General features: G+C 38.4%; 1 protein-coding gene across 1 annotated transcript; it reads left to right on the top strand.

The window, feature by feature from the left end:
- Positions 1–29,593: 29,593 nt before the first annotated feature.
- On the top strand, positions 29,594–69,654 carry LOC150085420 (uncharacterized). The gene is made up of 3 exons (XM_090373222.1): positions 29,594–29,780; positions 68,755–68,936; positions 69,285–69,654. Exons 1-2 carry the CDS (start codon positions 29,664–29,666, stop codon positions 68,926–68,928), a joined length of 291 nt encoding a protein of 96 aa, XP_090229348.1. The 5' UTR covers positions 29,594–29,663; the 3' UTR covers positions 68,929–68,936; positions 69,285–69,654.
- Positions 69,655–72,089: the final 2,435 nt, after the last annotated feature.

The following is a 72,089-nucleotide window of genomic DNA, read 5'->3' as shown; positions in this document are numbered from 1 at the left end:
GGCACGTACACACTGGAAGTCCGCCACAGCTTTCAATCCCGCACTACGACATAATACAAACATTGGGGTCGTCCGTGAATGTCACATTCTCAAAGGGAGAACGCTAAGCAGCTATTTAAAGATAGACACAAATCCAAACCATTGCTTGGTCATCACCATTGCTCGGATATATCGCTGTGCGATTGAAAAGCGTACTTAAATTTTATTTATTATTGCCAATTTTAATATTAACTATTCAGCTATTATTAAGTATATATAAATTATTTTTAAAACTATTCAATTTTTATATGTTCTTACGGCTATGTCCCTATCCCTTCCAGAATGTTTTCAATTTTTCTTTTTCTCCTTTTGAAGTGGTGTGTTTTCAGAAATTCCAACTTTTCATCCCGAAATTCTCATCGAACACGGGCAATTAACATACATAATAACTAAGGGAATGTTTGGAAATATAAGTAAAAAATAATAAAATAAATAATACTAATAAACAGTCTCACGTTGGAACACCAATAAACAGTCACACGATTCTAAATTCAATGAATTTAGAATTTAGGATATTTCAACTTTTATTAGCATTATCAACTTATGGTATTAGGTTAATTTCGATCTTTTACTCTGATTTATCTTTCGAAAGCAATCTAAATCGACAATTAACAACACTAGAGGATTATCTTACGAATTTTAATTTACATAAATCCCATTAAGTCTGCCCACTTCCAATTATTTTTAACAGAAAAATCCCTTTAGTTTTATCTCTTCCACCGATAATACCATTGAGGGTACTGCGGCGAAGACGCTAATAAGCTGTAATATCCAAACAGCGAACAGAATAACAAAGCTAATTCCATTATACCTTTAACGAGACATTAATATTCAACATTCTTAGTGAAAGTAAAATTCACTTCAAGAAATATACTTAAGAGCGGATACCTAAAATCTCCAGAGTATTTTGGATTATCTAAAAAAAAAACAAAAACCCTCAAAATTATAACGCCTAATTCAGAGGATCACATACAGATTAATAATTGATTGGGTCGGTGGAATGTATTCCAAAAAGGTTCTAAGTGAGTCGAGGGTTCCAAGTGAACACGTCATTGCTGGAGAAGGCAAGTCAGGTATGTATATAAGGCTGCTAGATCTAATCTGAGGCATCAGTTCCACTTTATCCACCATGGTGTTAACGTTTGTGGGATATACTGTTTTTGTGAGCTTTGCAGTGTTTTGAAAATTTGGTTATGCTCTCTGAATGACCTAAAAAATCGGTCTATCTTCAATCGCCATGAAGATCATCAAGGACAATAAAGGAGGTTCTAAACTTTGTGTAGAAGGCTACTTTTACACAAAGAAGAGCTCGAACAGTACACGAATACGTTGGGAATGCGCTCAGAGGAATGCACTTAGTTGCAATGGTTGTGCTCGCACAGATTTGGTGGTGAAGCAACTACTTTCTGTTTAAGCAGCCGAAGTAAAGAACACCATAAAGACAGCTGCTTTGACCAACAGAGTCAGATCTCTACATATTGTTACAGATGCCATATGTCAACAACCACTTGAAGTCCGTTGTGCCATTGGTCGACTTGACTCTGAAAAGTAATAACGTTCGACGTCTACAGAAAGGAGCATTGCCAAAGGACCAACCTCCCTACGAGAATTGGAGCATATCAGTGGTGAATGGAAAAGTACAGGGCCTCCAGAATACAAGAATTTCCGTATTTATGACAATGAATGAGTCGACAAAGACAATTATAGTGTTTGCAACCAACCAGACACTTGAACATTTAGCCCACAGTACCACAAGGGGGGGGGGCTTAGAGGAGAACAGGCATTCTGTATGTTATCAGACACTCAGTCTAAAACTGATAGATCCAATATCTTTCTATTTCAGAAGATTTAGGAGAAGTCTGGTTGGCCTGCCTCCCTAAAATCCACTCATGCACACCTTCTCGATGGTAAGCCCTGTTATGTCACTTAGGTGGCAACGAACGTATAGAGTGGTTCTCTTCAAGACGCCTGGTCAGCGTGAAGAGGAAAAGACCAAACCCTCCAGCACATGACAGCACGACGAAACAAATGTCCCTCAGTCCCCAGCAGCTTTCACTCTCCCTCTTACGGCAGCGAGAGGATTAGAGTGGAAGCAGAGGGTGCTAAGAATCTCTGGGTACAACCAGGTTGCCATGCACGGAAACTGAACTTGGCCTGTTATAACGTAAGAACACACTCATCGGTAAAGACAGGATATTAGAGCTGGAAAAGGAATTAGAAAATGTGAATTGGAATATCATCGGTTTGGCTGAAACCAGAAGAAGAAATGAATCACTTATAAGTTTATCAAGTGAAAATCTGCTGTACACCAATGGAAACAGTGAAAGGAGTGAAGGTGGAGTTGGGTTTCTGGTCCATAAAGATTTTAAAAACAACATTTTGGAATTCAAAAGTACATCACCAAGGGTGTCAAGACTAATACTCAAGATTTCTAAGAGGTTCAAGCTAAAGATTATAATGATTTATGCACCAACATCGAGCCATGATGATGAAGAGGTTGAAGAAATGTACACCGGAATTGAGAGTCTTCTAGATGAACAGGAAACTCATTACACCATCATAATGGGGGACTTCAATGCTAAGGTTGGAAAGAGACAAAACAGCGCAGAACGGGTAACTATAGGAAATTTTGGAATTGGTGAAAGAAATGAAAGAGGTGAAAGACTTGTGGAATTTGCAGAATCTCAAGGACTGTCAGTAATGAACACTTTTTTTCAAGAAAAGGGTGAACAGAAAGTGGACATGGAAGAGTCCAAATGGATTAACAACTAATGAAATCGACTTCATCCTCACTAACAGAAGATATATTGTGAATGATGTTACCGTCCTGAACAAGGTAAATGTTGGAAGTGATCACAGAATGGTAAGATGTACACTTGATATAGATGTAGGAAAGGAAAGGGAAAAAACTGACTCAAGTAAATAATACAAAGGTCTTTGAGATAACAGAAGAGGAGAAAAAGCAGAATGTACTGGAACTTAAGAACAAGTTTGAGCTTCTGCAGATTGTTCAGGACCAAGATATCAAGGAGGAATATTACAACTTTCTGAAAGTGATAAAGCCCAAGAAACCTATAGGGAAAAAGAAATCCAAGGAAGGAAAAATTAGTCAAGAAACACTTGTCATGATGAACCGAAGACGACAAAGGAAGAGCAAGAAAAACACTGACAGGGAGAAAATTGAGTATACTGAGTTATGCAAAGCCATTAGAAAGAGACTCAGAGAGGACATAAGAAGATTTAACACAAGAAAAGTAGAACAAGCATTAAGGGAAAACAAAGGATTTAAATCAGCAGCCATGAGCAGTAATACAGAAAGACAAATGATACTGAAACTGAAGAAGAGCGATGGTGTACTTATAAACAGCAGAGAAGGCATAATTGAAATAGCAGAAGACTATTATAAAGAGTTATACAAGGAGCGAGGGAATGATGCCAGCAGTGGGGAAGACGGATCGCAAATTAGTAACTACACATAATGACAATCCTGATATCCTTCCTGAGGAGGTAGAACATGCATTGAAGAAAATGAACAATCAGAAAGCTCCGGGGGAAAGATGAAGTTACTGTAGAGTTGTTAAAATTGGGAGGAAGAGACATAACACAAAAACTGGCAAGGCTCTTCACAAAATACATTCGAAAAAGTGTGGCACCTAAGGAATGGAATAATGCAATCAAGTTTAGGACGGAATGCTGCATACAGGAGTGATGATCGATTGAAACATTTTTATGGAATGTTGGATGAGCTGGATTTTCTGCCTAAAGACGAAGTGGCCATTGGGATGGATTATCTGATGGAGAAAAAAGCTGATGTACGTAGAATGATGTAAGACCTAATGGACTAATGGGTTATGTATTCAGAACTTGTCGTCGCATCCAGCCATCAGCTCTTCCTGAAGGAATACTTCCTCCAGGACGCATGAGAATGATTCTTCCCCTGTTTCCACCACAGTTATGGAATATCCATCAGGCAAACATTGATGAGGAGGATCGCACTAACAACCTATACGAGAGTTGGAATCTTGCTTTCCATGGGCCTGTGGGGAATGACCACCCGACCATCTGGAAAGCCTTTGAAAGTATTAGAAAGGATCAGGCTCTTGTATCAACAGCCCTGATCAAGGAGCCTCGTGGTGAGCCTCCAAGAAAACCAGTCAAATGCCACAAAGGAGTATCAACAGCGTTTAAGAACCTAGGTCTGGACTATGTGAAAGGGAGGAAGACCTTGGAGGAAATTCTGAATGCCATAGATAGTTAATTATTATGAAACTTATTAATTAACCTTAATGAGCGCAAAATGAACCTTACGCTTAATGAGATTTTCAATATTGTGCTTTATTTGTTTGATTTTTCATAGATACGATGTGATACTCCTTTTACTAACATATAGATTAGTGCAAACATAATTTTAACATAGCCATCTACCAAAGTAGTTAAATTAATCAATTAAATTAGCATCATTTTGGTTATATCTCATGTTGTGAATGCCTTCACAACGAGTTGCCATGGTATTGTACTACCTCGAATAAATAACACTTCACCACCACCCAGACGGCACCGTTTCAAAGCTTGTTGGCTTCTCTTCAGTGGGTGGGCAGGTACCCCAACCCGGTTAGGAAGTATAACTTCACAATATGAGAGATGCCTAATGGTGTGCAGTGATATAGACTATAAAATATTTAAGGGAAAAGGCCTCATGCTACGAGGTAGGTGAAGTGTTACTTATTCGAGGTAGTACCATACCATGGCAACTCGTTGTGAAGGCATTCACAATATGAGATACTGTATATTGTTGTTATTTGGTTTTTTTTAGGAGCATTAGCAACTAAGGCCATATTGCTCCGGGATATGCGGTGGTCATTCCCTGACCTTTCCGCATCCTCGTATTTGGTGGTGACGGGCTCGAACCCCGGTCTAATCAAGAAGCGTGTGCTACGCACTGTTGCTGCTGCTCCTTCCCACCTGGCTACGGAGGCGCCTGATACTGTATAACCAAAACGATGCCAATTTAATTAATTAATTTAACTACTTTGGTAGATGGCTACGTTAAAATGATGCGTTTGCACTAACCTATATGTTAGTCATTCTACTTCGTAGCATGAGGCCTTTGCCCTTAAATATTTTATAGTCTAGATGCTCCTTTTATTAAATTGATAAATAAATTGAGGGGTTTTGTCCTACATCCGTGGAATGTACCTCAAAAGCTACTCAGTCAACGATTCTAAGTGAACACGCCCGAAAGCTGGAATCCAAGATGCATTCCAAAACTTTCAACCTCATTGATAGAAACAATAAACCCCTTCCTAAATATAAAACAGTTCGAAATTTAAACACCTTTTCTCCCGGGTTTTCTTCAGGAAGCAGAAAATCAACCAGAGAACATATTCAGTTTAAAGACATGTTATTTACAGCGCAATATGGCCCCTATTTCTATGAGCCTAAAACCCTTCAACAATCTTCTCCATGGTCTGCAAAACTTTTCTAATCTTTCCCACAGCTACTCAAAAAGCTCGCCATTATAGATTTCACAAAAAAAAATCGCCTCCCAGGTAAAATATTGGTTATAAAATTTCTCTTTGGCATCCCTCCAAAAAGTACTTCTCTATCAAGAGCAACTTGCTTAAATTTCTAATCCAAGTGCTCTCCTAATCCCCCAATAATAAATCCATTAATATTGGGGGATTATGGGAATTATTGCCCAGAATGACCTTTTTCAAAAGTATAATTGCATTCATAATAAGAATTTTAAGGGTGGTTATGAAGGTCTTTCCCACTTTTAACTATCATTGATTTTTTAAGTTTACAGTCAACGTAGTGTGAAGGACAAACGAAGGTTTAAAATTAAAGTATTTAGATACATGGGGTACTGCGTTCAGTTTTTGCCAGAGGGCAAAATTAATATTAATTTTGTTATTAGAGCTAAATATTAGAGCATAAATATTAGAGCATAATATTAGAGCTAAATGGGTGCCAAATAATTTCTTAGATGCTTTTATTTTTAAACTTTTTTCTAGAAATTTTTTTGAAGAGATTCTCTATTAAAATCGATTAGTCCTAAAGGTTGTAACCTTGAAATAAAGGGAAAGGTGATAACACACATATATAAAAATTTTAGCTCTAATATTATATAAAAAAACTGTTAACTAAAATGTATAATTAAGATTTGAAAAAATTCTAAAGTGTCTTGAAAATATTCAACATTAAGTCAATAATAATGATAAACCTTTAAATTGCTCACATATTAAGCAAGGAATTAAATTTCTTTTAGAATCTAAAGCTTCGCACAAAATTCTGTGTATTTTTTGCCTGTATTTAATCCGCAAAGAGCTTAAAATTCTTCAGGTTGGTCCTCACCCCAAGATTCCACAGCTGCTTCATAATCTTTAAAATGAGTTCTAAGAGATATGGCACTTGAGGTTTCTGAACAAATAATAGTCATTTGGGGCCATCAAGGCTGTATGGAGAGTGATTTAATGGTTCAAATTCACATTCATGAATTTTATCCTGTGCAATCTGGTCTTCTTCGTGGAAAGATGCTTTTTCATGGGAAAGCCGACGACTCAAATTTCCTTGTCTTTTTTCCAAATTGCAACTTTTCAGTTTGACATGATATTCCCCTGTTATGGTAGCCTTAAATGCGAGGTAATCAATTAATAAAACTCCATTTGTGTCCCAGAAAATCGAGGCCAACACTTTTCCAACTGATGATTGGTTTCGAAACTTTTTCGTGGTTGGAGATCACTTGTGCTTCCACTGCGTGCTTTTTAATTTGGATCCAGAATCATAAAATGTAGCCAATTTTCTCACCAGTTACCAACCGGGATAAAAATCTATCTATAATAGGAAGAATTAATTGTAAATTATCTTTTGACGCCTCCACCCACTAATGTTTGTCCTTAATGGAAAGGTTTCTGCGAACCCATCTGCGCAAACTTTGAGCATTCTTTCTTAAATGCTCATGTATTTTTGTTGAAATGCTTTCATGGGATACTTCAAGTACTTTTTAAAGTTCAGACATTTTAATTGTTCCGTTTTATAAATTTTTTCCTTCAACGATGGCAATCGTTCCCGAATTGATCATTAAACGGCCAACCATCTCCATCTGGATTGGACTATCCATTGGACCTTTTCGGTTGTAATAGTAATAGTATTCGCCATATAGTGCAAGAAAGGCAGAGGCTTTTGCTGCACTGTCAAAAAAAAAAAAAAAAACAAGTAGATAAGAAAACAAATTATGTTTTTCCCTCCTCTCACAGGTGAGAAGTGTCCAGTTCATCTTTGAATTTGCCCAGACGGTCAGACTCAACTACATGCGAGGGTAACTTGTTCCATCAACGACCCGCTAGCTAAAAGAAAACTTCCTACAATCTAATCTAAACCTCAGCCCAGGTCATTTCAATTTATGACCCCTATTCTGGACTTGTATAGAACAGTGAGAATTCCACCTTCATTCATTTTACTAATCCCTTTCAGAGCCTTATAAACCTCAATCAGATAACTTCTGAGGTTCTTGGTTGCCAAGCTCTGTAGCCCACATAATTGAAGTCTTTCCTCATACTGTTATCCTTCTGCCAATCTCACCATTTGAGTTGCCCGTCTTTGGACCCTTTCAAGAAGCTTAATGTCTTTTGTTCACAAGAGGGTCTCCCTACTTGAACACGGTATTCCTAACGTGGTCTTACAATTGCCTTTACAGTGGAATTATGACCTCCTTATCTCTACAGGACTGCGTTCAATAAATCCTCGAAAGGACACGATGGACTTTCCTAATAGACTGCCTGTTTACACTGTTCAGAAAATATCTGCTCGTATTGTAACTCCCAGATCTCTTTCCTCCTTCACTGTTTTTAATTCAACCTCAGCAAGTGTATAATTTATTTTGGGGTTGCTATTCTTCAGGTGTAAGACCTTGCATTTAGCAGCATTAAAACATAGCTGCCACTTCTCTGACCATCGTTGAAGTCTGTTCAAGTCATCCTGAGGGAACGCTGCTTGGCACTGATCATTAATGACTCTGTCAATCTTTAAATCATTTGCAAATTTTGATATCTCGCCTTCTATCCCTTCGTCGATGTCATTTATGAAAACGAGAAACAAGTTTCTATTGGAATGAGCAGCAGCCTGGAAAACAAGATGCAGAATATTTTAGAGACTGCTGGGAGTCATTGCGGTACAAGTAAACACATGGGTTGTGTTAGGGTAGCTAAGAATAGGAACAGGTGCATGTATACTTGCATGTACACCAATGCTAGGAGTTTCGTAAATAAATTTGATGAATTTGAAGTATTGTTCAAAACATCAAAGGCAGATATTGTTGGGATATCAGAGACGTGGTGTCACACAGATATAAGGAATGCAGAACTGGAATTTGGGGAGTACAATGTGTACAGGAAAGATAGACAGGATAGGAAGGGAGGAGGGGTTATGCTATTAGTTAAGAAACACATAAAAACCAAGGATGTGAAGCCAGTCGACATCGCTGGACAGTGCAGTGTTGAGTCAGTTTGGTGTGACATAAGCATTGGGAGATCAAAATTGAGAGTAGGAGTGTACTATAGGCCTAATGACTCTGATGAGTATAATAAGAAACTGTACAGGGAAATACAGTGGGCCAGTAAATCAGAGAGTCTTATAATGGGGGATTTTAATTTCCCAGATATTGACTGGAATTTGGGAGTTGGTCACTCACACACTAGAAAGGCTTTTGGGGATTTATTGGATGATTGTTTTCTACATCAGCATGTTCGGGAGGCAACTAGAGGGAGTAATACTCTTGATCTGATTATCAGTAGTGATTCTTCATGCATTAAGAATCTGTAGATAAAGGAACCACTAAGTGGCAGTGATCACATTGTGCTGAAGTGGGATTTACTCAAAGGGGTATCTACCATCAAGGGTAAAGGGAAGGGTTTTTGCTTTCGTAAAGGCGACTACGATGGTCTGCGACAGTATTTAAATTCTATACAGTGGAACCAACTGATGATGTTACCAACAGCAAATTCAAAATGGGAAGCATTCAAAGAACTTATCTTGGAAGCTACTAAGCTTTACATACCAACTAAGAAATATTGTTCAAGGTTTCGGCCTAAGTGGATGTCAGATGAACTAATGAGACATATGGCAGAGAAGAAAAATGCATGGGATACATACAAATTAACACATGACACAGAAGCCTATGATAGATACAAGTTGATCTGTAACCAAGTTACAAAGGAGGTTAGGCAGGCGAAGGCAGATTATCAGAAATCTTTGGCAAAGCATGCAAAGAAAAACAGCAAAGAGTTCTTTACTTATGTAAACTCTAGAAGGAAGGGAATGAATCACATTGGTCTACTTGATATCGATGGGTCAACTGTTGATGATCCTGCTCAGGTAGCTAACAAATTAAATGAATATTTTGCATCGACATTCACACATGAGGAGTTATTCAGCGAGGGGAATACCAGAGGTGAAGTAAACTCTGACAGTAAGCTAGAGTATCTTGTAATAACTGAGAGTGAAGTGGAGCAGAAATTGTTGAAGATAAACAGAAGGCACCTGGGGTGGATGGGATCTATCCAGTTATATTAAAGGAGGAGGCAATGGAAGTGAGCAAACCCTTAGCCATAATTATGAAAGCTTCCTTGGACTCAGGGGAGGTACCCATAGACTGGAGATGTGCAAATGTAACCTCAATTCACAAAGGAGGATCAAAGGCTGACACAAGTAATTATAGACCTGTTAGTTTAACTTCTGTTCCAGGAAGATTAATGGAGGCACTGGTTAAAGAAGCACTACAGGATCATCTAGACAAGACTTCAGTTATAGCTCGGACACAGCATGGTTTTGTTAAGGGAAAGTCTTGCCTGACCAATTTGATTGGATACTATGATGCAGTCACAAAAGAACTGGATGCAGGGAATAACTTTGATATTATATACTTGGATCTTAGAAAGGGTTTTGATACTGTTGCACATGGAAGACTGCTGCACAAATTGGAGCAGTGTGGCATTGGAGGCAAATTGCTGCTGTGGATAAAGGGATGGTTGAGGGGGAGAAGACAGAGAGTGGTAATCAATGGACACTGCTCATCCTGGACTAATGTTATTAGTGGAGTCTCTCAGGGTTCAGTGTTGGGTCCATTATTGTTTTCTGTATTTATAAATAATATTGATGATGTATATCAAGCCTAATGTCCAAGTTTGCAGACGATAAACGGTTGGCAGGGTTGTTAAGGACACTACTGATGCTATGCTGCTGCAACAGGATCTGGAAAGGTTGAGCAGATGGGCTGAGAGGTGGCAAATGAAGTTTAACATTGACAAATGTAAATACTACATATGGGAAACAGCAACCCCGGAGCAACGTATCAACTCTGTGGTATTACACTGACAGTGGTAGAGAATGAAAAGGACCTGGGGGTAATTGTGCAGGCAGATATGAAGTTCTCTGAGCAGTGCAGACGGGCTGCAAGAGTAGCTCATGGTGTCTTATCAATGATATACAGGAAATTTTCTAGCAGGGATAAGGAGGTGATTATTCCCTTGTATAAGGCAATGGTCAGGCCACACCTTGAGTACTGAATACAGGTCTGGAGGCCTCATTTCAAGAAGGATGTAGAGCTGCTGGAACGAGTACAGAGAAGGGCAACAAAATTAGTGAATGGAACAAAGGGGTGCTCTAACGAAGAAAGGCTTAAGTTTTGCAGATTACAGTGTGTGGACACTAGGCACCGGAGAGGTGATCTGATAGAGGTGTACAAAGCCTTGAATGGTTTGAGCATGCTCAATGCTGATGGGATTCTTCCTCTTGCTCAGAATAATCACTTGAGATGGCATAAATTGAAATTGAGGAAAGATATAGGATAGATGTGCGGAAATGTGCCTTTAGCCAGCGAGTGGTTGGTTGGTGGAACAGACTTCCATCCCTTGTCGTGGAGGTTGATAGCCTTAATAAGTTTAAGGCTCAGCTGGACAGGTATTTCGAACGAAAAGAGCGGTGAAGTGGAAGTTTTTTTTTTTTTTTTGGCTGATTCTGCATAAGCTTGCTTTCTTGCATCATATGCCTCTACTAATGCTAAGTGGTCCAAAAACCGAAACCCTGAGGGATCTCACTCCTGACGTTACACCAATCTGACAAATCCATTAATCACAGCCCTCTACCTTCTGCTCTGCATCCACCCAGCAATCCATCTTAGAATGTTATCAGTAACCCAACCTGTTCAAGCTTATACAGTAACCTCTCATGAGGCACGGCGTCAAATGCTTTGCTAAAATCCGAATAAACTGTATCGAAATTGTTCCCTAAATCCAGCTCATGATTAACTGTGCCAAAATAGCCTACTAAGTTAGTTAAACATGATTAACCCTTAACAAAGCCACGTTGTGTTCTTCAGAATGTCATATCTATCTACTGCCTCTGAGATATTTCCTGTTACTGAAATCAGACTAACCGGGCTGTAGTTACCAACTTCATTCCTAGAACCGCGTTTATATATTAAAGAAACATCGGCACTTCTCCAATCCAAAGGAATCTACCCTGAGTCCAAAGATGTCCTCATAATTAACCTCAATGGTTCAATACACTTCCTTGCGCTCTCCCTCAACGCTACAGGGTATATGGGGTATATGCCAACAACTCCGGGTGCCTTACTTGCGTTTATACTCAAAAGTTTTTCTAATAAACAATCATCTGTAATTGCGACATCACTAATTTCGTATGGCTCAACCTCACTCGCTCAGCATTTTTTCAGCTTGAAGGGTCTTTCGTGAGTAAAGACCGATGCAAAGTATATTCAATTCATCCGCAACATCAGCTGAATTGTCTAAGACTTCCCCACACCCGGTGCAGAAGGATCCAGTCTGATTCGCTTTTTTCTTTCTTGTATTCACATACATAAAAATTCCTTGTTCTCATTCTTTGCTCTCTTAGCCAATGCTTTCTCATACGCAGCCTTGTCCTCCCTGACCTTATTTGTGATGTTATTACAGATCAACTTGTACCTGCAGTAGGCTTCAGTACTTTTCATCGCTCTGTAACTGTTCCACGCTATCTTTTGCTGTTCGTTTTGACTGGCCAGCTCCGCAGTTATCCATTTCGGCATCCTCCTCCTGCATTCTTAATGGTATTTATGCGTTTTTGGCTTCTGTGATGTTTTATTTAAAAGTATTCCATAATTCAAATGTATTCGCCATTCCTCAGCAATCCGCCCAGTTCACAAATTCCACATAAGGTAGAGGTAGGGAAATTCCCAAAAAAAATGTAAAACGGCCAACATCAAACTTATCAGCAAGAGTCCGACTAAGAAATCAAAGTTCCCGAAATCCTACAGGTCTATCGCACTTCTTTTAGTAGTTAGCAAATTGTTTGAAAAACTACTGCACAAAGGAATCCTCCAACACTACAAAGCAGCTGGCCTCCTAGCTGGGAATCAGTTTGGATTTAAACCGGGATCCTCCACAACAGAAGCCCTCAGAAACCTACTTAACAAAGTCAAAGAATGTGACAACAAGTATTTACTCGTAATATTGATTGACTTTGCCGGGGCGTTCGACTCACCCTGGTGGCTGAGCGTTCTGGGCAGACTCATGGAAGCTAAAGTACTCATCAACCTCTGTAAAGTCATAGAAAGCTATCTCTCACAAAGAAAAATTGAGATAAACGCTCCATACAAAAAGATCACAAGAACAGTACACAGAGGATGTCCACAGGGGTCTGTATTGGGTCCACTCCTCTGGAACTTGGTATCTGATGAGTTCTTGAGAATGGACCTAGGAGCGGTTGGAGTGCAGGCCTTCGCAGATAACCTGATTTTGACAGTGCAAGCAAACTCCAGAGCCCAGTTGGAAATCCTAGCTAATCAGGCCCTGCAGATACTCGAACAGTGGGCCAAGAAGAATTTCTTAACAATGTCACCGACAAAGACATCGTCGGCGCTGCTTAAAGGAACCCTGCAACTGAGACGACCATCCCAGATTAAGATTGATGGGACAACTATCAAGTTTGCTAGTCAACTAAAACACCTGGGTGTGATACTAGACAATAACTTATCCTTCCAACCACATCTCAAATTCCTAAGATAAAAGATCAGAAACTACTCTGCCATGGTAGCTAGGGTCACAAGGCGCGACTGGGGTCTCAAAAAGCATACCCTAGCCTTATACTACAAGACAAACTTCCTTCCAATAATTATACACACTTCAGCAATCTGGTACGACAAAACTGCCTTGGTCGTAAATAAGAGAACCCTGGATGCAATTCAACGCTCCGTCCTGCTCACTACCACCCGCGCCTGCAGAACGGTGAGTAACCCAGCGCTCCAGGTGATAGCAGCGGTACTTCCACTTGATCTTGAAATCGCAAGAACAGAACTCCTCTACTACTTATCTAAAGGAATAACCACCACTTTCCTGGAATTTACAATACACCAAACAAACAACCACAAGGCAGAAAAGATCCGGCTTCAGTCTCACCTGCTGCAGGTGTGGCAGGACAGATGGGCAGAAACAACCAAAGGAGCCATCACCCACAAGTTCTTGCCGCAACTTGAAAAAAATTATCCAAAATCGTCTACTTGGTTCTTTCCGGGGTTAGAAACTCAACATACTTGCTAACTGGACACGGCCCCGTCAACGCAGAGTTAATGGACTCCGCCCTTGTAGAAGACCCATGCTGTACATGTGGAGAGATCGAAACCTGGGAACACCTCATCTACGACTGTCCGCAATACGAGGATCTCAGGTGCATCCTAATCACGAATATAAGGTACCTCCCCAAAGGGCAAGAGTTTCACCTACTGGATTCAGAAGAGGAATACAGAGCCCTGACCAACTTCGCTCAAGAACTCTACTCAAGAAGGAGAACGCTAAATGCAATACACCAGGAGTGAAAGACGACCAGCCAGATAACAAATCAAAACATCCTTTCGGACACACCCCTGAATGATAATTATGCGGAAGATACTAGTCTTGCCTAGGAACAGTGACGATGCACTTCCTACAGTGATACGAACCAACACTGGAATCAAGAAACACTACCTATGCACCAAGAAACCTAAGTGAGACCTAAGTGAAACTGACAAATCTACTAACCGAAGATGGGGAACCAAAGACAAAGACATTCAACCTGGACGGGACACTGTTCCACGAGCCATTCTACTACCGGACATGATCTTATATGACTACACTACTACTGCTGTAGCCTCACTGCCATTTAGCCAAATGGCGATCTGTACCAGCTCCCTTGCCTGGTACCTTTTTTCCTCTCCCTGGCAGGAGGAGGAGGAGGAGGGGACAGTCTACCTGCCTCCTCCCTCCCCTGCCACCCTATATACTTCGCCTGGTGAGGCATGGGCATGCCTTACTGATCACCTGGGGCTGCCTTCCCTATCGACCACATACTTCTGTCTTTTCCCCCAGTCTGCAGTCTCTCTCCCCTACTCTGACTAATACGCCAGCGTAAACCCTACACAACTAATCAAAATTAACGATTTCTAAATTGAAACCTGAACCACATTAACCTCTCTTGGCTTTTTATAAACTTAAGTGTGCCCCGTTTTTTTTTTGTCCTAGCTACCAAAATCTCAGGAAATTAGGTGGCAGGACCTTCCAGAGTATATATAAGCTACTGGGTTCCTGGTCTGTCTCCACAGGGCATAAGTGGGGCAACGTTCGGCCTCAACTGTGGTCCAGCGACTAAACGACCAGAAGAACAATGGTACACGACACTAAACGATCCAAGACCCACACATTTTTAAATCTCTGGCATTTACAGCGTACTGTAACACACTATAACGTAAACTACGCGGAGATGGGGGGAACCCCTGGTACCGCTTGACCCTAAACACTTACGCCTTAAAATGTCAAAGTTCCCTCTTTTGATGTGAAAACCAGTGCCTTTGCCTTTAACTACTGCAATATCTCTTCCAGCTGATGATTGCATGATCAATTCCTGACAATGGTTCCTGTACTTTAAGCCCTGCGATGTCTAGTTTATTTAAAAAGGTTTTTCCTCATCGTGAGTTTCCTTCCCACTTATTCCAATGAACTGGACCATCCTCATCTGACTCCCGTCCTCTTGAAGTTTGCGGCCCATCTTGCAATAGTAGCACAATGGGTGATGAGCCCACAACTACTCCAAACATTCTTTTATGGATCTTTCATGGATTTCTTTAGCATTCCTGCCCTCTTTGGTCAAAAATTTGATCATTGATCGATGCTCAGTTTTCTGGATATTCCTTCTCCTTCCACCTACCAACATAAAAAATTAAATTTCAAAAACTGCAAAAGATACTGACTATTTTGTGTGACATCAATTTTGATAAGGATCAGAGGGATCCACTTTGGAAAGTTTGGAACTTGTAAAGGATTAAAAACCGAAGAAAGCTATTACAGATATATAACAATAGCAGGTGTTGATGATAAGGAACGTGTGTTACTTAACTTTTGAATCTCTGTATACTTACCACACAGGTGCGTTTTTAATAAACTACCCACTTACTAATGGCCGTTAAAATGTGATTATTCTATTATTGATCATGTTTTAATATTTTTTTTAAATTGAAGCTAATTTGCCTTCAGTCTTCTTATTATTGGATCAGTCAATATGATCTGCCCACTTCGAGCTGACGTCTGAAAAAGTGAACCACCTAATCACATTGTTCTAATCTCCTGTCTGTAATCCTAGTTGATGGCTGTGTAATTTTACTTCATTTACACCTCCACAAGCACCTCTCGATATGGTTCATCCAATTGCTGAACACACTGTTTTGATGCGATTGATAGACATCTTTTAATCCCTTTTGTACTCGCGTGGTCTCGATGTTGCGCTACTAAATATTTCTCTCGCGAAAACTGCCCCTGGCTATTCACTTTCTTCTAATCGCGCCATCGGCATAAATACTTACATAATTAGATTGCGCCGTGCGTGTAAGGAAGCGGAATGTCTTAGCCAATATCATACAATCACCTTTAAAGAAACCCAGCTGGAGGGTGTGCCACAAAGAGTTAACTACGAGTGCCCCATTTTCTTTTATTAGAGCATGCTTTCCGGCTATGGAACTGATGGACGTGTCAAGATAACAAGATCTCCAAAAAGGTGTAGACAAATATTTGCGTTGTAACGGAATAATTTCACGCGCCTATAAATAGGCTTCAATGATTTTTAGCTTAGTAATGCAACTGGAATTAATAAAACAATCTCATTAATACTATCACTTAATCTATTATGTTTGAAGTGCGAAAATAAATGGATAAAGTTTGAAAAACTAGCCAAAATCTGGAGTTAAAACTTCATTGGGTCTTCTGTAAGTTCTTCAAGAGATCATTAATCATTTTACTTTATCTTCTTCTTATACACCTCTAAGACATTTGGGGCATTGTCTCCATTATGCAACGTATGCATATTTCGATGTAAGTGCTCTTTCTTCTGAGCTTTATGGACCAGTGGAATCTTTTTGGACCATTAAAACCGTATTTATGATAAATGGCATTTATCATAAATATTATAGCCATATTGGGCATAATATAGTATACAAAAATATGTTAAATTAAATAAAAAAATTGAAGTTTTAAAAAATCTAAAAGATATTCTTATAGAACTATTTTGGAGTGGATAATAATAATAATCCTTTAAATTATTTACATGTTAAGCAACATAATTTTTTAAAAAAATTATAATGAAAATTATACAGCCAAGAAACATTCGAAGTAAAACTTTATTTGAAGTTCTAAGATGGTATTCGCGAGTAGCACAGTTGGTACGGTTACCATTGTCTTCACACTGGGTGGGAAAAGCTTGAGTTGGAGATCAGCAGATGACAGGAGGTAAATATTTTAAAATAACACATACTTTTGAACGTGTGTGTGTAGTGTTTTTTTAAATAAAAAACTGAGTTGAATTAATTAATTTGTAATATTTACTGTTTTTTATATCACTCCAAAGTACCATAATTTAACCCATTTATTGAATATGCCATATTTGAAGTTTTCGCGAATCTTTGTAGAAGATTCACCTTTGATCTTTGTAGAAGTAACTCCACTTTGTTTATGATACTGAGCAAGAATAGCATAAAGAACTTCATTATTCTCGCTAGTCTTATATCCGGTGCCATTTGTTCCTTCAGTTATTCATTTTCACCCCCACCTTTGATCCACCAGCATTTTTTCCTTCTGATTTTAATCTCAGAATGTATGTTCCCGCCTACTGTGAATACCAATTTTTAATCCAACATATAGCTTGTAAGATGCTCTTTTAAAACAAATAAATGAAAAGAATATTTAGGGCAAAGTTCAATCTAATCCAATATTCAACTGTAGGCCGTGTTCAATCCAATATTCAACTGTAGGCCGGGTGGTTATTTTAGATTTGTAAAAGTCTTAACTACCGAGACATTCAATAAATGAATTTTTCCAGATGAATCCACTGTCTGAAGCTACATCTAGGGAAATAACCTCCAAAGAATGAATGTTCTAACTTGCACAAAGACTGGGAACTCCTCTTATTGTTCTGTTTACTCAAAATTCTCCTGAACAGGAGAAATTTATTACAAAAAACTGCAAGAAATTACAAGACAGACGCGAATTATGTAAACCCCTGGTGGGCTCTTTCAAACTGCAAGGAAGATTAATTTCCGTTTGTGACCAGTAGATATTACACCTCCGTTGGTTGCAGGTGTCTGATGTTTCCCTTCTTTTGTTATAATGAATTTGCAGTGGGATGTCATCCCCGTGGATAAATATAACTAGGGCAAAGTTCAAACGCTTCACTCATCTTTTGTCTTCGATAAGAGAGATAATTATAGCAATCGTTAGTCTGGTGAAAGAAAGTGAGGGAGCTTATTATGTTCCTCTTTAGAAAAGCAGTTTCCAGTATCAAAATCGCCTTGATGTAAGACCCTGTTGCTATTTAAAGAAAGATAAGGGCAAAGATTATTAATGTTAAAGGCCTTCGGTTAATAAATTTTTCCTTCAAAAATACTACATCATTCTTTGATTAAAAAAAAAGGTCTATATTGTATAAAAATACAATAAAATCTGCGTAATATGAAAATGGAATATATCTGCTATTTGATCACGTGATTCTTTGTATTTTCCAAACGAATTTTGTCCACTTAAAAAGAGAAATTGCAATTATGCTATTATAATTAATTTAAAAAAAAATAAATGGATAATTAAATATAAATTTTTTATTTGAATTATTTTTGGCAAATAATTATTTTATTGATTAATAAACAGAAATTTATTTATATGTCATTTTCTTTTTTAATAATGTGAAATATAGTTGAAATGAAGTCATTTGAATCTGTGATACCCATCCGTGTAAGGTGATAGGCATGTTTTGGAGAAATGGAATTACTCATCTTTGGTGGGCTTTTTTCGAGAATGGAGTTTCGATGTTGAAGTGAAAATTTCTGCGCAAGTCATGTGTAAGATTTTGAAGTCAATCACAGATATCCCACGCTAAGCTTGTTGTCAGTTGAGTTATTGTTTGACTGGCAACATTTTCTCCAGAGCATAAATTTTCTTTTCGATTATTTTACCTACTTACACTTTTTGACCGATGACAAGGAGCAGTCGTCCTGAAAGATACAGTTACTTGGCAGGTTGAATTGGTCTCTAATGGTTTGCAGAAATTTGTCTTCCAGTATAGCCAGGTATCCATTGGCATTACTGAACCTTTTATAAACTGCAGGGATACGAAATGCACCCCCATACCATTTGGATGATAGGAAATTTCACTGTAGACCCCATACAGTCTGTATGGTATTCTTCACCACGTCTACGGCGAATCGTTTGTCTCCCATCAGAGCCATGCAGGTTGAATTTCTTCTCATCCAAGAAAATAACTGGCTTCCACTGCTCGGGGATCCATTTGACATGATCCTTACACCAAATTAATCGGACCTTTTTCATTTATTGTGTGCAGAGGAGATTCTTCTTAGGACGACGGACTGCAAGTCCATTTTTGAAGAGGCGTCTTCTGACTGTTACTGCACTTGCTACCACTCCTGTATGTTCTTCCCATTCTCTTTTAAGCTCAGAAGAAGAAGCTTTATGGTTTTTAAGGCATAAGCGCTTCAAAACGCGGTCCTGTTTTGACATAGAAACTCGTTTGAGTCCGGTTCCTTTCAGCAGAACTAGTATTCTTGAGTTTGGAGAGAAATCTACTTACTGTCCGCTGATTACAAGACACTCTAAAAGCAATATGACGGGAAGAACATCCTTCTTCACGTAAAGCAACAATAGCACTCTTTCTTCGTTGCGTCAACTGCACATAACTTGCCATCCTGACACAAGCAAGGAATGACTGCAACCCTTGCAGAGCATGCTTATATAGCTGAAAGTAACAGCTGATGCAATATTACATCATCACCTATGCGTGTCAATCTTATCTGATGTAATCTGTAAGAAATATTGCCATATACTTACGTTATTCGAAGACAATTACAATTTTAAGGGGTGATGCACTTTCTTTGAACACCGGTGTATATACAGGGTGTCCAAAAAAATGCATACACACTTTATCAGCCCATTATTAAGTAACCTTTTTTCTTTTTCAGTTAAAAGTTGGTGGTAATAATGGAGAAGACCGGACTTACATTTGAACAGCGGAAATTTGTGATGAAGTGGTATTGGAAGTCGGAAAATATCAACGAAGTCAAGAGACAGTTTAGGAGTGAATACCACACTGAACCACCAACGCGTCTCACAATTTCACGTACTCGTGATAAGTTTGAAGCGGATGGCACCGTGCACAGGCAACGATCAGGAAGACCTCGTACATCCACGAGCCCCGCGAGATCACAAGAAGTGCTGGAACTTTTCCGACAAACACCAAGGAAATCTGTCTGACAAACTGTTCGTGAAACGGCAATCCTCAAATTCAGTGTGCATAACATTTTAAAGCGTGCAAAATGGAAAAGGTACATTCCAAGATACCCTGAACGAAGATGATCCTGATCTCAGGGTTGAATTTTCCGAGTGAGTTTGAAGAAAATCTGCAGAGGACGCTCTTGTTTGTCAATAAGATCGTTTGGAGCGATGAGGCAACATTTGAACATTTGAACTATAAATAAAAAATAGATAATCCCTCACTACTTATGGTGAACTTATGCTAACAGACGTAAAATTCTATTTTAGCTTACACTGATGGTAATTTGATATGTAAATGACTTCTTTGCAGAAATATTTAGCGACAGTCCTCACTAAATACCTTCAATTATTTTGGTTTCCTGATGGATGTAGTTCCTTCACGTTTTGACGTCAATCTTTTCGATTATTTAAATATCTTGGGAACTCTATTGAAGTAATTACATCGAGACAGGCTCGTGTTTGGCGAATGGTTCTGAAACCAGGCCTTTGGCTGAATACCTCAGTGATGCTGAACTTCATCTACCGGATGGGTTCAACCGTTTTGTGTTATAAATGTAGCGCAGTTTTGAAATTAATGATTAATTGAAGCAAATGCACTCAGAGAAGACAGCGATTTCTATATAAATTAAATGGACAGATAAATTATATCGTATCTGGCTTACCAGCGACCTCTGGTGTACGCTGACTGATGATTAATAGTATTCGATTTAGTTTTCTCTGAGTGTAGGCTATAATTCTCAATACTGGTGTTTCACAATGCTCTACAAGCCATTTGATTACGATATGAACATCCAGAGGGAATTGGAAAGACAACCACTGTTCTTGATTAACCACATCCTTCTGCTTATGCAGATGGCAAGAGGAGTTAGTACCCTTTTGGGGATCAATCAATAAAATGTATTCCTTTAAATATTAACTCCGATTATCAATTTGAAACTATACATATAAAAAAATCTATAGCTAGAAAAGCTAAATTAATGCAGGACTAATGCGGTATTTGTATTTATTTTTTAATTTTCTTTTATATTCCTTTTTCTAGTGTACTCATTCTTTGAATCCGTGAAGGAAAAGAAAAGTCCCACTTAACTTTAACGCTCTTTAGTCCCATAGCTCTTTCTACAATTGTTTCAGAAAGCTTTCTAAACACAGTGAGCTACAGATGTTACTCTGAAAGTTAGGAGAAAATGCTTTTGATAATTTTGTTTTCTTTTATCGGAGCAAGGATTCACGGGAAAAAAATGGCTTCCAAAAGAAGCTATCCTATTTGGAATATCCTGTTCCAAAGCTATGCAAACAGCAGAACAAATTTAAAAAAAAATCAAGATTTTCAGTTCTCAATTTTACGAAAAATTAGTAGTCCTTATGAAAACAAGAACCTCTTAATCTAATAATTATAACAGTTATACTATGACTTTAATGCACTCAATAAGTAGAAAATTAAAACTAAATTAAAAAAGAAAAAAATATTAAAATACTAGAATTTATAATTTGACTTGGTCTGTGTAGCAGAACTATACAGTTTAGAAATTACATTTGTATTTTATGAAATATATTTTATAGAGCTATGAAATTACAAAGTACGTTTAATAAATCTTTTAACTTTCATTGTTCTTTTATTAGAAAATCTTAAATAATTTCATAAATAAAAGAAAAAAGCACCATTTACTGCTTCCATTAAAATAAAATATTTTTTATTAATAAGATCTTAAAAAGGTATCTAAAAGTTTTAAAAATACAAGTTAAAAAGCTTACAGTTTTATTTATGGATATTTTTGTTCTGTTTCTTGCTTTATGTAATCTCGTTATTATATATTTTTATAATATAAAGATTATATTATATATATTACTTAATATCATACATTATATACGTTACATAATATAATATATAGTTATATACCTTACATAATTTTAATACCTTTATTTCATTGACCATTACGACTAAAATATGTCAGCAAGTTTATGTAGTAGATTTTATGAAAATTTTTATAAATTATTTTATAAAATAAAATTATAGTTTTACTTCTGGATTTTTAAGGAATATTTCAATTTTTTTTTATTATTAACGTTAAATTTTTTAATACTCCTTTTCTGTTTTTCAAAACAATTTCCTTTGACTTAAGTCTGCAAAAATACTTTTAAGGGTATACCTTAAACTTTTAAGGGTGTACCTATATTGGATAAATTTCAACTTAAAGGTTTATAATCACCCTAATTACGCTCGCTGTTTATATAGGGTTCTTGTGTCTAGCAATACCGTGTATGTATTTAACTGTAACTGTCAGTTTTTATTATCAGTTTTATAGATGGGAAAAATATACCTCAATGTGTATTGTCAACATGTCTCTAGAGCGAGAACTTAAGTGTTTTGAGCGATGAAATATAAACTGTCTTCTCCTGTTGTTTGCCTCACGAGATTGCTCTTTGTTCATCACTCAGTCAGCAGGCAGCAGTTGGTTAATTAGTGAAAGTGTTGAAGTGAGGCAAACTACGCGAAATTTCATCTCGAAGGCGACTAATACATTGTGCTCAAATGGTAAACCAGATATAATTAAAAGGTTGCTTCCTTGTTCCCTCGCAACTGTGCACACGCGATTTCCTGCACTCGCTAAGACAATCAGAAGATCGAAATGCGCATCAAGATACCTGTTGCCGGTTTTCCATTAAGATTTGTGGAGAAGCTTCCATGCGATTGCGCATTTTGGTTTTTGTAGGAAGTACTTAGAGCAAAATTAACAGTCGTTCATCAAGTGAATGTGTCGCTAGGTGTCTCTGACAGTTTCAATAAAGAGAAACTCGCTTGTAAATAAGGGATGACCAAAATAAAATTCCCTTATAGGGGTGAAAATGTTCATAAATGCCGTCCTAACTAGGGAATTTGCACTATAAGATAAAATACCGGGCTCGCAGTGATCTCAACACTATTTCGGTTGGCCCTGGACGGATAGAGAACGTGTAGTAAATTAGAAAGGAGGTTCTAATTGTCCCAAGTTACAGGGAAAAGACTTTTGTTAATTAATTAATTAACTAAAGGCTTTTACGCTGGTAATTCCTTATCCTGTACAAAAAACAAGTGTTCCCGGTCTAGTAGAAACATCCTCTGGTGAATTTAGACGATGTACGAGTAGTGTTTGAAAATTTCATTACGTTACATCACTGCTTGCCAGCGAGTTAATTATATGAAATCTGAAATCTTAATTATCATCGATTCTATCTCGTGTCAAAGTAATTAAGCAATAAATAATGGAATGCACAATAGTCACACCCACGTGATTACACAGTGGTTTTCGAAAATGTATGCTTTCAATACGAAGGGGTTGTAATTGTTAAGATGATTATCCTGCAGATAATCATCAGAAAAATCACATTATGAGCCTGTGCGGATGATTGACTTTAATAGTAATTATTAAAAAATTAATTAACGATTATTAAAATTTTCTTAATACTTTAAATTTGAAAATTTATCGAAATCTCAGTTAGTATTCATATTAATGAATAAATTGACCAATGAATAGGAAGCTCATTTATGAACTAAAGTATTAATAAACTCTTTAAAACCCGACATCTTTGGGGATTGAGAGTTGTTGGATTTTAAAAGTTTCCGGTTTTAAAAGGGGTGGATACTTTGGAGAAGCATAGTTCAATAAATATTAAGCAACTGAACTTATTTACATCGGTCAACGTTTATATTTATTAAAAGATGATACTAGTAGTTAAAATGTAAGAGTTCAGTTTTCCATGATGACCAATGACAAAAGCATCAAATTAAGAACACAGTTATCGCGCCAGTAAAGGAAAATCGCAGTAAACACCGTCACATCAAGTGTTGTTAGAATATCAGTGGGTGTGCTTCAGATAAAAATATACTTTCAAAATGGAGGATAAGCGAGTAATTAACTATTCTTCTTGAGTAAAAATAACGCGGCAAGTCTTTATCAGATTACATGACGTTTTGCTTTTAATGATGTACTGTGGAAAAATTCAATCAATTTATCGCACGTTATAACAAAGGTCGCTAAGTTGTTTTTGTAGCCATTATAACCATCACAGAAGGAGAAAAACAAACGAGAGCTCAACCTTCTCTTCCATAACGTTAGTACGAAGTGGCAAGCCAAGTGACATTGAGTCGCTTATTGTTTTTCCCTACTTTATTTAGCATCTGTGAGCCGTATCACTGGTTATTAATAGAGATAAAAAAATCTTGGTTGCCTGAAATTAAATATATCGTTTGTATGCGTCAGTAACTCACTGCTTATGAAAGAGAGATTGCTCATTATTTTAATGAAGCATGGATTGTTCCAGCTGTTCGAACACAGGCATTTTCAATCTCTCTCTCTTTGCTCTCGGCTGTCTTAAAGTGACGTCAAAGTCACCGGCTAACGCAAGCGCTGTATGACCAGTCACACAGTTGTAATTTGCAAGAGCAAAATACGCCAAGTTACAGTGGTTACTGAATACAGATGTCCTCAGAAATTATAAGAACTCTTCAGGACTACCTTGTCTATCTACAGCCAGCAGGATTTAAATTGTGCAATGGTTTTAATTCTCATAACAGAACAAACTTGCTTTTGCAACGAATGCCCTACTTTCAAACGGATAATCTTGCCAAAGGTTTAATCGAATATTTGTCAAAGATGAGACGTTATGACGGTCTGTTTCAGGGCTAACAGTCCCTTATCAGGTAGCATGTGGTCTCTAGAAGTAACACTCGGATAAAACAGATAGCTTTAGCTATATTATAAAGTTGAAACAATCCGAATTCGTACCCGCATGATAGCTCACAATGAACTGCCTAATATCTGATGAGGGACCAATTGCTCTTGAAACTGCTGTCATAGCAGTCTCATCTCTTAAAGTAATGGTCAATTTATCTTTGTCGAGGCCTTCTGTATGAAAGTAGTGCAATACCAGGACAACTGCAAAGAAAAACAGCAAAGACTTCTTTACATGTGTAAACTCTAGAAGGAATGTGACGAATCAGATTGGTCCACTTTGACTGGTCCAATGGTTTGACTGCTGATGTATTGTTCCGATTGCTGACAAACTGAGTGAGTATTTTGCATCTGCATTTACACATCAGGAATTCTTTAGAGAAGGGGATGCCAGAAGTATATCATCCTCTAACAGGGAGTAAAATGATTTTGTGATAACTGAGAGAAAAGTAGAAGAGAAATTGTTGAAGTTAAACATAAGAAAGGAATACCTGGGGTGGATGGGATCTATCCAGTTATATTAAAGGAGGTGGGAAGTAAGCGAACCCCTAGCCATAATTATGAAAGCATACTTGGAATAAGCGGAGATCCCCATGGACTGAAGATGTGCAAATATGACCCGAAGTCACAAAGGGGATTCAAAGTGTGACGCAAATAATTACAGACCTGTTAGTTTAACTTCTGTTCCGGGTAAAATAATGGAGTCACTGGTTAAAGATGCATTGCAGGATCATCTACACAAGACTGCAGCAATAATTCAGACACAGCATGGGTTTGTTAAGGGGAAGTCTTGTCTGACAAATTTGATTGGATTCTACAATGTAGTCACAAAGGAACTGGATTCAAAAAATAATTTTGATATCATATATTTGGATCTTAGAAAGGCTTTTGATACTATTGCACATGGAAGATTACTGTACAAATTGGAGTAGTATGGCATAAAGGGCAAGTTGCTACAATGGATAAAAGGAGTAGAGTGGGAGAAGACAAAGAATGGTAAACAATGGACATTACTCTTAATGTACTAATGTTATTTGTGGAATCCCCCAGGATTTGGTGTTGGGTCCATTTTTGTTTTCTATTTTTATCAATAATATTGATGAAGAAATATTAAGCTTATTGTTCAATTTTGCATATGATGCAAAGGTTGGCAGGGTGGTTAATGACACTACGCTACTGCAACAGGATTTAGAGAAATTGAGCATATGGGCTGAGAGGTCCCAACTGAAGTAGTCCCAATTGGGACCTGAAGAGGTCCCAATTGAGAAATGTAAAGTACTGCATGTGTGGTACCAACTATGTGGTACTATACTCAGGGTAATGGAGAGTGAAAAAGACCGAGGGGTAATTGTGCAGCCAGATGAGTTTTATGAGTAGTGCAAACAGGCTGCAAGAGTAGCTCATGGGGTCTTTTCAATGATATATAGCAATTTTGCTAGCAGGGATAAGGAAGTGATTATCCCTTTGTAGGAGGCAATGGTCAGGCAACATTACGAGTACTCAGTACAGGTCTGAAGGCCTTGTTTTAGGAAGGATGTGGAGCTTCTGGAAAGAGTACAGAGAAGGACAACGAGATTGGTGAGCGGAACAAAGGGGTGCTCTTACCACGAAAGGCTTCAGTACAGCAGTTGCAGCGTCTGGAGACTGGACTCCTGCGAGGTGATCTGATTGAGGTGTTTAAGGCTTTGGATGGATTGAACAAGCTCAATGCTGATGGGATTCTTCCTCTTGCTCAGGTTATACACAGATGTGCGCGTAGAAATTTAAATTGAGGAAGGACTTTTGTAAATTAGATGTGCGAAAACTTGCCTTTAGCTAACGGGTGGTTGATTGGAACAAACTTCCTTCTGTTGTTTGTGGAAGTTGATAGTTTATATAAATTTAAGGAAGAACTAAACAAAGTATTGGAGAGAAGGAATTGATGAAATGGGAGGTATCGTATTTTTTTCTTTTGATTTCTGATTATATATACGCTTGCTTTCTTGCATCATTTGCTACTGCTAACTGATTGCAAAGGAAAGTTTATTCTGTTGTGACAATGAAGTTCAAATCCTGATAGCCGCGAAAACAGATTAAATGAGATTTGTAGATCTGTACACGTACTTGGCATGACACTTTGTTACAGACTAACAGCCAAGTCATAATACAATCTACTAAATTAACTTACTTAAATGTTAATTGTGGAAAAGAACCATTTTTCAAAGGGAAAGTATATTTAAATAAATCTCCAACTAAACAAATTTTATTATCATCACTATCACTGACTGTAAACTATCAACAGTCATGATTTATTATTATTAAGGTGTTGTGGTTAAATAAATGCAGAATAGAACTTTGCGTTCTTTCTAAATCATATGAACACCGATTTTTTCCAGATTTACATTTGACACCAGATTATCCGGACTGTTTTTGATATGGTTTATGCGCTTTCTTCAATATTAACTTAAAATAACCTATTTCTGTATATCATAATAACTTACCTTAACATTTTAATAATTACACATGCTTATATATTTATTTCAATATTTAACAGAAATTATAGAATTAATATGAAATAGTTTGGCTATATTGATAATACTTTCGCCTATGTTTTATATTTTGCTTTATGCATCTTGTTATTTATTTTGGCATTTATTAAATTTCGTGCAGTGTTATTTATTAAGCTGCCAAATGTTCATATAATTTAAAATGAATTATTCATAGTTTTTATAGAAACTTACACTGATCATGATGAGCAAAGTGCATTGTGTGAAAAATATCTGGATTCGAATTCCGTCTTCATTTTAACTGGCCTTTTCACGCCATGACCAAGTTAGCCGAGTGAGGTTTGACCTTTTTGCTGGATGAAAAACCATAGTTTTTGGGTTTTTCCTTCGTAGACCAACCAACCCACAAATCGTAGAATAAACATAATTACAGACACAATTCAATACTTCTATTTACTGTTGGCATACATGTAGTTCTTATGGCATTGCTGAAGTCTCTCTCTCTCTTGAGTCCACCAACAAGCACCTGGTATTTAGTCTGCTTAAAAAAAACATACTTTACAGCCTCGTTATAAAGTTTTCGTACACTTTTTTGTTTGAATGAACATGTAAAAAGTTTGAATGTACATGTAATAGAAACAATCTACAAACGAAAAAGTTCTAGCTCTCCAAAATGCCACATCTGTTGGGCTGTTGAATATCGTGACGATATTCAAGAATTGGAGAATGATTTCTTCGGCATCTTTGGGTCCTCTGATATTAGAACAATAGGGTTTGGCATCTCTAGATCATCAGAACAAACTTTCAACAGCACAACACTTCTAAAGACAAGTATAATTATAGTTTTCAGACCATTAGGAAGACTTCACCCTCCTTTTGTTGCCCACCAACTTCTGAGATCTGAAGATAATCAAAGGGTTGTCATGTAATCTTGGATGATCATATTTTAGCCTCTCGAGTACTTTCTCAAACACCAGAAGATTCACTTGTAAAAGAATTTGCTTTTTGGCTGGGATTGGTGTCTCTTCAATGCTATCAAACATCTTGAAGTTTTCCCTTTCTGTGAGTCAAAATATGGCCGTTGACTTTGCCACTAATCTTGGAAATTTTCTTAGATTATTAATTTTAACTGCCAGTCGGAATCTAATATCACGTTGTACTTCTCACCCTTCAACATCTGAGCATTTAAATCACGTGAACGCAATCATGCGCATGACTTTGATCGTCGAATATTCAGTTCAACTGATACACATTTCAACGATTTCTCTGGGCTTGGTTGGAATGTTTAATCCAAGACTGCTACACTCTCTTAGCTGATTTGACGTGTCCAAGTAATGGTGTCTTTCCAATCAATTAACCGTCGCCCTGTTATATAACAACAGGTCTCACTAACCGAGACCAACTGCTAATCACTAATAGCTATCTTAACAACAGACTTGGGGAGGATTTGAAAATCTAACAAGCTCGATCCAGCCCCTGTCGAATAATAGAATAATCGTTTAACCGCACAGATATTGCTCATATCGTTATCGTGTCTGTGTTCAAGGGATGAAAACCCTGGAACAGCTGAAGGAGGAAAACTACTCCCTGCTACGGAGGACATCCAGCCCATGGCAGTGCACTCCTCTTTCAAGGTTTAACGTAATTTAAAACCTTCGTTGACTAACTGACCCGGTTTATTTTTCTCTTCATGAATTCAATGCAATAGACAATTCTGGAGGTCACGCTGCTTATAAGAGATTAAAATCTTAATAGAAAATAAAATACGTATTAAAATTGAAACGGACTTAAGTCTCGTTATTTATATACAACAAGGTTAACAAATCTTTTAAAGAAACTTTTATTCCTAAGTTATAAAATACCAAGAAAACCCAACACCTTCCAGGAAAAAAAAAAGGAGAACCAAATATGAAAAATAACATCCATAAATGTACATCAAAACTCCTCCTTCTCCAGACAAACACACTCGTCTGATGACTTCGGTATCATCCAATCTTTCTTAAGCGTATCGAAAATCCCAGAAAGGCCATTCGAGATGTTTCTAAAACTCACTAGAAAATCTGATGTGTCTGTTTTCAGTACTTTGACAACATTACGCGCACTTTATGTGTCCAAGGACGACAACAAAGTCCTGCAATTCATTAATTATCACCTATTCGGAAGCGCCTGTCAGCGGAAGTAGCAAGCTCTGGTTGCACGTGCACAAGAAAGTAAGCCCCCGCATGTCGTCATTTACTACTGGCGCCTCACGTAGGAAGCAGCGTATATAAAATGTAGCAAAATCCACAAACTCCACTGTGTGTGCGTGTGTGTGTATGTTCAGGTGCATTTGATCGAACCGTCTGCTGTTTTGTCGTGTGACTCTCGATTATTCTTCTCAAGGGCCGCTGGAAAAAAAAAGCCAAGAAAAAAAAAAAAACAGAAAAACAAGAGGGGATTTTTCGGGCGCGCGCACCCGAACACGCTGCACTCATCACCTGTTGATTGGACGCACCTGATCCACTGACGCGTCTAGGCGCCAACGCTGGCGTTAAGTGGCAAACCGAAAGAATTTGCATCATCTCTCAGAGGTTGTCAGCATGGCATGCACTTTGGTGTGGTCACGGCATGTGGTGGTCGCGCTCTTTGTTCTATCCTCCGCTCTGCTCTCCGGATGTGTTACGGACGACGGAGAAAGCGAAAAACAATTTCCAAAGGTAAGAAAAGCTTTTGATTTATCCTTTTATTTTTTGAATTTTTTTTTTCTCGATCGAACTGAAGTGGAAAAAAAACCAGAAGTTTTATCAATGAAAAGGTCTTAATTTTTTTTTAAGCACCCGTGGCTGGTCATTTAAATGTTCACCGAACTTTGAGTAGCTTTAATTATCCAAGTTCATTAGTTTACATCAGTTGTCATGGTTACGGAGACTGGATGTGTGTGTGTGCTGGAGCGCGATGATCTACAAACTTCGTATATTTGAAGCTTTAAAGTCGTTTAAGTAAGCAGAATTAACCCCGAATAATAGAGAAAGAATTTAGCTAGGAGTATTAAAAATAACCATCCTTTTCTCCTTTTCTTAGAGATCGGAAAATAAGATCCAGACTGTCTTAATTACCACGTCGAGGATAACTGCTTTAAAATTTGAACATTACATTTATTGGAGTTGGAAAATGTGTTTATTGTTGGTAATTGCACTCAGCAGCGATTTTAACTGTTAATGCCCTTTCTGGTAATTAAATATTAAATACACTAATTAAATATTATTGCTTATCTTCTGCGGTTTTCTTGTTCCAGTTGATGATGCTCGATTTGGCAGTGCTGTTCTCTTTCATAAATGACATATTTGCATTAACGGACTCTCAAATTGAATCGTAAAGACACAGAGAGAACATAAAATGGACATTAAACATTGCAAATGTTGCAAACCACAGCATCTTTGGGGATTTCTGTAAATGTAAACAGCCTAGGTCAATTCCTTTAAGTGGAAGATGTCCCGGATATTTTTTAAAACTATTTTCTATACGAGGAGCTGTATACTTTAATAATAAACTGATGTTTATCCCCTTTAAACAGCGCTATTGACACAATATTAACTTCTCTTCACTTTCAGAAGCTCGTCTATAACCATCCAGATGTTCGAGAATTATAATTAATACCAACAGTTTGGTAACTGAGGTGTTCTACTTGCTGGAGCAAACCCAGGATGTGATTAGTCGTATAGATGATGGGGTTCGATGTCACTTGGTTCGCATTTTCTCACTCTAAGACCTCCGCTACGCAACAGAATTGGCATGTTAGTGACAGTTGATTATAGAGCTGTTTCTCCACTGATATTGGAGCAGTTTCCCATTCGCTGTTTAGTGGAATTCGAGGCTTAACGTGCGAATTATGAAATGATCTGAACACGCGATGCATTCATAACGGTGTATTTTAATCGTATTCATAATTGTGAAATTTAGTTAACTATTTTAATTATATAATATGACTAAATTCGATTAACTAAATTCCATCTACAATCCAAAATGGGCTATATCTTTGTAATTTTCATAAAAATCCCGGGATTTAAATTCAAACTTTTCTTATATGGTTGAATTAATTGTCATCTGGAGACCATTGAAGAGCTTAGAGTATTTTTGGACGCATGGGAAGGAGAAATTGTAAAGATGAAGAGCTTGAAAGATGTTGAGAAGTTTAGAAACTTGAAATTCAAAAGAGCATTCATTTGACCATCGAAAAGTTTGACTCAGCAACAGTTTAAACGCTCAGAATATTAAAAGATGATGCAAGAATTATACGTTTAGAATATTTGTGTGCTGGTGTTGTGTTGCAACCGCTGAAAAGCTTAAAAAGTATTAAAATACGTGAAGCAGAACAGTTTTGGAACACAATTGATATTTTGAATACATTCGTAAAGGTAAAACACATTCACGCAAAAGAGGAATATTTTGGAGGATGCCAATTATAAGTTCTAATTATTATTACTTCATCTTGGTGTGTTACTTCATAACGATTTGGATAAACAGCTCATTATCTTGAAGAGGATTTTTTTGCAGAAAAAACTATAGAAAGACCAGGAAGGGAGGATTGTTGACGCAAATACCACGCAAGTTTTATTTAAGAAAAGATCACGGTTTAGTTCGTTTCTTTAACGTTCTTTTTTGTGATGGCGAGAGGAAGGATTGCAATTGGATTACGTAAGACTCGCTTTCGTTATTAATGGTTGTTTGCACGGCGAGTCGAAGGAAGCAAGAGAAGTTTTGTACAGTAACTGAGGAAGTTCGTACCTGGAATTCGATGTAAAGAAATAAAACTGTCTGGTGAATTTTTTTGTTCAGTTAGCAACATTCTACGTGTTTCTTAAGCAGAGTATAACATCGAGAAACTTGGCAGCTGCTTAGTCGCTATGTATTGTGTATCTTTTGAGAAATATTCTAAATATTTCTACGAGGAAATATTCTTTCTTTATTTTAAATATATTAAAGAAAAACTGGGCAACTGCGTAGATTTTGCAAAGCAGTAGTAATGAATGGAATATGGTTTCAATTTCTGGTTAATATAAAAGGATATTAGAACGAGTGTTTCAATTTATTTTTAAATCTAAATTGTTTTGTTGTTGTTTGCAGTCAAAAGGATATTGAAGTGGGAATACACGTAGGGACCTTGCCTAGGAAAATTCAATTGATATTCGGGCATTTGTTTTATTTCGAAATTGAGAGGGTGGGGTGGGAAGGAGTAAATTTAAGAATTTGTAGGAACAGTTAACTTGGTAATTAGGAACTTTTATTTTGTTTTTTTTTTCTTTCCTTTGCGATTTTTATGTCAATTTTTGGTGGTTTGACTGAATAGTCTTGTGTGCTATATTTGGCGCAAGTGTCATAGGTTCCTAACCTTTTGATTAGATGAATAGATTAAGAAACAATAAATAAAGAGCTTACTCCTTTTCCAGAAATATAATGAACATTAAATAACAATTTTTAATACAACTGCAATGCGAAAGTGGTTAAACTTCAGAAGGAGACTCTTACCATGGATCTTTGCAACAGCAAATGATGACCAGATCTAGCTCCACCTACTTCGCACTCATTGGACGATCTATTCTTTCCCTTAATTTTGTTTCCCGATTTTAAACCAGCAGCAAAAGGTGAAACTCGGTTCCCAGTAGACGGTTCAGGGGTTCCCCCCCTTGCCATTGGTTTTAAATCCGGAAACAAAATTACGCGAAGGAATAGATCTTCCAATCACCGCAAAGCAGTAGGAAGAGCTAAGCTTATCCACTGCTCAGTGTTGCAAAGATCCATGGGTAAGAGTCTCTTACCCATGGTAAGAGACTCTTACCCATGGATCTTACCCATGGTAAGAGACTCTTACCATGGGAGCAGTCAAATTTTGAATGCTCCAGTGAAGTAGCAATTTAAGAAAAAAAGTCCATTGCTTTTCTAGTAATTGTTTAATATTTTTAATAAAGAAGTTCAGTAAGATTTCAGTTAATTTTAAAAATTAAAGCAAATGATTATTTTGTTAATTTTACTATTTATGAAATGCAAATTTATTGCAACACCACTTTATTATTACTGAAATGATGAAATTAAAATGATTTTAATGCAATCTTAATAAATACTTTAATTGGGTAGTTATATCGCAATATATTAGGTGTATTTGCAATATTATCATTCGTTCTTTCAAATTATTTTTCCCTGTAGTTTATGATTTCGGCATCTAAAGTTTATAAACATAAAAGCAAGAAGCTTGTACGTGTAATAAGAAGTATTTGTCTTACTTTTTTATAGCGAGAGTTTTGCGATAAAGATATTTTTACACATCACTTGTATATATGTATGGATAACACACCAACTAGCATCTTTGCATAACTGCCATATGAAATAGATTTTAGGACAACATATCTTTCTCAAACTACCCATCACAAATCCGATATTTATCTTTTATTGGGGGAACCCTGCTCGTTCTTGTACGAAATGTCTCTTTTGCAAGCATTCCAGAAGAAAATTTTCCTATTTTGATATCGATAGAGAAGTGGACCATTTCGTTCCATCCAATACTCAACTTGATGGAGATTTTGGCCAAATAATACGTAAAATGTACACGTATTTTTACGTATCCAATTTTAACTGGTTTTTAATGCGAATATCGACCATTACAAGTTTTGCAATCTTTTAAAAGTTCCTTTTATGTCTCTCCTACACACGTGTAACTGTATTCAGTTGCTAAGCAGACTTGAAAGGTGAACGAATTAAGTCGATTAAATTCTTGGGGCGACGACCTCTGGGTGGGATAGAACTCGATGAAATTCCTTCCACGATTACTTCATTTTCCCCGTTCAGCCTTTCTCTTTAGACTTTGCACAGATCAACTGGTTTCCGTCAACAGGTCTTTTATTAAGATGAAATTCTTGTTAAGCGCTCTAGGAATTCTGGCGTTCGCTCTTTAACGTCATTGTGTTCTCAGTAATAAATTGTTTCTTGTAAGGGACGAAATTCATTTAGCGTTTATCGTGCTCTGCGGGCTTCCATTTAGCGAAGCAGTCAATGTTTTATCAAGAGTGTGAAGTGCTGCGTGCATACCCACGATGGGAAATCATTTGATCAAATGGCAACATTTGGCTCATAATGAAATTTACCGCTTCTCTCATTCCTTTTCTTGGCTCTTGCTTGTCTTTCTCTTTCGTTTCTCTTTTGTTTCCCTCTCCGCTGCCTTTTTTTTAGAGCTGGGCAGCATTGTCAACTGTGCGCGGTTATATCGGTTGCAGGAAAAACTTACAAAGAAGTAAATTCCACTTTAGTTGGATGGTTTCGTTGATCGTAGTATAAAAGCCCTCCACTACAAGTTTTTCTAGGAATGTCTGAAGTTTTACCCGCAATATAAGAACCAACCACACAATTTATATAAAGCTGAATATTCCTTAAAAAAGGACACTTTAACCATAGTGTGCAACTTCAAATCTGGTGAAGTATCTGTTATTGATGGTATAAGAATTCATAAGAAAGGTGTCTTCTTAATTTACAATTTTTTTAAGTGTATTTCTCTCTCTCTGAAAAGGGGAGTTTAATTTCTGAATAAACCCCTTGCTCTTTCTATTAATATTTTATATTTTGGATATGGCTTCCACTTACTTTTCTCAAGAAATTCGCCGATTCTAACCCTCTGAGTTGTTTTACCATCCTATTTTATGTGTTTACTGACAGACATCGAAGCAGATAGAGAGAACTCTTGAAAGCCTTGCTTATTTATCTTTGCTAGTCCATTTAGTTAGTTACCTTTCCATTGATGTAGTAGCTGTATGCTTCTTGCAATATTTATCGGACATTAGAACAAACTTTCTTTTAGTAATAATACCTAAACTGTACAGAAACGTTTATATCTTTGACTCTTTCACCTTACAAAGAAACGTCTTATAAAAATATGTTTTAGAATACGATTTTTGATGGCACTTAGAGAAGTAATTCGCATTACAATTATTTTCATCAAGAAACGATTCTGAATTGATCTATAATCTCAGGGAAACAAATGCAAGATGAGTTTATGCCATTGGTTATCTTGCAGATAAATTAAACTACAATCAATCGATTGACGCTCATTCTTTGAAAGAAAATACACAGAAATAAATATGGGTCAGGGACTGCAACAGTTCTTTATTTTAACTCCAGAAATAACTGTCTGCTCATGTTGACCGATGTTCCTGTTGTCATGGTAACTCTTCCAAGTGGGATGCTTGTTAAGTAATAAAGAGGTGATCCCCCCTCTCATTTTTTTTTTCACATTTCCAAGCTTCGCGTGTGGAGGAGTGAAAGCTATCAGAGAATATTAAATTTAGATTATTTTCCTAATGGATAATTATGTTCATAAAAAGAACTACATCAAGATGATGATTATCGCACATTACTGCTTGTTTATGGTTTCATTTTCCAAGGATTGATTGTTGTTGTAGGCATTAATAAGCGATATTTAACGGCCTGTGAGTATCATATTAAAAGGCTTACAGATCAGATCAGTTATAACCTTTAATAATGCTCATTTCGGAACATTTCTGAAATTAATATGCTTTTGACGACTTTGTTTTGAAATAGGGAGAAATAAATGGGCGACATTCTCCAGAATCGAGGAAGTCACCAACTTATTATTCTGTAACCATAGAAATATTTTAGGCTGTCCATATTGCGAAACATATAGTCATTTACACGTGATAGAAAATAGAAAGGGTAATAATTATATTTAACATGGATTCGGAATATTCATTCTCGAATAACCTAGTAAATTATTAGAGAAGATTGGGACATTATAGTAAAAAACAGAAGACATATCGTTGTTGCTTCATATAAGACCACCCTAAAAAACATTATCGAATCAGTATATTACAAGAAAAATATTAACCTCTTAAACTACATAAAATCCAGATAAAACAGTATGAGGTGAGTGCTGAAAATTAAGCTAAGCTATACATGCGATCTAGTTTTAATACACCATTAAAACTCTGCATAAATCACCTTTATGAGAACAATGAAAATAATTTTTTTTTTAATCACACGTTCGAGTCCCTTAACTTCGAGTCAATAAAAACACGATAGAAGATGGAGAGAGTTGGTGTCCATCAATAATGCTGCTCAGTGCAGGAGTTTTATAACCTAATTGGAAAGAGTTATTTCTGCAGATTGATAATCTCATGGCTTTATTATGGAGAAATTCTCAAGTGGAGGGGTTAAAAAAGTTCTGGAGCCTCATCATGCATGTACAACGTTTGGCGGAGTGTTTCCAGTGGAACTTCTTCCAGAAATGCAGGTAATCCTCTTACAAATATCTGTAGTGTACTATCCACGAGGTCTCTCAGCACACACAAACCAGCGGAAGATGCAATTGATCCCAGAGGGGTTCTCTGTATGATTAAGGTCAGTACTCTGGACTGGCCAGTAGTCCAACTTTTCGACGCTCATGTCCTTAGACCAGTCCGTCACAATGCCAGCAGCATTGTGACGGACTGGATAGAAGGTGGAATTCATGGTTTTGTACCAAACAACTAATGGTCTCACTCAAAAACATCAAAAACAGCCCCAGCCTACCAAACATCATTGTGAGGATACATACAGTCCATAGGTAACTTTCTCCAGGCATTCGCCCCACCCAGGCACGACTGTCAGACTAGTAGACCATGCAAACTCCAAAACATAACTTTTCATTGGTCTCTGGTCCAGCAATAGCAGGTCTTACACCAAGCTATATGACTTCTAGCATTAGTCGGTGTAATTGGCTAGTGGACGGCTGCACGACCATGAAAATACATATCATGCAATGTCCTGCGCATTGCTCTGGTGCTGACATGCTTCCCCATCGTCTCACTGTGGGCCTGTGTGTAATGCGACAATGTGGAACCACGTTCTGAACGGATAATTCTTTGCAGGACTCTCCTGTCACGTTCGTTTAGTAACGCTTTCAGTACCAGTCCGCTACCATATGAAGATTCTATCACCAATCGTTGACCTGGGATCTTCGTTGCCGTTGAGAAATACCGTGTACAGACAGATTGCGTACATGGCAACTTGTTATCATTCCCCCTCTGGAAATCTGTTAATTCCGCCTGTATGAGTAAAGGAAAAGTAAGCCTTTTCCACACCTCTGCTTCCTTCAGACATGAGAAAAGATAGAGGAAAATGATAGTAAGAGAAGGAAGGTGCTAACGAAAACAGAAAGGGACAGTTACCCTCAACTAAACTAAGGCCACCATTCATACTATATTAACTTGGGATCAAAATGATCATCAGACTCACTCTGAGGAGGGCTCAGTTGATGACTACCAGATTGGCAACCACCAAGAGTAAGCGTGACTTGCATTGATTCAAAGGGCGTCTTCCTCTTTCAATCCACATACTTTGCAAAGCAGACTTCTCCTTTGTCAGGAGAGACATAATTGTCCGCTTGGTCCTTTTCCATCTTAAAACAAAGCTCAGCTAACACAAACTTAATTTGTACTTTCCCTCACACTAAATCAACCTTATTATATAAGCTACAAAGAGATGTCATGTTCCACTAGACGACAGAGGTGTTACCAGTGCTGCCTAAATCTCTGCTCTCTAAATTGTTCTAACTCTACTAGAAGAATGTTCCTTATAGAGGCATGCATAGAGCGAAGCAAATATTTAGATACTTCAGCAAAGGATCTCTGTAATTTTCTTTACCACAATTTCCACGCCCGATATTTTCCTTCATTGATAACGAATTTGAGAATATGCTTGGCACTGCTGGAACAGAAAAAAAATTGCAGAAAATTGCAAAATGGTTGATCTTCTCAAGAGCTCCACAATATAAACTGGCCGAGTTGGTTTATACCCTCAACTTGACTTTATTTGCCTCAACTGGTGGATGTCCATGAATTATCCTCCAAGCCGGGCGTGATGAACATTGATAAACATATCAAATATGTTTATCAATGTTGCTAAAGGATTGAGATATGTCTAGCTTGGACCATGCCCGAGGAACAGATACAGATAGCATAGCATTTTCATGTCGAACAGCATCCAATATAATTCAGCTATTTTATTTTAATTCCCATGTTTAAACCGCCAAGAACCAGCTGCTGGGAAAATTTGATAAGCTGTCTGTAGATGCTTGGTACAATTTTGGGAACAGGACCAGCAATGTGAGATTTCAAATAGTTCTGAGGGCCCTTTCGAAGAATATTTTGCTAGGCTGGACGCCACATGTGTGCTCATCAGGACTACTCCAGAACGTACTTTATTATATATGTCCATGGTAACCACTTAAGTAACCGAAAATAAGACACACAAAACAGCAATCCAGGAGAACCTTTATCGCAGCCTTGAGTGAGCCACGCCTAAACCCTTATAGAGATGTCCAGCAAGAAACAACCGACTGTGTACTCTCACTTGATCCGAGGAACCAGTGACGTTTACTTTACCTTTTCTAGAACTCCTATCCAAAGTACAATTGTAAATATTTCTGTAGATCAATACTCTTATTGTATATACTCTGCTGCCACTTTATTAGGTACACCCCTGCTGTGCACACAAATGGTTCGTCCCACAACGTTGCAAGTCACATGACCACAGTTGTGGATATAAATGCAGCAGAACAACCTTTCTAGTATCAGTTAAGAAGCATACAAACCGTAACAAGAATGGGGAAAAGGAGTGATCTAACGGACTTCGAACGTGGCATGGTAGTAGGTGCAAGACGCTGGGCAAAGCATCTCTGAAACGGCAATTCTAAACTTTTCACGAACCACCGTTTCAAGGGTGTATAGAGAATGGTGTAACGAACAGAAAACATCCTCTCAACGACACTCCTGTGGAAGAAAATCGCTTGTTGATGAGAGAGGTCAGAGGAGGATGGCTAGAATTGTGTAAGCAAATAGACGGGCCACAACGTCGAACATCACGTCACAATACAACCTTGTTGCTCAGAACAAAATATCGCAACCGACCACTATCGCACTTTGTCGCGAATGGACTACAACAGCCGACTGCCACGTCGCGTACCTTTGTTATTAATGAAGAACAAGAGGGAACGCCTCCTGTGGGCACTGCAACACCAGCACTGGACTATCGAGGATTAGAAAACAGTTGCTTGGTCTAACGAGTCGAAATTCCCTTTTGCATCATGTTGATGGAAGGCTCAGAATTTGGCAAAAACAACATGAATCCATGGACCCGTCATGTCTGACGACTACTGTGCAAGGTGGTGGGGGCAGTGTTATGGGGTGGGGAATGTTTTCTTGGCACACGTTGGGTCCATTGATACCCACAGATTCACGGCTGAATGCCATATCGTACCTAAACATCGTTGCTGACCAAGTGCATCCGTTCATGTTGACAGTTTATCCTGAGTGAGATGGTTACTTCCAGCAGGATAATGTGTCGGTGCAGAAAGCCCGAATCACTATGGAATGGCTCCAGGAACATGACAATGACTTTTCTTTGCTGCAGTGGCCCGCTCAGTCCACGAATCTCAATCCTATTGAACATCATTGGAATGAGCTGGAAAGGGCTGTTCGCTGTAGGCTTACACCTCCGTCGAATCTCAAGGAACTGCGTTATATACTCATGCCTGCATGGTACTCCATTCCTGCACAACGTTTTCAGCATCTTGTTCAATCCATGCCTAGACGAATTCAGGCTGCTTTGAAGGCTAAAGGAGACTCAACACGCTACTAGGTAGGTGTACCTAATAAAGTGGCAGCAGAGTGTATATTATTAATTATATTTTGTAAGTACTCTTTTTGCACCCTCTAGCTTGCATGCTGTTCAGGGGGTGGTTGTATAAAGTAATAAATTGAATAAATAACAATAATTAAGTTTCTGGACTGGTGTAGTCTTCCAGAGACTGCCTACAATGCAATCTCTGCTGGGTTACCTCCTGTTATCTGTTGTATCAAAAGAATTTGAATAGCCGACGATGTAATCTCTTTTAAGTACTTAAAAGGCGTTTATTGTCACAGCATTCATTAATACCACGATCAGAATCGTCCACTTAATTAAAACCCTTCCTGCAAAGGATATTGCTCCCAAGTTCCACTGATGAATCGAGTCATCCCAAGGACTTAGTAGATGCCGAGTGGTTACCATAGGACGATTAGTGAAGCGTACTCCTGAGAGGGTTGATAAGAGAGTCCCCAACAACTATCGCGCAGGGTTAATGCACCATTGCCTGCATTGTGTTTTGCTTTTACTAATACACGCCACTATGTAAACTGAAATTACTGACAAGGTACAGAGCTGTCTGCAAAAAAGCCATTTTTTATATTAATGCACTTATCATAGTGATAATATTGACTACAGACACCAACTGTCCACTAAATTTCTTCTTACTACCATTTTTTTTGCCATCCAACTCTACCATTTTCTTAGACAAATAGCGGAGTTTAATCTGTTTGGTCTATGAATTGATTGCGATTGTTGGCTAAAAGCTTTGTCTCAGACGTCAACAATGGTATTATTTAAGAACTACTTTAAGACAGTCGAGAAAAGGAGCAAAGATCGATAATTTACTCCAGTGAAGGTAAATCCATTTCAGTTATAATAATACACACTTTTTTCCCAATTTCCATTCCTTAATTTTCATAAATGGCCACAAGAGTTACAAATTCTAAGCAATAATATCATTAAATTAAAAATTGAATAATGTTAAACTGTGATCTTTGGAAATATCACAATCTTTCGGATCAAGAGTTTGAAATCAGTTATAAAATAAATAAATCAGATAATGGTTTATATCAATGCGCATTCATCTTTCGCCCTGATAAGGGCAGTCACACGACGAGTCATTGAGTCCTCTAGTTCACTAAAGCGTTCCACAGTTATTTCCATCCATGCTTGCTGCACCGCTGTCCATAATTCCGTCGCATTCCTGGGTGGAGGATCCAAAGCTCGAACGGACCTTTCCACACCATCCAAAAGATGCTCCACGGGGTTCTTGTCCGGTGAACGGAGAGGCCATTCCATAGTGGTAAAAATCTGCGAAATGCTCTCCGAACCACGTTCTAGTTACCACCGCTCTGTGGGCAGGCGCATTGTCCTGCTGGAATAGTCCATTGCCCTGTGAGTGCACGATGGGCATGAAGGGATGCAGATGGTCTGCAAGGATGGATACGTAACCTGGACCGTTCAGAGATGCGTCTAGACGTACCAGACGTTCCGACACGCGCCAGTTGAGCACACCCCAGACCACTACCGACCGTCCACCTGCCTGAACAGTTCCTTGTTGACATGGCGGGTGCATAGTTTCGTATGCACACTCCCGTACGCTCGAAATAACTGGAAACGGGACTCATCGGACCAGGAGACCCGTCTCCAATCATCCAAGGTTCATTGCCGATGTTCTTTCGCCCAGTTGAGGCGTAGAGCCCCTTGTCGTGGTGTTAGCAATGGGACTCTTGTGGGTCGGCGGCTCCCATAACCTATTGCTGCTAATGATCGCCTGATGGTCTTGGTGGAGACGTTTCTGGCACCTCCCTCGTTGAAGTCGACGGTGATTTGTGTCACTGTCGCTCTCCGGTTGGCTGAAACAATGCGAGACAGACGTCGACGGTCACTTTCATCCACCACCTGTTGCCGCCCACAGCGCTCGCTGTACACGATGTTATTCCGGAAATGGAGTATTCCCGATACACTCTTGACACTGTCGAACGGGGGATAGTGCAATTTCTATATCACCTCCACGATAGAGTGACCTGTGCGTCAGGCACCCACTATCATCCTTCTTTCAAAGTCGGTTAACTCACGATGTTTATCCGTACTGACATCGAATTACTGTCTATGTGAATGCAGTGTACCTATATACCTACCAAGCGGTGGATTCGTCCACTAGCGAGAGGGTGACAGCGTCGAATTTCCCAGAAACCAGGTATTCCATGAATTCTGTCCTTTCAGTGTACTATCACAATGTATTAAACTGCTGGTTGGAAGCGATTTTTCATCGAAGAAAGGAATGTACTCCTTCCAATGTTTGCTTATTTTTATGTTATATGTTTTATTATTGCAATGTCATCTGTTTTTATTCTCTGCCATTTGTACCTGTGGTTTTGAAATTCCCTCTACTTTTTATATTTTTACAAGGCAAAAGTCTTTTAGATACAAAAGGAATCTAAATCTGATTTTTTTAAATAAATTCCAAGAATGCTTTTATAGTGATTTCAGATAGAAAAGATTATTGAAAATCTCCAAATATAGTACTCTAATACGGATGGGGCGAGGGAAGAAAGTCTTTCCCTGCCCCATGAACTTCGTGTCTGACCGTATCGTAACATCCAAGTCCATTTCCTCCATTATTGGAGGAAAGTTATTTTGGGGTTACTGTTCCCCAGGTGTCTTTAATCCAGCAAACTTACACTTTTCTGGACTAAAGCATAGTTGCCATTTTTCTGACTGTCCCTGGTCTATCTAGGTCATTCTGAAGAAGCTCTGCTTGGCGGTGATCGATGACTACTCTACCAATCTTTACATCATCTGCAAATTTAGACATTACGCTCCCTATCCCTCCATCGATGTTATTTAATAAAAAAAACAACAGTAGTCCCAATACTGACCCTTGGGGAACCCTACTTCTTACATTAATCACAACCCTCTGCTTCCTGCCTAAATTATCCCTAAATCCAGCTCACGAGTGACCCTGTCAAAATAGCTAACCAGATTAGTTAAACATGATTTTTCCTTTACAAAATCATGCTGAGCATCCTTCAGAATTCCATTTCTATCTAAATGATCCTGAATTCCACTTGATCATTGCCGCCATGATTTTCCCTACTACGGAAGTTAGACTGACCGGCCGATAATTTCCCACTTCACTCTTAGAACCGCCCTTATGTATTGCAGATACATTGGCACTTTTCCAATCCAACTGAATCGAAATCACTCCCAAGTCCAGTGATCTCTCATAATTAGCCTCAATGCACTCACTTGCCTCCTCCCTTAAGATTATAGGGTATATGCCATCAACCTCAGGAGCCTTACTGACCTGTAGGCTCGAAAGTCTTTTCATTAAATAATCATGTTTATGCAGAAGATATAACATTTCTGATATTTTTATGCTAATAATGTTTCGAAATTAAGGTTCTGCTATTTCTGCTAAATAAATATGCTATTTTCTAGAAAAGCAGGTGGTGTTGATGATGAGCTTCAGAGAGAGAGGAAGATTCATTTTGGGGGAAATAAGATGGGATTGAGTTTTCACGGATTGCAAATGATTACGTTATTCTTTCCATTGGAAAACGTTCAAGAAATTGGCACTTAAGAACCTTCCGGCAGTAACAAGATTTCTCAAACAGAAAGGTCGAATGTAGTGGACAATCATCACCAGAACTACAGATGGGATTTCTGATCAATGGAAGAAAGTCGCCGATATACAAGATGGAAACAGAATAAAGCCTACAGATTGCAGTTACTGAGCTAGCAGCGAGATGAGGAAATTGCTCGTATAACACGAGTCGATATATAAAAGGCGTTAACACAGAAAGGCATTCTTATATATACGATTAATATTCATTGACGAAAGGAAGCTCTTCCAGCAACTGAACCTTTTTTATTTTTTTAATGAAAATCCCAAACACGATAGGTATTGGAATCTACAGTACTTAGTATCGTGCTTAGATTGGAGATTGAGAAGACGAAAGAAGATATTTGTTGACATATAATTTGACTATAATTTTCAGGAAATACGCATGAAGGAAGGTTGTTCCAGAAAACGGCAGTTGAATGAATAAATGAGGAAGATGAAAAGTTGGTTCTGTGGGCTTGAAGTTGGACAGTAAATGGATGGTGGCTGTTGGCGGAATGTGTTCGGACTGTTTTGAAAGAGAGAGCGGGAATTATAGAAACCAATTCAGAAGAACAGTGCCCATAGAAATATCTGTAGAAGAGGCATGCAGCAGAAACAGTACGTCTATGGGAGAGCGAGTGGAGAGACTCTGTTAGAGATGGATCATTAATTACCCTAACTACCCTCTTCTGAATGGAATCTAGAAGCCTGAGGGAGGTTTTGGGGGGGGGCACCGCCCCAGATGTGGGAACAATATTCCATGGTAGGGCGGATTTGCGATTTGTAAAGAGTGAACAGCTGTTTGGAAGAAAAGTAACGCTGAGAGCGAAAGAGAAAACCAAGTTTTTTAGATGCAGAGGAAGCAATATTTGTAATGTGCTTGTGCCAAGAGAGATTAGAAGTCAGGATAATCCCCAAAAGAGATATATCCTTTTGCCTAGAAATTGGAGTGTCACTAAAGATAAGCATAGGAGCAGAAGAATCCTTTTTGCGAGATATAAGATAAGACTGAGTTTTAGAAGGGTTGAAATCAACTAAGTTGTCTTTGCCCCACTGGAGAATTACCTGGAGATCGGCATTTAAGGAATTGGTAGCGGATATTTGAGAAGTTGAAGCTGATTGAGCAGGGCAAGGTTTCTCAAAATGGAAAGTGGAATGCAATGTGCTATCATCGGCAAAACTATGGATAGGATTTCCAGTCAATGGAAGAAGGTCATTGATATACAAGAGGAAAAGAGTGGGGGAAAGAACTGAACCTTGGAGGACACCAGCATTAGTGGAGAAGTTAGAAGACAGAGAGCCATCTACCATCACCCTCAGTGAGCGATCAGAGAGAAAACTGGAAAATCAATTACAAAAAACAGTTGGAAAATCATAAGATGGAAGCTTGTTTAGAAGACCTTTATGCCAAACACGATCAAAAGCCTTTGAGATGTCAAGAGCAACTACTTGTGTTTCACCGAACCTTTCCATTGAATTAGTCCATAAATGGGTAACATAATCCAGAATATCACCAGTGGATCGACACTGACGGAATCCATACTGGTGATCGTTGATCAGACAGAAGGTTTCTAGATAGTTTAAGAGTTGGCGGTTAATTGATTTCTCCATTACTTTAGAAAGAGTAGAAGTAATTGCAGTGGGACGATAACTGGATGGGAGGGATTTGTCACCCTTTTTAGGAACTGGCTGGATATGAGCAAATTTCCAAGCAGAAGGAAAAACACGTTTGGAATAAGAAAGTGAAAAAAGGTGGCAAAGAATAGGAGTAAGTTCAGGAGCACAGGTTTTGAGAACAAGTGGAGAAATACCATCGGTATCTGGAGTTTTCTTAGCATCAAGATCCGTCAAAATCCTTCTGACATCTTTTTGACGGAAGACAACAGGATGCATGGAATGGAGCCTGTTGGGAATGGTGGGAGGTGTTTTACCAAGATCATTAATCAACTTTTGAGTTGGAAGAAAAATGCGATGCTAGCAGGTCAGCATTATCCTTGGCCGAAGTGAAAACAGAACCATCTGGTTTGGACAGAGGTGGGAGCAGAAATGGGAAAAAGTTGCGGCCAATAGCTTTGTCAACAGACCAGAATGCTCGGCTACCATTAGGGCAAGAAGCAAGTTTTCTACTCTTGTCCTGTTCAAAATCTACTTTGGACTGATTAATAACTGCTTTACAATTGTTGTGAGCTTTGGTGTAGGCAGAAAATGAAACTGGAGAATTAGAAACAAGCCAATTACGATATGCAACATTTTTCTTCCGAACGGCCTTAGCACATTTATTGGAAAACCAAGGTTTAGATAAAGGACGCGATTTTAAAGAGGAGTGTGGAATAAAGGATTCCATTCCTGCAAGAATAATTTTACTGACACAATCTGAGCAAACGTTGACATCAGAAGTTTTGAAACAGTAATCCGACCAAGGAAAAGAAGAAAAGAAATCTCGCAGGTCATCCCATTTTGCATTCTTGTAATGCCAAACAACACGAGGTTGGGAATAGCCATGAGATAAAGGTTCCATTGGAGAAGAAACAATCACCAAGTTGTGATCTGAAGTGCCTAAAGGAGCTCTCACTTCGACCGTGTACTTAGAAGGGTTGTTTGTGAGAAAAAGATCAAGTGTATTGGCTGTATGATTAGGATTGTCTGGTATTCTTGTAGGTAAATGAACAATCTGTGCAAGGTCATTAGTAATTGCAAAAGCATCATCATCTCTACCTGCTGGGCCGGTGTGACTAGAAAACGGAAGCCAGCTGGAGTTGTGAACATTAAAATCACCAAGGAAAATTACCTCACTGTTAGGAAAGTTGGACTGGAGAGAGTCAAGTTGCAAAGAAAGGAAGTCAAAGAGCTCCAAGTGATTAGTGGAGTTGGGAGAACGGTAGAGACAACGTGAATTTTACACAATGGGGTAGAGAGGTTTAAGCCAGAGAAGATTGAAAAGAGGAGATTCCAAACTGCCAAACTACAGGGAACGTCGGAACGGACATATGCACAAGTACCACATTTGAGGTGAAAGGAATCATACAGCGAATAATTTGATCAACTGAGATGAGCAACAGTTGAAGCAACAGATAACTGAGATTCTGTCAGAAAACGTACATGGGAGTTGGCAGACTACAAGTCTTTTTCTTTTTCTTTTTTTTTTTTTCGGGGAGGGGGGGGAGGGGTATTTGCTCTTCTCCTCACATCGCGTCCCCATATTTTCACTGTCGTGGGGTATGGGCATGCTCCACTGAAAATGGGGGATCGCCTTCCTACTCGACCCCTCTTCTTCTTATTTCATCCCCCCGTCTTCACCCTCCCTACCATCACTTTCTCTTGTACAGCGACTGCCCCACATGTCCAAATTTAAATCACATCAAATTTTGCCCGACCTTTTAGGCTCTCTAGAAATAGTTCTTTCAGCGTAAAATCCCACGCAGCGCTTTCTAAATGCAATTTTATTTAAATCAACAGCGATAACTCCAACCTTTATTTTATGTCCTAGTCACCGAAATCCCAGAAAAGTAAGTGGCAGGACCTGCCAGAGTATAATTAGCCTCTTGGTACATCCAACCGGCGTCCCCGTCGCTAGGTATGGTAACGCCGGGTCCCACTGGGGGCCCGGTGGCCAACAGGCCGGATGAACAATGGGCAAAACAAACTACGTACCACATGACCAATACATTATTTTTAAACCTCTGGCATAGACAGGGTACTGTCGCTCGATACATAGAACATACGTGGAGATGGGAGAAATCCCCGGAGCCGTCAGACCCTCAACATATCTATACCTATACCTATACTACAAGTGGAAATGGGCATCGTTGAGATTATAATTGAGACCACGTATATTTGTGAAATGAACTAGAAAGTGTTTGGGAGGTTTAGATCTTTTCGCAGATAAGCTTACTCTATTAGTTTGACAATTCATGGTGTATTCAAGAGTAAGAAAAAGTTGGTGGGACATGCTGTATGAAGTAATGAAATTTTTGGATATGGCGTACATGTGGGAAGAATATACCCAGATCCTTGACATAACGTGGCCTGGACAATGCCTCCCCCCCGCAAACACACTACTCGGACTCCCTCCAGTCACTATCTGGCAGAGTAGAGGTAGCAAGATTATGCACTAGCTGATCCGGAAGCCTCCTAAAGAGTTACCAATAGATTCGGTCCAGTGTACTAACTAGCGGCGGGCCTGCAAACACCGTTTTAGAGCTGTACCCTCGAAATGTAAGGAAGACTAGATCTCGCCATGATGTCCATCATAACTTCAAACCTCCTTCATCATAACCTCCTACGTAGCAAGAATGTTAATCAAGGAAAAGGAATCTTTTCAGGTTGCTCCTCGCGCTAAACAGAGCGATCAAGGTACTGTAGCCAATGGAATGGGTCATCCACATCTTGAGGTTCTGTACCAAGCAGTGGAGAATCAAATGATGTATCTTTATGCAAGAATTGATGGAAATAATAAGTTACCTAACTGTCCTAGTCTCGGGGCAGAACATAAATTTTAAAATATATAAATATTTTTATATATTCTGAGATTATATTTGCTTCAACCCTCTAGCATCTATTGACTCTAACCTGAAAGGTGTGTATTCGTAATAGAAACCTGGATTCATGTGTATTCAAGATCAATGAATTTCGTGTTTTCTCTTGTCCGTTTGCCCGTGTTGCTGGATGAAAACGACTAATTTCTGGGAGGAACCTTGCTATCTTTGCTTGAGATCAACTAACTCAGCTACGGAATTAAAAACCCATAAAACGTCCTCGTGCCATTGATGGAATTCGAACCCAGGCATTTTCCTAGTATCCGCGAGGACAGGGCATGGAAATGAATCTCTCTGTTATTCTACTGTTGAAAGATGATAGCAGAGTATAAAAATGATTCGGAATCAGTTGCAGAAACAAAAAGGTCTAACTAATCATCTTAAGCGCAATCAAAATATTCCATGGAGGTATTTCAATAATTCACAAATATTTGTAATGGAAGTTATTTATGGAAAGGACTTATAGTACCAATTATTTCCATCTTTAGGTTTTAGCAAGAGCTTGTGTTTTTTACGATACTCACCTCTTAATCCGTATGGCTTGAAGACAGAATTTAAAGTGAAAATTAAATTTAAAATGTTCCAAGGAAAAAGGAGTGCACGTCTGTTTACTTAGGTTGTCATGCATAATTAAAACTGCGATGTGAATCGAGAAAGAGTCTTATTCCAAGAAAAGAAAGCTGTACGTATTTTTATAGATGAAACAACTCCCAGGATACACAGCTAAAGCATGTGCTGGAAATTTTATAAGCGTTAAACGTATTGGAGAAAGGTTAGCTGGTAATTTCATATTTTGAGAATCACATTTTGGGATTTCTGAAGGAACCACCAAAGCTTCATATAATAATAGTTTATGATTTGAATCTGAATTTCATTAAGATTATTTCTGAATATATTTGAAGGTTATGGGTATGTCACTTGGTTAAGTTTTGTTGCAGAATAATTGAATTTGAATTGTAGGCTATTTCTATGATAATAGGCTCTAGCATTTTCAGTTTTGGTTAATCCACATTTTACAGTGGTGCTGCCTATATAGCGTGTGTTACAGTCGGGTTGACATTTGATAAGATGTATCAATTTGATAAGTAAGTATAACTTTGATGCATTTTCAAGTGTTCTCGAGGAGAGTACAAGTGTAACTTTGGTCGAATATTAATTCGAGTCTTACCAAAGGCTTCCCAATCTATTAACAGTGTCTTTGAACACTTAAAGCCCCCTTTCCATGAACCCTTTATATTAGTTTTGTCCATACAAAGTACTTGAATGACATGGGCAAGGGACGTGATCTGACCGACTTTGATAAAGAGATGATTGTTGGGTATCAGTCGAAGGTTTGCAGTATTACGGAAAATGAGAAGCTTATGGGCTATTAGGGAAGTGCTGTAGTTAATCTGAGTCTTCTCTATCGATTGGCAGTGCATCCGAACCATTAAAGCTTCCTTATGACATCAGCAAAGACCCGTGTACCTCTCCTATTCAAGTGAATCCCATTCCTACAGAATAAACCGTTTCTGTTAACCAGGGCAGGCCAAGCTCCAATAAACTTTCTCGCATTAGCCTTGCGGATTCCCTCATGTCTCCAGTTAATCTATAAGGCTCATTATATAGTTCATCCTATCATGCGTGGGGATAGATTTACAGACAACACAATAATATTTCAGCCTATCTCGAAGCATTTCCTCAGCATGATCTTCAATTTCTTGATCAAGTTTTCCGTTCATTTTTGTTTTGTCGTTAGTTCTTAGATGTGTAACCATACGCTGAAGGGCACGTGGTTACACTTGTATTAAACTGAATACCCCACTAACATTACTTCACTATTACACAAGACGATGAGACAGTTTTAATGTATCCTAAGTCTAGATATGAAATAGCCAATCTTTCTCAGGCTTCCATTCTTCCTATTGCTCTATATCTCAAAGAATCATCCAAATCCTTTGCGTTTTGCTACATTTTCTCAATGATGACCATTTTGAGGGATAACGAGAAATACAGAAGTTCTGAAAATAGGCTGATTTTATCTAATTACCCAAATTGCAGGTTGTATGTGGGACTTTGCTTACGGGGTCACACAAAAATTGGTTTTCCTAAATGATTTTATTTTATTTTTATTTAAAAATATGTTCAATTTTATGTTTACTTTTAAAACCTATTGTATGTCTATTCCTTACTTTTTAAACCCAGTGAATGTTTCTTCCTTACCTTTGAGATCAAGCGTCATAAGAAATTTTATCATCAGCCTAGCGTTATAGGTGGCTTCTCTGCAGAATTCCAATCAATACAGGGAAGCTACATTTAAAGGGTGCCAACAATCTTGTTGTAGAATTCCTTCTACAAAATCATGTTGTGGAATTCTTTTACTACTTTTAAGAGTAAAAGAAAAGCATAGGTTTTTCGTTATCAGTACCACATTGATTTAGTTCTGTTGACAGGAGTTGAAAATTATGTCAAAGAACTCCATCCGAGAGCAATTATGGTAAATCTACTGCCTTGAACTTAAATTCTAGATCACAGAATAACTCGGAAGTTATAAATTTTCAAATCGAGGAGATTTCCCATCTATTTTCGCTAAAGATTTCATAGAGACCCATCGTGGCACGGTGGTAAAAGCTAAACAGATACCACGTCAGCTTTACAAATGGGTGGAATATTGAATTACAGCGAACACAGTGGCCATCCATAACTCTATTATCGATGCTATAATAGAACATTAAGTGGAATGAATGAGGAGAGAACTCTAGCCTCGATGCTACTAGCTTTATAAATAACAACTGTATCACGTTTAACTTCCAGGGCACGTATGAAGGTGGTAATGGCGCTCGGTGTAAATCTTAAACTGGAAAGATGAAAATGATCTTTGTGGATATTTATATATTTCCGTAGGACGAGCAAAGGAAATGTATTTCTCCACCAAAAGCTGGTTTTAAATTTGTAATTTAATATTCATCGCGATAGCTTTATCCAGGCGAAAAAACCTTATAGCAATCTCCATCCATAAGGCTGTAATGAAAAGGATCTCTCCACAGTTCGTGAAAGGTGAAAAGGTTAGTGAAAATTATTAAGGGTGGACGAAAGTCGAATGAATCTAAAGAGATTTTTTTTTATCAATGAACGGGTAACGGGATTGCTGCAAAGGTTGTAAAAACTTTATAGGTGTTGTGGTGGTAACAATAAATCTTTTGTGGGAAGTGCTGTTAATAATAAAGGTATGTTCTTCTAGCCATCCTCTAGGTCTGGGTGGATAATGGTGATACCAACTCACAGGCAGAAACTTTTGATTACTTTTCCCTTGAATTTCATCTACGACACTTAATTTTGTTTTTATGGTTGTCCTCTATCAATCTTTGCAAGAAGCTTCCAGTAGTTCTGCTTTTAAATAATAAACACGAAAACAACATTCAGGTCCAGTTCGGACCTCGGTAAGAGTCAATAAGACACCCTTGTATTTTAAGTTTTAACTGCTACACAATATCCACAGTAAAATTCAGGGAGAGCAATAAAGATTGATATCTTTTGCTGAAAGCGCGTACCTAGCGGTAGTCAGGTATACGAAATTTCAATATTTACATCATAGGTGATTCTTGAGTTTAGTTGTAACAGTGACCTTCTTAGAATTCATTGAGATGTCGGATCACGTAGTTGGCTTAATTTTAGCGCAACCTTTTGCGTACTTAAAATTTAAAAAAATTGCCATTTTTCTTTAAATACTTGTTTACATATTTTAGTTATGATTTTGAGTCTAGCTCATGGATTCACATGTTCATGTGAAAGAATAGTGTTGGCTATCAACCATCTACAATTCCCATATCCATCCTACCATATGATGCGCTTACCACCCTATCATAACGGACAATATAGTCCTGCGCAGATTAACAATTAGGGACCGATAGAGGATATTCGAGAGGTTTTGGTTGATTGGACAATACAAGGACTTTCAAACAAACGAGAAGAAAAGTAATAGATGTTAGAAGTTTGAGTAGGTTTGAAGTTTGATAGCCATCTGCCATCACACGCCGAGCCTACTGAGAAGGAACCCTACAACAACAGGTTGCGTCTTCGTGGTGTTCAAAAAGATATTACAATAGAGATATATCTTTCCAATTCCAGTGCCGCTATACCATAATCGGAAGCATTCCCACAAGGGGGCGAGTTGTCTGGTACCTTTTTTTTTGAGAAAGGACAGGAACCTCTTCTCGCGAACAAGCGAATCTATAGTTCATCACCTCTAACAACCTGATGAAACATTCACAATTTGCCTAAGCGTAATAAATTAAATCTCAGGTACTACAAGTTACCCTCAGTCAAAATCTGCTCAGATAACCTTTATAAAAGAGGAAGAAGAAGATCGCGTCTTGTTTTCCTCTTTTTTTTCTTATTTCATTATTGACAGAATACTTCCAAACGTAAACCTCGTGAGATTCAGCCGTCTGTTTCTCCCTGGTTCATGTCTCTCTCCTGTCAGAAAAAAATATATCATTCATTTTACTCACCTCCATCGGGGATTTATATCCCGCAATCAGATCACTTATTAATTAGGCATCCAAAGAGGGTCCTGATTGAGATATATAAGTCTCTGAATGGGATGAAAGAAATGAATAGGATGTATGTTTTCATTGGTAGGACAAACAAAAAATAGGGGACCAAAATATAAAATCTTAGGGAGAAAGGAAAGGTTGGATCTCATGAATCTTATCATCGGACATCGTAAACTTATATGATACACTAAATTCACTAAAAAGGACCTTTCGTCGCTGTTACACGATGATAACACAGAAAATAAACGATTAAGCAGACCTCCGACTGATTTTTAAATGTAGTGGAACATCAATGTTCTAACGATCATAAAAGTTTTGGGCACTACCAGTTGAAATCTGGTAGTGAATTTGAGGTATTGCTCAAAACATCGAAGGCAGATATTGTTGGGATATCAGAGACGTGGTGTCACACAGATATAAGTAATGCGGAACTGGAATTTGGGGAGTACAACGTCTACAGAAAGGATAGACAGGATAGGAAGGGAGGAGGGGTTATGTTATTAGTTAAGAAACACATAAAAACCAAGGAAGTGAAGCCAGTCGACATCGCTGGACAGTGCAGTGTGGAGTCAGTTTGGTGTGACATAAGCAATGGGAGATCAAAATTGAGAGTAGGAGTGTGCTATAGGCCTAATGACTCTGATGAGTATAATAAGGAACTGTTCAGGGAAATAGAGTGGGCCAGTAAATCAGAGTGTCTTATAATGGGAGATTTTAATTTCCCAGATATTGACTGGAATTTGGGGGCTGGTTACTCACACACTAGCAGGACTTTTGTGGATTTATTGGATGATTGTTTTCTACATCAGCATGTTCGGGAGGCAACTAGAGGGAGTAATACTCTTGATTTGATTATCAGCAGTGATTCTTCATGCATTAAGAATCTGCAGATAAATGAACCACTAGGTGGCAGTGATCACAGTGTGCTGAAGTGGGATTTACTCAAAGAGGTAACTACCATTAGGGGTAAAGGGAAGGGTTATTGCTTCCGTAAAGGCGACTACGATGGACTGAGACAGTATTTAAATTCTATACAGTGGGACCAACTGATGATGTTACCAACAGCAAATTCAAAATCGGAAGCATTCAAAGAACTTATCTTGGAAGCTACTAGGCTTTACATACCAACTAAGAAATATTGTTCAAGGTTTAGGCCAAAATGGATGTCAGATGAACTAATGAGGCATATGGCAGAGAAGAAAAATGCATGGGATACATACAAATTAACACGTGACACAGAAGCCTATGATAGATACAAGTTGATATGCAACCAAGTTACAAAGGAGGTTAGGCAGGCGAAGGCAGATTACGAGAAATCCTTGGCAAGGGATGCAAAGAAAAACAGCAAAGAGTTCTTTACTTATGTAAACTCTAGAAGGAAGGGGATGAATCAGATTGGTCCACTTGATATTGATGGGTCAAGTGTTGATGATCCTGCTCAGGTAGCTAACAAACTAAATTAATATTTTGCATCGACATTCACACATGAGGAGTTATTCAGCGAGGGGAATGCCAGAGGTGTATTCAGCTCTAGCAGTAAGCTACAGAATCTTGAAATAACTGGGAGTAAAGTGGAGGAGAAACTGTTGAAGATAAACACAAGAAAGGCACCCGGGGTGGATGGGATCTATCCAGTTATATTAAAGGAGGCAGCAAAGGAAGTAAGCAAACCCTTAGCCATAATTATGAGAGCTTCCTTGGACTCAGGGGAGGTACCCATAGACTGGAAATGTGCAAATGTGACCCCAATTCACAAAGGAGGATCAAAGGCTGACACAAGTAATTATAGACCTGTGAGCTTAACTTCTGTTCCAGGAAAATTATTGGAGGCACTGGTTAAAGAAGCACTGCAGGATCATTTAGACAAGACTTCAGTTATAGCTCAGACACAGCATGGTTTTGTTAAGGGGAAGTTTTGCCTGACCAACATGATTGGATACTATGATGCAGTCACAAAAGAACTGGATGCAGGGAATAACTTTGATATTATATACTTGGATCTTAGAAAGGCTTTTGATACTGTTGCACATGGAAGACTGCTACACAAATTGGAGCAGTGTGACATTGGAGGCAAATTGCTGCTATGGATAAAGGGGTGGTTGAGGGGGAGAAGACAGAGAGTGGTAATCAATGGACACTGCTCATCGTGGACTGATGTTATTAGTGGAGTCCCTCAGGGCTCAGTGTTGGGTCCATTATTGTTTTCTGTATTTATAAATGATATTGATGATGGTATATCGGGCTTAATGTCCAAGTTTGCAGACGATACAAAGGTTGGCAGGGTTTTCAAGGACACTACTGACACTACACTGCTGCAACAGGATCTGGAAAGGTTGAGCAGATGGGCTGAGAGGTGGCAAATGAAGTTTAACATTGACAAATGTAAAGTACTACACATGGGAAACAGCAACCCCAGAGCAACGTATCAACTCTGTGGTACTACACTGACAGTGGTAGAGAATGAAAGGGACTTGGGGGTGGTTGTGCAGGCAGATATGAAGTTCTCTGAGCAGTGCAGAAGGGCTGCAAGAGTAGCTCATGGAGTATTGTCAATGATATACAGGAATTTTTCCAGCAGGGATAAGGAGGTGATTATTCCATTGTATAAGGCGATGGTCAGGCCACACCTAGAGTACTGTATACAGGTCTGGAGGCCTCATTTCAAGAAGGATGTAGAGCTGCTGGAACGAGTACAGAGAAGGGCAACAAGATTAGTGAATGGAACAAAGGGGTGCTCTTACGAAGAAAGGCTTAAGTTTTGCAAATTACAGTGTCTGGAGACTAGGCACCAGCGAGGTGATCTGATAGAGGTGTATAAAGCCTTGAATGGTTTAAGCATGCTCAATGCTGATGGGATTCTTCCTCTAGCTCAGAAAAATCACCTGAGAGGGCATAAATTCAAATTGAGGAAAGACAGATGCAGGATAGACGTGCGGAAATTTGCCTTTAGCCAGCGGGTGGTTGGTTGGTGGAACAGACTGCCATCCCTTGTGGTGGAGGTTGATAGCCTAAATAAGTTTAAGGCTCAGCTGGACAGGTATTTCGAACGAACAGAGGGGTGAAGTGGAAGTGGTTTTTTTTTTTTTTTTTTTGGCTGATGCTGCATAAGCTTGCTTTCTTGCATCAAATGCCTCTACTAATGCTAATGCTAAATCACCAGTGGGCGCTGTTGCTGTTTTTTTTTTTTTTTTTGTTAGTTGTTGGCGCATCGGCTTCTGTGGCAATAATGCACCTCCCAAAGTTTTTGCATTTTACTCTGATCCCAGCCTAAGCCGGGATTCGAACCCGCGACCTTTGGTTGCCGGGCACTTTACCCACCTGGCTAGCCCGGTCGGCGCTGCTGCTGCTGTTTTGGCAGATCTGAAATGACATACAATGTTATCTTGTGACCTTAGCAATCTCTTGGATTGATATCTATACATAAATTTAGAGAATGTGTTTGCAAATATATGTTATAGTTCATTATAATGCCCCTCCTAGCATATGGATGCAGTTTCGGGACAAACGTGATTTATTTACTGAAAAAAAAATAATAATACGTTTATTGAACAAATAAAAATACATTTATTAAGCAAATAATAATATATTTACTGAACAAATAATAATAATAAATGGGGTGCTATTATTCTAGTGGTTACGACGCCGGACCACCATTGTGATTGACCTGAGTTCTAATCTCGCCGCGAATAAAAAAAAATCGCGAAAGTCACTTCATCGGACGAACCCACCAAAGTCGAAGTGATGGCCAAGGTAGAAGAGATGGCGCCATCTGGTGTCTCTCCCAATAACTACCAATCACTATTGGATGAAAAGCCAAAAGAGGTGAACATACTGCAATGAGTATATACTGCACTCGTGTCACGAATCGCACGTCGGGACTGAGGATTGAAGCGACGCGCGCTCACCCTGTTCTATTATAAGGCTATGTTCACCCCCATAATCACCTATGCATTCGGTATCTGGTTTTCAAAGGCCCCCACAGCAGTTAAAAAGAGGAAGCTTGACTCGATTCAGAGCGTCATCCCGCTCACCATCACCCGGGCCTGCTGCACGATCAGCACCCATGCTTTGCAAGTGCTACCTCTAGATCTAGAAATAGTCAAATGTGGTTTGCTTTATATGCTTTCCAAAGGTAAAGCCATCTCCTGTCTGGATTTTACCACCGACCATCAAGGCCGAGAAGAAGCGCCTTACTGCATACTTGCAGCAGGTCTGACAGGCTAGGTGGACACAGTCTATAAAAGGAGAAGTCACCAGAAAATTCATTCTACAAATCAACAGCATACCCAAAATCTCCCACATGGTTCTCTTCTTCCCTCTCCTATATATGTCACTTTTTTGTTAACTGGCCGTGGATCTATCAGAGGAAAGCTCACTGCACTTGGGATCACTGAAAACCCACAAGTCCTCTGTGGTTCCCTCGAAAGTTGGGACCACCTGATGTACGAGTGCGAAATATATCAAGATTTGAGATTCCTCCTCCTGACTAGGATACATTACCTTCCTAAAAACAAAGAACAGTACATCCTCGAAAGAGAAGAAGACTATGTCGCCTTTACGCGCTATGTACAGGATTTATTCGCAAGATGGAAAACCCTACCATGGAAATAGTCACTATCTGGATCATCATCTTAACCAAGAGAAGACAACCACCTATATTTTGGGAATCAATGCAGTGGCCTACCAGCAAATGAGACTATACCACCACCAAATCTGAGAAGATCCAGTATAGGACAACCACAGCTGCATTTCTATTTATATCCTTACTGACTTAGTTACAAATCACCGGATAAGACTTTAACTACCAAACTGGACATCACCACTGAAATTGACATCACGACTGGACCTGAATGAGAAGAGTAAGAAGATTGTGCCAAATGGCGATCACGCTTGTGCTCCCTTGCACGGCAACTTTTCTCCCACACCCATCCCCTATTTTCGCCTTATGGATATATTCCATTGTATCTGGGGGATGCCTTCTTCTTCATCTCCCATATTTCTACCTGTTACTTCTCCCCTTTCTTGACTCTAAAGCCCACACACTAACTTTTTTTTTTTTTTTTTTTTCCTTTGGTGTCTGTCAGGAAGCTTAGGCGATCCTGGCAGAGACTAGCTAGAGAAGCCTGGCTATCTCCTAGCGATGTGTGCGGGCAATGTGGGGTACCACCAGGGGCTCTGCGGCCAAATGCCAGAACATCATACAGAACTCAACACAAAACTACGTATTCAACAGAGAACACTTTTCTGGCATTTGCAGTAGTTCTTTATTTATTCACAGTGTACATGTGGCGCAGATGTGGGAAACCACAGGGGGCGCCTGACCCTAACACACTATGCACACTGCAATGAGTGTGGCGCAGGATAAAACTATTTTATTAGGGTCACCGGGAAAGTTATTTCATCTACCCATGTGTATTGTGTCTGTAGATTGGGTGCTTTCTCTGGTCGATTTGCGTGCCTTTCTGGATGAAAACCCTCGGGTTCAAGGGAAAAAAAAACCTTGCTATCTACGTCTGAGACCGACTAACTCAGCCAAGGAGTGAAAAAAGCCCATAAAAGTTGCTCGCGTCATTGATGGGATTCGACCCCGGGCCTTTTTCACCCGGTGTGGGGAGGACGGTGACGATACCACTGTGCTACTTTTACAGACTGCCGCAGGATAAAGTCACTCGCGTTCAGACCTCAGGCATAGGGGTCTGCTCGAAAAGTCGAAGACTGTCTCCTGAGAATGACAGCAGTGGTGCCACTGTCCCTCGTATGGCTACCTCACCTGAAGAGCAAGACACCAAGCCCAACCTACTGGGAGTGTTTCTTGCGCAACTGAGCTAGTGACCACGAAGACCCACGAAGCAGAGATCCAACAGAATCCTATGGAAAGGAAGAAAGAGCCAACTCATGAAGTGGAGTATAGAAATCAAATACTCTCATCATTCAAGAATATTATGAAGTAATCAAGCTAGAGACTGATGTGACAGCTTATCGGATGAAACTACACAGTAAGTGGTTGCAATGGTTTCCGAATGTTCAGGTCACCGAACAGCTAATAGCGAAGAAGAGACGGGCCATCGTCATGAAGCACATGGTAGCTGCTGCAATCTTGGAAAAATAAAGCAGGACGTGAGCGACCAACTACGAAGAACCGGAGGAGGAACAGCAAATAGAAGTGCAGCCGAAGTGAAAAGATAAGAAGTCGCGATATTCAGAATAGAAGACGGCACTAGCGGAATTCGAGGTAATTGACCCCACAATGACCTACGACATACCGAAGCAAAGACCCAACAGAATCCCATGGAAAGTCAAAGACCACCTAAATCGGCGAATGATACCGGATTACCTCAACAACAAACACTAGATACCACCACACAGCCATTTACTGTGCAGCTCTAACAGCCACCAGAATTAACGAAAGAGAAAGAAACCAGAGACTAAGAGAAAACAAAACACAAAGAAAAGGAACCACCAGCCTGGGAAAGAAGGCTAAAGCAGAAGATAAATAACTAAGAGTGAAGATAGGCCAACTGACCCATTACTAACGGGGTAACAGAGGTAAGAAATTGATCATAAAAGTGAAGGCCACCCTCAAGAAAGAAACTATCCACACCAAAACACGAGAACTATAATCGGACGATCGAAGAATACTTTGACACCGTGAAGCAGAATCTCCTGGAACTCAACGAGAGACTTCCCCGACACAGGGAGAGTGCCACAGGAAAACAGACAACCAGCTGTTTGATGAAAATCAGAGCTATGACAAAACCGATCAAAATTCCTCTCAAAGTCTCGAGGCGAGTTTGATATATCAAATCAAATCAAAACATTGAATAACTCATTACGTCTGTTTTTGTCTGAGTGTGTTCACTAGAGATTATTTAATGAGGGTCCAGTTAGTCCTGAAACAGGCTGTCACGGCGGTCGAGGCGATCTGTTCATACCATTTCTCATCACACAGACATTAATTATTCTTTTACATACATTTCCTAGGAATTACCCCTTAAATTCGAGTCGAGGGCTGGTGACTTCCCTCTGGATTTTTAGACATGGTGTGTATTTATGACAGTTCGCTTACTTTTAGGAATATTTTATTCATTGGAGTGTTGTGGAAACCACAAAAAGCATTAAAAATAAAGATAGATAAAGACAGTGAAGTCTGTAGAATTTGATATTTGTTTGATTAATGAGTTCTGTCAGTTTAATTAGTCGTTTTTGTGATTATTTTGTTTTCTTTAAAGAATTTTTCAATTAGTTTTTTCTCGAGTTTCTAAATAATTAATTTTGATGCGGGTGTTATTGCTTATCCGATAATGGAACTTCAGCAGATAGAATAATCCCACCAAGAGTTAAATAACTCTGAAAAAACTTTCAGTTTAATCCGTAATTAGTGAATTAGTAATCAGATGTTTGCCAGGGCCTTTTGTTTCCCTTAAAAATATAATCACATTTACTGAGAACATCTGTGAACAGTAATCCAAATATTTATCGATGGAAACTGTCCCTTCATTCTATAAAGCTTTTCTTTTCTTTCCTTTTTTATTATGAAATCCTATTGATCTCTTAACGTGTTCGCTCGGTTCAAGTCAGAGTAACCTCTAGACACTTATCAGGATGGACTGGTCTTGTTCTCTCTGTTCAGATAACCTTCATGTCAGAGTAACACTCTGGACATGTCAGAGATTGTTGGAGTCCGTGGGGGTTTTTACTCGTCGAGAAATAATCTCTTAAATTACAGGAGCTCCTGAAGTTGTGTCTTTAATGAAAATTTCTGGAGTAGATGATCTTTGACCTTTGGTAGGAGTTTCTACAATTAACAGGGTGGGTTAAGCAGGTTGGTGCGTTTCTTTGATGAAGTGATATTGCAATGTTATGTGTGTGTTCAAAGATTATTTGGTCTCGTCTTTAAAAACGAATCAATAGGATCCTAACTGACTACTACTTTTGCATGGTAGATATACCAAAGTTTAAAAAGGTCGCTGAGAGAAAAGCCGTGGTGTATCCCAATATATCAATTGGTAGGTATTCACTATGTGTTTACAGAGAAGTAGAGGAGTCACTCAGCGAAGACCTACCAATTCTCAATCGGCCTTCCAGATAAATCTTTAGAATCGGATGATGAATCTTGTGAACAAGATAATTAGGTTTATTTCTTTAGAAGTTGGTTAAAGAAAACTGCCATGATTCTCTAATCGGCGAGAATTGGATGGCTTGGAGAGGGACTTTGGTGCAATTAAATCCAATACAGAGCTCTTGCCATCTCGTTTAGAAGAGTGAAATCCACTAGATCCCAGCTGCAGAGTTCCAGCTGGGATTCAATACATTCCACAGTTTATATATTGTTGTAGAATCCCTCCGCTCTTGTTCTGTGAGTAATCTTTATGAAGAAGTTGGTATTTGTCCAGAAGAGTGACGGCTATATTGCTCCCCAATGGGAATATATACCCATCGATTCCTCTTTCACGTTCTCTTCATATTAAAGAGGACTATAGAAATGTGAAGCATGCGTTAGAGAAAACCAAGTATGACAAGTATCAATGGGATATCTGTCGGGGACTCATAGAAATAAGAATTTCTATTTTAAGTTTATTATTTCAAGCGAATTTTTGTATTACAAAAGGACTATATAAGTTTAATTTAGATATAGTTTATATTTTTAACAGAAACTCATAAGGGTTGGGAGAGTTATGGCGTGCAGGATTTAAATTGTCTAGTAAATGTAATGCTGTAATCCAGGCAAGATGAATTTGTAAAGTATTTTGGCTTCCATCATTTAGGGAATAAACGGATTTTTTTTGTGATTAATGCTCCAAACCAAAATGCACTTAGCCTTTACCGAAAGTTTCCTTGATATTGTGTTACTGGATAGGTGGCGAATTTGAAGCATATTCATCTTCTTCCGAAGCATATTCTTCTGTTGATTTTGCAAAAAAACAGGTGTCCTAACAAAGAATCTTTTCAGACACCAATAAAGCGTAAAGGTAAAAGGAAATCAAAGACCCCTAAAACTGTTACAAAAGGGGGAAAAGACAAAACTAAACTTTATAAAACAAAATTGGATAAAAATAAGACTTTGAATGATGAAGAAGATAAGAACCGCCAGTCTCTCGTTAAAGAAGTTCGAGCTAGCACAACCGAGAACAGTGAGGGCTATGCAGTTCTTGATTCCCCAAATGGTACAGAGGATAAAATAGTTAATGTTTGTAGTAGGGAGAATCAAGAGATTTCTTTTATAGATGGTTTGAACCTCGGAGGATCATTACATGCCTCGGAGGTGTATGTGACATTGGCTAAGATAAGAAGGGATTTAGGAGAAATAACGTCTAAAGATTCAAGTAAAATGACAAAACCAGCGTCTAATAGAATTTATGGTCTCTGGGCTGACATGGAGGCGGTGACCACAGCTTTGGTTGTGGACAATGAGCGCCTTAAGGTACGAGCTAGGGACTGGGGGAGAGTGCTTCTTAGATAAAAGAAATGTTAGATTGCCAGATTGAACTTCACTTCATAAGAAGTCTTATGCAGAGGTAGTGCGGCAGGATCTCAAGTTGGTTTGGTTGATCCTGTTGTCAACCAGAAGAAACCAAGATCCAAACAGAGGACTGATTCGGTGGATGCTAATAGGTGGATGCTAATAGGATCTATTCTGCTTCTGCTTTGAAAGAGATAGGTCTTACAATGGAGAAACCTCGGTTATCTGATCCAACAGTGTTAATATATGGTGTCCCTCGTGAATATACTAAGGAGGAAATACTTGATGGTCTTTTCGTTAAAAACTTAAAAGGCTATGGTTTCTCGCAGGATGAAGTTAAAGACGAGGTGACTTTCAGATTTAGTTCTGGATCAGGTGCAAAGGTGGTTAATTGGGTGGTTGGATTTAGTCCTCGCATGATGCGGCATATTTTAGATAGCGATAGAATCTATCTAGGATTTACATCACGTAGGTTCCTTAAGTTTACGATTTTAAGCAAGTGTTTCCGTTGTTTGGGGTATGGCCACTCGGCACAGTTTTGTTCGCATAAGGTAGTTTCTTGTGGACACTGTGCAGAGGGTGGTCATGTCTACGGAGATTGTCCCCATAAAGAAGACTCTCCAAAATGTATCAACTGCAAAAGGCGTGGTAGAGATTACAATCATTCTGTAAGGGATGCCAAGTGTCCAGAATACCTAAAAGCAGTACAGCTTACGGACAGCAGAACCAAACATGAGTGATAATGGTTCAAATTCAGCAACAGCGTTGGCCGATAAGAATCCAATTCTAGGTAATATTATATATGAGGGGATAAAAGTTCTTCAGATAAATGGTCAGCGCTGCAGAGTGGCAATGGATGAGATTAGAATAACAGCATTTGAAAAAAATAGTTTTGATATTATTTGCATACAGGAACCCTTTCGTTCTTTGCAGGTAGGGGGTGGGGCCCACAAAGTTATGGGTTTTCCCACCTCAGCAAGAATTATTCATTCGCTTGACAAACCTCCAAAAAGTGTCATAGTTGTTATAAATAATGATCTGGTTATTACCGTGCAGGTATGTGCACGGACACTGTGACCTGTTTAATGATTTATACACCTTTCATAAAGTTTTACATTACATCTGTTTACTGTCCGCCAAGTGAAGACATACAATTGACTCTCCATCGTTTGGACAATATATGTACTAATTTCGCTTCTAAAAATCTTATAATAACAGCGGATCTAAATGCCAAATCCAACTTCTGGCACAGCGGTTTTACCGACCCTAGAGGATTCGAAGATTTCATTTAATCCTATAACTTACTTGTGCAAAACTTGCCTGACAAGCCGTTCTCATTCTCTACTGTGAATGGCGAATCAAACATAGATGTCACTACGATACCACGGTTAAAATAGATGAAATTCTAACTGACTGGGATGTTATTCCGAGCCCTGTGAATAGCGACCATCGCGCTATTGTATTTGGTTTGAAGTCTCGACAGCAATATAATGATTCACAACCACACGATCTTAGACGTTCCTCAATGAATACCATTAAATGGAACAAATTCAGAGATTACCTTCTCACTATTTTCTCTGCAGATGTTGTAGATAGTTTAAATGTTAGACGGCAATTGAATTTACAATTTACGTCCAGACCCACCTGTATTTGGCAATGGAGTACTCAGCCAAAAGAAAGCAGACAAGAAGAACTTCTGTTCCTTGGTGGTCTTCAGACTTAAGTAACCTGCGAAAGCAAGTTCAACAGGCTAGAAAAGAATTCCAGCGACATAGGCACCTTTCTGCCGAGGATGTTCGGACCTTCAGGGAAGCTTACAGTACTCTCAGGAAAACTATCAAAAGGCAATTTCCAGCTCAAAATAAAGTTGTTGGAAAAAATTTGTAACGGATATAGGAAATAAAGAACCATGGGGCTTGGTTTATCGGATATCAAGGAACAAAATGGCAGTCTCTAGACCAAATGAATGAATATAATGACCAAATGAAGTTTATAAAGCACGTCTTTAAAGAACCGATGTTTTCCTAAAGGGTAATCCCTTTAAACCCCACCTTATTTTAAACTTCAGGTCACACGAGATAAGGCGAATTCTGGACCTCGTCCTTCTCATAAGAATAATTTCAGATAAAATCCAAAACCAGAACTCTTACATCAATAAATTTCATTTTATATTTCTTCAGTAACTATCAGCAAAAAGAAACCATTAATATTAAAATAATGAAGTTTGATCTGGCTGTAATCATCTATTTAAGAATAATTTCTTAAATAGACCATTAAAAAAAATCGCAGATATACTAGATCTCGATACGTCACAACAATTTAATAATAATAATAATAATAACCAAGACCAAGAGCCGCCAACACCACCCGAAGTCAGCAGTGCAGAGACTAGCAATAGCTCGGAAAGAGGCAGGAAGAGGCCTGATAGACCTGATAGAGCAACAGAAAACAGCGATAGTTAACCTGAAGGATTACTTCGAGAACAGCACAGCACCACTCCACCAGGCCATAAGGAAGATAGATAAGTGGTACACCGCACTCAACCTAAGAGAGGAATCCCCTCTCGCCCAGACGGCACAAGAAACGAAGCTAGAAAGATGGGCAAAGAAGACACTCCATGGCAGATACTACAATGACCACCAGAGATCACATGGATAACATTGCTTCCAACGCATGGCTCACAAGCAGGACGCTCTTCCCTGAGACTGAAGGATTCGTGCTCGCCATCCAAGACCAGGTATTCAACACCATAAACTATAGAAAATACATCGCAAAGGAGCCCGGAATGTCAGATGACACATGTTGATGATACCAGTTGGCCTCAGAAACGATACAGCACATTACCGCGAAGTGCAAGATGATCACCCAGACTGAGTACACTTATCGACAAAACTAGGTAGCCAGGATAATACATCAGACTAGTTGACCAAAGAAAGTGTACCATACTACAAGTACGAACCCCAGGCAATACTAGAGACCCCAACTCACAAGCTGTACTGGGACGCGCCATAATAATGGATAAGACCACCCCGCACAACAGAGTGGACATAACCCTTGTGGACAAGATGGAAAAGGCTACCTACCTGATTGACATAGCGGTGCCCAGCACTAGCAATGTCCAGAAAACCCATGAGGAAAAAATTAGCAAGTACACGAACCTGAGACATGAGGTCAAGGAAATGTGGCATATTCAAGAAGTATCAACCATCCCGATCATCGTGTCAACCACCGACCGGTATGGTGCCACAGACTTTACATAGCAGCCTAGCAGCAATAGGTCTCCCAGCGAACACCTACAAGGAACTCCAGAAAGTTGCAATCCTGAACACCTGTAGGATAGTCAGAGAGTTCCTCGACCAACAGTAACACCAGACATAACAACCACCTTGTGTACTTGATAGCAGTACCCGTCACGGAGTGGAATCCCCCAAACAGGGAGAAATAATAATAATAAACACTAGCAGACTGATAGATCATCACAGAAGATGATGGATTAAATGTTTCTCAATACTTTTCTTAACTTTGATAAAATTTACACTTGGTATGTTCAGTTATATCTACAGTATATGATTATCTAATTAAAATGCAACCCAGTTTTCGATAAAAAGATTACTAAAAATGAATAAAGAATTTCATCAAATGCATTACAAAATATGCTGGGAAAGTCCACCTTCTCGTGCAGATATACATTCGCCTTTTCTAAAGTAGAGATGCAACTCTACAATGAAAAAAATTTATTGAGTGCACGAATACAGTTAGTTCACAATGTTTTTTTCGCCCTTATTGGGTGATATACCTGATGGTATATTGGATGGTATATTCCTGATTGTATCGGCATTGCAAAATAATACTCCAAATTAGATTTAGGTGCAAAGCAATGTTGCAAAATGAACACGTATTTTCTTCTTGGGGGGGGGGGAATCCGTTAGGCACTGCACTAATACATGCTGTACTGCTTCCACTGCTGTCACAATGAAACTGTCTCCTTGCCATTCTGCCTAAAAATATATCACTCCATAACTACTGAGATCATGTTCTCTTTTACTATAATGACCTCGGTATACGTGGTTCATCAACAGATGGAAGGATAGCTTTGTACTTTGCACCTTTATTTATTTTTTTAATCAATATTTCATATTATCTAACCCACTAGATATAGAAGAGCTCAAAAAGCTATTGATTTAGGTTACAGTAAGAACAGACTGGCAAAGACTAAAGGGAAAGGTATGAATCACATTGGTTCACTGCACGACAACATCATTGACAGTTCTAAACAGAGAGCCGATGAATTAAACAATTTTTTCGTATCAATATTAACGTGTGAGTGTGCTTTGTCACCTGACAATCCCGATAACGGCAAATGGGAATTGAACGACTTCGTGATTACTGGTAAGGGACCGACAGAGAAATTAGCACACTTAAATATGAACAAAGCAGGAAGAGTTGATTGGATTTATCCAGTTATATTAAAAGCAGCAGCAAGAGGAGTCGCTGCCAAATCATCTATTATAATAAGAGTTGATTGGACTCAGAGGAAATTACTAGAGATGGGAGGTACGCAATGTTTTTGTATAAAAGGATAGTCAATTGTAGGAGGGAAAAGTGTGGAATAAATGGTTATTGCTCTAAATATGCCAAGATTATTAGTGGGAGTCCCACAAGCTTCAGCCTTTGGCCCTCTTTGTTTTTAATATCCGTTAAAGATGAAAAGGGTTGTTTATGCATGGGGATTTTAATGGGAGTTAATTATAGTATCCGAAATTAAATACTCCATGACCAAAGGATGGTTTAGTGTGTTAGGGAGTGACAGACTTAAGGTAATCGAAGAGGAGAAAAAATATTAAAAATTTGAGATAAAAGATAAAGGAAGAAAAATATTTATCAGTACTTGTATTATCCGACTTAGATTCTCTCAGTAATAGGACAAGAACAGCTTGCGGGATTCTGTCTATGATGAACAGAAATTTTTCCAGTATGGACGAAGTGGTGAGTGTTCCATTATACAAGTTATTCATTTATCGAGCAACTAATTGGTCATAAATGTGAGCTGAGGTAACTATGGGAACAGAACATATGATGCCATCAGATATGGAATTAAATATTTCTAGATAAAGCGCAGAAGAGAAGACCGTTTCATTTTGACAGTACTTGAGGAAGAGCATAGCATTTTAATGGGGTACGTAAAATGGTGTGCCAACTCGCGCATAAGAATATAGGACCGATATTCTGTAATCAAATGGTGTCTGCTAAGGTGTTCCAAGTGAGAGCGAATAGCCACACCACACCACACCACACACCTGTGAATCTTGACGAACGTCTTATTTTGTGGGGTGTAACACATGAATTATGGAACCAATCATGGTGCCAGTTATAGAACGCTAATCTTCTACAGCAGGTGGGAATGGGTGGGATCGGAATTACAGGAGGGAACACATGAACGCTGTAAATCTGTAAAATGGCATTAACAAAAATGGAAAAAAGGTCTCTTTATAAGCAGGAGTCGATGCTCTGAATAAGGATAATATAATTAATATCCACTTTATTTTGAGATTGTAAATATGAACAAACGCTGAACGTCGGCGGATGTCGATTTGTAAGTGTTGATGATTGAACAAATGAGTCATCTCTCACAGGAGATTGAGAAACGATGCCTTCTTCGATGTACGCTGGTCGAGCGAATGTTATTGATCGATTTCTCCTGAGTGGTACGTAGCTTCCTAGTTTATTTGCCATTACTGCTGCGTTCGCGTGAGCATTCCTTCTGAAAGGGGTGCATTTGCATCTAGAGCTTCTCTGAAGAAATTCAACTGTACTTACTTTTCTCTAAGTTTAGATGTTTGTTATTTAATTCTGCATATTTTGATGACTTTTATTCCTATTTGGGCATCTATCAGATGCGCGTGACCTTGCTCGCTGATTATGGGGGTGGGGAGGTGGCCCCGGTAATGATCTTATTTTGTAGGAACACCTACACCTCTAGATTCCTTGGTATTGCGTAACTATCCAAGTGTCAAGTGCTGTTAAAACTACTATATACTCTGTGAGGGATGAAGAGTTGGGGAGGATTCAAGAATCTTGTGGAGAGAGAGAGGATCCAGAATTTGTAGTTTCATTACTGTTGTATGGAAAACTTTTTTTTTTCCTGAGGTAGCATAAATCTGACTCCCTGTCATCTTTTGGCCTTTGCTAATACCATTTTATATCCATCGTACACTTTATTTTATATTGAAATTAAACAGTGATTATATTACCTTAAGTTTTTCTATGAATCTTGAATGAATACATTGAGCGAACTAAGTTCGCTGCTGAGGGCATTAATCTCGTTTTGCTGGAGGACGCCTTCATATCGAGCTGCCCCTGTATTGTCCTACATACCTTGAATTAAGAAAAGCTGCTCCAATAGAGAAGTTATTGCTATTTATTTAAATTGTATACCATTCCCCATATGTGGGTTTCAGCTCTTCTTTGGGCCTCACCGGTGGGAAAGTAAGCAGTGAGGATCCATAGGATCCATAACGAGAAATATCACAGTATGTACAATGCTCGACGACATAAAAGTTTTAAAAGCCCATGAATGAAGCTTCAAAAATATAGTGTGGGAATGGCAGGAATTTCAAATAAACAGCAATGTACTTCTCCATTGGAGCAGTGTTTATTTTTTGCTTAAAGCGCGCAGTGCAATACCCAAGGCAACTCGTGGTGATGGTCCCTGCACAATATGACTTCGATGCACTTAGCTGCCAACTTAGTTTTCTCAATACTACATGCAGACTGAGGTTACGTTTATTTTAATTATTATTTTAAGTTTCTTTCGTCCGATGGACATTCTTGATAGAACTACGATATAATTAATATGCTAACAGACTATGTTCCCATGTTTTGCAGGTCTCCACTGTAAAGAGATCAACTGTCTTACTCAATAACTTAATGTACGCACTGCAGGAAGCTTTTCGTCCCGATGGTTCTCCTAGTAAACAGATGGAGCTGCAGAGAAGAGGACAAAATCAGAAATTCTGGAAATGCTATTTTAACGCTGTTTCCTGCTTCCGGCGACGATAATTTCTCAGGTAAAATTTTCCACCTCTCGAATTTCGTTTAAAAATGTTTTGTTCTATGATTGTTCCCCAATCTTAATACAATTTCTACGATTCCTGCTTTGTATTTCATATATTATTAAATATTAAGCAGAAAAAGTGTTTTATTCTATAAAAAAGTTAAAAAATCTATAATTAAAAATTACTAGTATATTTATCTTTGTAAATTATAATTAGTTTTACAAAATTCAAATTATTATAAATTATTGCAGACTAAATAGGATGTGTAAAAACCAGACCAGGTTTTTTTAATGTATAAAAAGTTCGAATTTGTTTTAGTTTTGTCTTTATTATTATTTATGTTCTTTTTTTGTCTTTTAGCAACAAAAATGACGTAATTCCATGCAGGACAATGGATGATAAAAGGCTTAGCTTGCTGGGCAGACAAGTCTGAACATTTTTAGGATCTCGAAAATAGATTTTAAAAGTTTGTGTGAAATAATTTCGCGATATTTTTTCCTTCTCTCTCTCTGTAAAATATGGAAGCTGTTTTACAAAAAAAATTACGATGATTTTCTGTAACATCTGCTTTTTTTCTAGCCAATATTTTGAAACACAATTAAAATCCGAGTGAGTTTCACAATTTTGGTGATCATGAATGTTGTGGAGTGCATCGAAATGCTAGGCCTAATAAATTTTTCAATAAATTCTTATAAATTTTCAAGAAACGAATAATTTTACCAGTAGACGGCGCAAGAATCGATATCCCAACTTTAAACGTTAAAGGAATTGTACCATTATTGCCATAGTATTTTTGAGATAAAAATATATTAACTTTAATATTATTATAAGATTTATTTTGTGTATTTAGTATTTGGTGCTTTAAATATTTTAAACAAAAACTAGAAGTTTAATTTTATCGGCTTTTATAAAAGGCAAAGCATTTCCACGCATTTCTTTATTCGTTTATAATAAATATCCTGATTCTGTTTAATAATTCTATTTGTGAGTCAAATTCTGTAACATTGTTCGATGTAACCCATGAAGTTTAAAAATGTCTTTCTATTCGTGAAAATATCTTTGAGTGTTGTTTGTTTTCTTCAATTTTACTACATATATAAGTTATAAGTATAAATTAAATATATTATTCTACACTGGTGTTTTTTACTCTGTTCACAACATTAAATCAAAAATTCTCATTTTGTTCCCACAAAACGTTATAGTCACATGGTTTTACGTCATCGTGTAAGGATAATCGAAATGAATTTTAAACCTTGTTTATGAAAATTCTTTTTCTAATAGTTCGTAGCAAAATTATAACAAAATACATGGAAAACAATTCTGATATTGAGTTTATAGCACTGACGTCATTAATGCACACATTTATGGATCTTTTAATTTGAAAATTTTAAATTGTAATGTCATGAAAATTTATATACTAAAATTTTAGTTTTAATTTTTTTAAATTGAATTTTAAAATTTTTTTTTAATCTAGGATTCACGATTTTTATTTGGGTAGAAGGAACTTTTTTTAGTATTTTCTGGAAATCGATTTTTATTTTTTTCAGTGCCATTGGAAGTGTATCCTTAAAAATATTTTTCACTTCATCTCGAAGGATGACAAGGCACGAAATTTAGTCTTTGGTTCTGGGATTTTTTCACAATGCCACTTCCAATCTATAAATATATAATCTTTGTATGTTAGCGTGTCAATGGACATAAAAGTCGTGGTTCTTCTTCCTCTAAACATGAAGATAAAATACGTTGATGATTTACGAAAGATGTGTTTAGTATTATTCGAAAAACATCATAGAAAAATATCATTATAAAATAGCTGTATTTTCCATACAAAAATGTTGTTTCATATTATTATCGTAACGTACGTGGGTAGGTTTTTGCCCTTCCCATTTCTCCATAGGCCTGTTATCGTGCGATTTTTCTTGTTGCGCAAACTGATGGACAGAAGAAATACAAAGAACATTGAGAGGAATGAGGTGGCAGGAGCTTAAAGCTGTCAGAACAACGTTTATTTGGCTGAATATGGATTATTACGCTGTCACTATATCTGCACCGATTGGAAAGATGCATTGCTTTGGGTACATGGGACTTTGAGTCGAACTACTTGTTGATGATTTCTATTTTTAGCTTGGTGAATGCGGGAAACTTCTAAAATGGCATTTGAAATTAGTCTTTTTTATAGAAATACAACCAATCAATAACGATTTTCCATAATAATACTTTTATGAATATATGCTGTAGTCTAACTTGGTGGGCAACCAAAGCAGAGAGGTCACGAGCAACCACATAGAACACTTTCATAAAAGGTGAGTCTTATTAAAATTTCGCTATATCGAGAGAAATAAAAACATTGGTTGATTTATGACATCAAAACGCAGGGCATATTTTAAAAAATAATGGCTAAAATTTTGCGTACCGTGTTAAGGGCTGAGGAAATCCTAAATGGTTAATAAAAGAGAAAAGTACCGGAATGAAGAAATAGTAGAAACAAACGGAGAGAAAATGACAAGAGAAATTTAGCCCGGAGACGTGTATGATGACTGATGTAAGTAGAATGCACTTCGAGCAATTACAGCAAAGAAAAAAGACGCTGGAAGTGGATATAAATGGATGCCGAAGTGTAAGAGGTGACTGAAAAAGCAATAGTGAGTGGGAGGAACAAATAGAAGAGATTAAAAAGGCGTTCTACGTCATAAGGAGACGGCTGAAGAAATTAGAAAAGGGGCATTTTATGTACATGAGTGTTTAGGAATAATTTTAGATGCGTGAGTATTTTGGATTGTTTGGTTATAAACCAATCAACCACTACTTTAATTAAGAATGATCACATGTTTAAAACATACTCTGGGTATTTTCTTGTAAATAATAAAGATTTGAAAATATTTACTCTATTAAACTCTCATTGAGTCATGGTTCTTCTCCGATTATGTACAATATTGAAACAGTATGTCAAATAAACGGCATCTAATGACACGAAAATCAGTCTGATAACCAGACTTAGAGGATAATTAGTGAGAAAATCAATTGTGGCATTTTTAAAAGTAATTTTCTATTTGAGAACATCAAGAATCTCTTCGATTCACATCTAAAATGACGTCATTAAACTGTGTTGAGAGTAACGCAGAGAATTGAAAATTTATGAGAAAATGGGGATGGCTATGCATATTA

Source organism: Mastigoproctus giganteus, chromosome 5 (genome assembly GCF_048544385.1).
Source record: "Mastigoproctus giganteus isolate SK-2022 chromosome 5, ASM4854438v1, whole genome shotgun sequence".
NCBI classification, from domain to species: Eukaryota; Metazoa; Arthropoda; class Arachnida; order Uropygi; family Thelyphonidae; genus Mastigoproctus; species Mastigoproctus giganteus.
This window is presented reverse-complemented; position numbering and strand designations above follow the sequence as displayed.

Excerpts from the sequence above, each read along its gene's own strand:
- LOC150085420 (XM_090373222.1), top strand. The coding sequence starts at position 29,664 with ATGGCATGCACTTTGGTGTGGTCACGGCATGTGGTGGTCGCGCTCTTT. Across the intron at positions 29,781-68,754 it reads GCGAAAAACAATTTCCAAAG|GTCTCCACTGTAAAGAGATC; the intron begins GTAAGAAAAGCT and ends CATGTTTTGCAG.